This window comes from Manis pentadactyla, chromosome X, assembly GCF_030020395.1.
Source record: "Manis pentadactyla isolate mManPen7 chromosome X, mManPen7.hap1, whole genome shotgun sequence".
Taxonomy (NCBI): domain Eukaryota; kingdom Metazoa; phylum Chordata; class Mammalia; order Pholidota; family Manidae; genus Manis; species Manis pentadactyla.
Window position 1 is genome coordinate 43041974 of NC_080038.1, and position 60948 is coordinate 43102921.

Here is a 60948-nt window from a genome sequence, read left to right on the forward strand (position 1 = left end):
GCACCAGCATATGTGAAACAAATACTAACAGAACTAAAGGGGGATATAGACTGCAATGCATTCATTCTAGGAGACTTCAACACACCACTCACCCCAAAGGATAGATCCACTGGGCAGAAAATAAGTAAGGACACGGAAGCACTGAACAACACAGTAGAGCAGATGGACCTAATAGACATCTATAGAACTCTACATCCAAAAGCAGCGGGATATACATTCTTCTCAAGTGCACATGGAACATTCTCCAGAATAGACCACATACTAGGCCACAAAAAGAGCCTCAGAAAATTCCAAAAGATTGAAATCCTACCAACCAACTTTTCAGACCACAAAGGCATAAAACTAGAAATAAACTGTACAAAGAAAGCAAAGAGGCTCACAAACACATGGAGGCTTAACAACACGCTCCTAAATAATCAATGGATCAATGACCAAATCAAAATGGAGATCCAGCAATATATGGAAACAAATGACAACAACAACACTAAGCCCCAACTTCTGTGGGACACAGCAAAAGCAGTCTTAAGAGGAAAGTATATAGCAATCCAAGCATATTTAAAAAAGGAAGAGCAATCCCAAATGAATGGTCTAATGTCACAATTATCGAAATTGGAAAAAGAAGAACAGATGAGGCCTAAGGTCAGCAGAAGGAGGGACATAATAAAGATCAGAGAAGAAATAAATAAAATTGAGAAGAATAAAACAATAGCAAAAATCAATGAAACCAAGAGCTGGTTCTTCGAGAAAATAAACAAAATAGATAAGCCTCTAGCCAGACTTATTAAGAAGAAAAGAGAGTCAACACAAATCAACAGTATCAGAAACGAGAAAGGAAAAATCACGACAGACCCCACGGAAATGCAAAGAATTATTGGAGAATACTATGAAAACCTATATGCTAACAAGCTGGGAAACCTAGGAGAAATGGACAACTTCCTAGAAAAATATAACCTTCCAAGATTGACCCAGGAAGAAACAGAAAATCTAAACAGACCAATTACCAGCAACGAAATTGAAGAGGTAATCAAAAAACTACCAAAGAACAAAACCCCCGGGCCAGATGGATTTACCTCGGAATTTTATCAGACATACAGGGAAGACATAATACCCATTCTCCTTAAAGTTTTCCAAAAAATAGAGGAGGAGGGGATACTCCCAAACTCATTCTATGAAGCTAACATCACCCTAATACCAAAACCAGGCAAAGACCCCACCAAAAAAGAAAACTACAGACCAATATCCCTGATGAACGTAGATGCAAAAATACTCAACAAAATATTAGCAAACCGAATTCAAAAATACATCAAAAGGATCATACACCATGACCAAGTGGGATTCATTCCAGGGATGCAAGGATGGTACAACATTCGAAAGTCCATCAACATCATCCACCACATCAACAAAAAGAAAGACAAAAACCACATGATCATCTCCATAGATGCTGAAAAAGCATTTGACAAAGTTCAACATCCATTCATGATAAAAACTCTCAGCAAAATGGGAATAGAGGGCAAGTACCTCAACATAATAAAGTCCATCTATGAAAAACCCACAGCCAACATTATATTGAACAGCGAGAAGCTGAAAGCATTTCCGCTGAGATCGGGAACTAGACAGGGATGCCCACTCTCTCCACTGTTATTTAACATAGTACTGGAGGTCCTAGCCACGGCAATCAGACAAAATAAAGAAATACAAGGAATCCAGATTGGTAAAGAAGAAGTTAAACTGTCACTATTTGCAGATGACATGATACTGTACATAAAAAACCCTAAAGACTCCACCCCAAAACTACTAGAACTGATATCGGAATACAGCAAAGTTGCAGGATACAAAATCAACACACAGAAATCTGTGGCTTTCCTATATACTAACAATGAACCAACAGAGAGAGAAATCAGGAAAACAACTCCATTCACAATTGCATCAAAAAAAATAAAATACCTAGGAATAAACCTAACCAAAGTAGTGAAAGACTTATACTCTGAAAACTACAAGTCACTCTTAAGAGAAATTAAAGGGGACACTAACAGATGGAAACTCATCCCATGCTCGTGGCTAGGAAGAATTAATATCGTTAAAATGGCCATCCTGCCCAAAGCAATATACAGATTTGATGCAATCCCTATGAAACTACCAGCAACATTCTTCAATGAACTGGAACAAATAATTCAAAAATTCATATGGAAACACCAAAGACCCCGAATAGCCAAAGCAATCCTGAGAAAGAAGAATAAAGTAGGGGGGATCTCACTCCCCAACTTCAAGCTCTACTATAAAGCCATAGTAATCAAGACAATTTGGTACTGGCACAAGAGCAGAGCCACAGACCAATGGAACAGACTAGAGAATCCAGACATTAACCCAGACATATATGGTCAATTAATATTTGATAAAGGAGCCATGGACATACAATGGCGAAATGACAGTCTCTTCAACAGGTGGTGCTGGCAAAACTGGACAGCTACATGTAGGAGAATGAAACTGGACCATTGTCTAACCCCATATACAAAAGTAAACTCAAAATGGATCAAAGACCTGAATGTAAGCCATGAAACCATTAAACTCTTGGAAGAAAACATAGGCGAAAACCTCTTAGACATAAACATGAGTGACCTCTTCTTGAACATATCTCCCCGGGCAAGGAAAACAACAGCAAAAATGAGTAAGTGGGACTATATTAAGCTGAAAAGCTTCTGTACAGCAAAAGACACCATCAATAGAACAAGAAGGATCCCTACAGTATGGGAGAATATATTTGAAAATGACACATCCGATAAAGGCTTGACGTCCAGAATATATAAGGAGCTCTCACGCCTCAACAAACAAAAAACAAATAACCCAATTAAAAAATGGGCAGAGGAACTGAACAGACAGTTCTCCAAAAAAGAAATACAGATGGCCAACAGACACATGAAAAGATGCTCCACATCGCTAATTATCAGAGAAATGCAAATTAAAACTACAATGAGGTATCACCTCACACCAGTAAGGATGGCTGCCATCCAAAAGACAAACAACAACAAATGTTGGCGAGGCTGTGGAGAAAGGGGAACCCTCCTACACTGCTGGTGGGAATGTAAGTTAGTTCAACCATTGTGGAAAGCAGTATGGAGGTACATCAAAATGCTCAAAACAGACTTACCATTTGACCCAGGAATTCCACTCCTAGGAATTTACCCTAAGAATGCAGCAATCAAGTTTGAGAAAGACAGATGCACCCCTATGTTTATTGCAGCACTATTTACAATAGCCAAGAATTGGAAGCAACCTAAATGTCCATCAATAGATGAATGGATAAAGAAGATGTGGTACATATACACAATGGAATACTACTCAGCTATAAGAAAAGGGCAAATCCAATCATTTGCAGCAACATGGATGGAGCTGGAGGGTATTATGCTCAGTGAAACAAGCCAAGCGGAGAAAGAGAAATACCAAATGATTTCACTTATCTGTGGAATATAAGAACAAAGGAAAAACTGAAGGAACAAAACAGCAGCAGAATCACAGAACTCAAGAATGGACTAACAGGTACCAAAGGGAAAGGGACTGGGGAGGATGGGTGGGTAGGGAGGGATAAGGGGGGGAGAAGTAGGGGGGTATTAAGATTAACATGCATGGGGGGGTAGGAGAAAAGGGAGGGCTGTACAACACAGAGAAGGCAAGTAGTGATTCTACAACATTTTGCTATGCTGATGGACAGTGACTGTAAAGGGGTTTATAGGGGAGACCTGGTATAGGGGAGAGCCTAGTAAACATAATATTCGTCATGTAAGTGTAGATTAGTGATAGCAAAAAAAAAAAAAAAAAAGGGCAGTTCCTGTGTGGTAACCTCCAACGAGTTCTACACAAGGGTATAAAGGGCATATAAAAGTGTAGGCAAAGGGTCTGTTTGTGTTTATACAGAGGATCAAAGCCTAATTGGGCTACCCCGAAAATGAACTAAGATACGATATGAAAAAGAACTTCCAACATCTGCACCCTCTGGAAGACTCATGCCAGAAGATGATCATCAAAAAACCCCAACAAAGATCCACGCACTGCTACAGCTGTAGATGCACTCATCCCACCAGTTCCTGGACCTGCCATGGGAATGAGGAAGGAGATATCTAAGCTGGCCTGTGCATACAGTAAAACAACAAAATTGGACTGGATCTATACTGTTGGAACTCAACCAAGAATTTGGAGAAGTGCAAATTGTAGCGCTCCAAAGTCTTACAACTACAAACTATTTATTGTTAAAAGAACATATGGCATGTGAACAGTCCCCAGGAATGGGTTGTTTTAATTTGTCTGATTTCTCTCAGACTGTTCAAGTTCATTTGGACAATATCCACCATATCATAGATAAGTTTTCACAAATGCCTAAGGTGCCTAACTGGTTTTCTTGGTTACACTGCAGATGGCTGGTAATTACAGATATGCTTTGGTTATGTAACTATACTCCTATTATGTTAATGTGTGTGTGCAATTTAAGTAGTAGCTTAAAACCTATACATGCTGAAGTTACTCTACAAGAAGATATATCAAAGAAATAATCAATCTTCCCATGTTTTCTTCCGCCTGCTACTTCTATAGCTTTTCTTCTTCCTTCCTAATTACAACCCTTAAATAGAATTCGTGCCTCATATCAAATTTACCGAGTATCATAATTCTTCCAAGTGGTAAAGATACCTCAAGACAAATGCTGGGCATAGAAGCCACAGGGCATAAATATGCAAAGAAGTAAAAAGCTAACCTTTTCAAACAATAAGGCTTCTCTCTCACTTACCAACTTCACATTTCCCTGTATGGCCCCGGAAGATGACTGGTTAGCCAGAGACGGGTAAGATTCCTCAAGGGAGGAACAACCTAAGACAGGCACAGTCGCAGGGGGGCCATCAGGTGAGAAATTGGGGATCAACAGAGGTGAGGCTTAGAACCTCACCCCCCCGTTCTGAGAGAAATCTTCTGCATACGTGGATGTTTTATTGCCCTGGTCTAGCTTGGATTAACACATAGTCTACAGGCACACACCTGATCATCTACATGTGCTCTCTTACAACACTAAACTATGTTTTCTACCTTTATCTTGTATCTACCTACCACTTCAGCATTTTATTAAAAATAATAATAATAAAGAGAGAAATGTGGTATCCACATATAAATCAAGTATAAAAACCAAATGAGTATTCATATTTGAACTGACTGTTTAGAGTTCATAATGCATGAGCAAAACCGAAAGTTTCTGTGATGACTGCCCTTGTACTGTTCACTATGTAACTTATTCATTATGTAAGAATTTGTTCTACATGTAAAAACTTGTTTGTTATGCCTCAGAAGATTGGAGACTGACAAAAATTAGGCTTGGGGTGGAATAATGATTGTGCATTGAGCATTGACTCCCCTATACAGAATTTTATTGTCGTTAACAACCATTTGATCAATAAATATGAGAGATGCCCTCACAAAAAAAAAAAAAAAAAAAAGGGACAGACTTCCAATGGTAAAATAAGTTAGTAACCGGGATGTAATGTATAGCATAAGGAATATAGTCAAGATATTGTAACAGCCTGGTAGGGTGATAGCTGGAACCTAGAATTATGTATATAAATGTTCTACCACTGTGTTGTACACTTAAAACTCATGTAATGTAATACTGTGTGTCAACTACCCTTCAATAAAAAATAATTATTAAAAAAAAAAAAAAGATTAACATGCATGGGGGGTAGGAGAAAAGGGAGAGCTGTACAACATAGAGAAGGCAAGTAGTGATTTTACAACATTTTGCTATGCTGATGGACAATGACTGTAAAGGGGTTTATAGGGGAGACTTGGTATAGGGGAGAGCCTAGTAAACATAATATTCGTCATGTAAGTGTAGATTAGTGGTACCAAAAACAAAACAAAAAAAAAAGGGCAGTTCCTGTGTGGTAACCTCCAATGAGTTCTACACAAGGGTATAAAGGGCATATAAAAGTGTAGGCAAAGGGTCTGTTTGCGTTTATACAGAAGATCAAAGCCTAATTGGGCTACCCCGAAAATGAACTAAGATACGATATGAAAAAGAACTTCCAACATCAGCACTCTCTGGAAGACTCATGCCAGAAGATGATCATCAAAAAACCCCAACAAAGATCCACGCACTGCTACAGCTGTAGATGCACTCATCCTACCAGCTCCTGGACTTGCCATGGGAATGAAGGAGATATCTAAGCTGGCCTGTGCATACAGTAAAACAACAAATTTGACTGGATCTATACTGTTGGAACTCAACCAAGGATTAGGAGAAGTGCAAATTGTAGCGCTCCAAAATCTTACAACTACAGACTATTTACTGTTAAAAGAACATAAGGGATGTGAACATTCCCCAGGAATGGGTTGTTTTAATTTGTCTGATTCCTCTCAGACTTTTTAAGTTCAGTTGGACAATATCCACCATATCATAGATAAGTTTTCACAAATGCCTAAGATGCCTAACTGGTTTTCTTGGTTTCACTGGAGATGGCTGGTAATTACAGGTATGCTTTGGTTATGTAACTATACTCCTATTATGTTAATGTGTGTGCGCAATTTAATTAGTAGTTTAAAACCTATACATGCTGAAGTTATTCTACAAGAAGATATGTCAAAGAAATAATCAATCTTCCCATGTTTTCTTCTGCCTGCTACTTCTATAGCTTTTCTTCTTCCTTCCTAATTACAGCCCTTAAATAGAATTTGTGCCTCATATCAAATTTACCGAGTATCATAATTCTTCCAAGTGGTAAAGATACCTCAAGACAAATGCTGGGCATAGAAGCTACAGGGCATAAATATGCAAAGAAATAAAAAGCTAACCATTTCAAACAATAAGGCTTCTCTCTCACTTACCAACTTTACATTTCCCTGTATGACCCCGGAAGTTGACTGGTTAACCAGAGTTGGGTAAGATTCCTCAAGGGAGGAACAACCTAAGACAGGCACAGTCGCAGGGGTGTCATCAGGTGAGAAATTGGGCATCAACAGAGGTGAGGCTTAGAACCTCACCCCCCCGATCTGAGAGAAATCTTCTGCATACGTGGATGTTTTATTGCCCTTGTCTAGCTTGGATTAACACAGTCTACAGGCACACACCTGATCATCTACATTTGCTCTCTTACAACACTAAACTATGTTTTCTACCTTTATCTTGTATCTACCTACCACTTCAGCATTTTATTATAAATAATAATATTAAAGAGAGAAATGTGGTATCCACATATAAATCAAGTATAAAAACCAAATGAGTACTCATATTTGAACTGACTGTTTATAGTTCATAATGCATGAGCAAAACCGAAAGTTTCTGTGATGACTGCCCTTGTACTGTTCACTATGTAACTTATTCATTATGTAAGAATTTGTTCTCCATGTAAGAACTTGTTTGTTATGCCTCAGAAGATTGGAGACTGACGAAAATTAGGCTTGGGGTAGATTAATGATTGTGCATTGAGCATTGACTCCCCTATACAGAATTTTATTGTCGTTAACAATTTGATCAATAAATATGAGAGATGCCCTCACAAAAAAAAAAAAGGGACAGACTTCCAATAACAGCTTGGTAGGGTGATAGCTGGAACCTAGAATTATGTATATAAATGTTTTATCACTGTGTTGTACACTTGAAACTAATGTAATGTAATATTGTGCATCAACTACCCTTCAATAAAAAATAATTATCTAAAAAGAAAAGAAAGAAAAAGAAGTGCAGTGATACTCAAGCAGCATAAACTAAGAGAAAATCATGCCAAGAAACATGCTGAATACAAAATATGAATACAAATATCTTGAAAACAGTTAGAGAAAACAACCCATTACCCATAGGGGAACAAAGATACAAATTCCTCGTAGTTCTCATCAGAAATATAGTGGCCAGAAGACAGTGGAACAACATCTTTAAAGAGATGAAAGTGACAGAATGTCAACTCAGAATTCCAAGCAGTGAAAATCATTCAGAAATTAAGGTAAAATAAAGACATTCTCAGATGACAGAAAGTTAAGAGAATCTGTCAACAGCAGACCTGCTGACAAGAAATGACAAAGAAAAATGATACCAGAGGGAAACATGAAACTTCAGGAATGAAAGAACAACAGAAATGGTAAGTATCTGGGTAAATATAAGAAATTATTTTTCTCCTCTTAAATTCTTTAAAATATTAATGACTGTTCTAAGCAAAAATGTTATTGTCTATTGATTTTTTCAATGTATTGATTGAAGTGTTTCAACATATGACAATGTAGATGTAATACATACACCAACCATAACAAAAAAAGGTATGGTAAAGGGAGCTATATGGTTGCAGGGTTTCTACATTTACTTAAAGTGTAAAATATCAACTTTAAAAAGACTATGAAAGATGGACATACAATGGGGAAATGACAGCCTCTTGAACAACTGGTTTTGGCAAAACTGGACAGCTACATGTAAGAGAAAGAAACTGGATTATTGTCTAACCCCATACACAAAAGTAAACTCAAAATTGATCAAAGATCTGAATGTAAGTCATGAACCCATAAAACTCTTAGAAGAAAACATAGGCAAAAATCTCTTGAATATAAATATGAGCACCTTTTTCCTGAACACATTAGCTAGGGCAAGGGAAACAAAGTAAAAATAGACAAATGGGACTACATCAAACTAAAAAGCTTCTGTACAGCAAAGAACACCATCAGTAGAACAAAAAGGCATTCTACAATATGGGAGAATATATTTGTAAATGACATAACATCCAAAATATATAAAGAACTCACATGCTTCAACAACCAAAAAGCAAATAACCAGATTAAAAGATGGGCAGAGGATATGAACAGACAATTCTCCAAAGAATAAATTCAGATGGCCAACAGGCACATGAAAAGATGCTCCACATCGCTAATTATCAGAGAAATGCAAATTAAAACCACAATGAGCTATCACCTCACACCAGTAAGGATCGCCACCATCCAAAAGACAAACAACAACAAATGTTGACAAGGTTGTGGAGAAAGGGGAACCCTCCTACACTGCTGGTGGGAATGTAAACTAGTTCAACCATTGTGGAAAGCAATGTGGAGGTTTCTCAAAAAACTAAAAATAGAAATACCATTTGACCCAGGAATTCCACTCCTAGGAATTTACACAAAGAAAACAACTTCTCAGATTCAAAAAGACGTATGCACCCCTATGTTTATCATAGTGCTATTTACAATAGCCAAGCTATGGAAGCAACCTAAGTGTCCATCAGTAGATGAGTAGATAAAGAAGATGTGGTACATATACACAATGGAGTACTATTCAGCCATAAGAAAGAAACAAATCCTATCATTTGCAACAACATGGATGGAGGTAGAGTGTATTATGCTCAGTGAAATAAGTCAGGCAGAGAAAGACAAATACCAAATGATTTCCCTCATTTGTGGAGTATAACAATGAAGCAAAACTGAAGGAACAAAACAGCAGCAGACTCACAGACTCCAGGAAGGGACTAGTGGTTACCAAAGGGGAGGGATGGGGGAGGGTGGGTGGGGAGGGAGGGAGAAGGGGATTGAGGGGTATTGTGATTAGTACACATGGTATGTGGAGGGTCATGGGGAAGACACTGTAGCACAGAGAAGACAAGTAGTGACTCTGTGACATGTTACTACACTGATGGACAATGACTTCAATGGGTTATGAGGGACTTGATAATATGGGTGAATGTAGTAACCACATTGTTTTTCATGTGAAACCTTCATAAGAGTGTATTTCAATAACTTAATAAAAAAAGACTATGAAAGTTTAGAAAAGGTTATGTTTTGTAATCCCTAGAGCAACTGCTAAGAATTATTAAGAAGAGATATAACCAAAATCCAATAGCTAAATTAAAATGGAATACTAAAAAATACTCAAACAATCCAGAAGAAAATAAGGAAAAGGAACAGAGTAAGAAGGGAGAAAAGCTGTAAACCCACCATATCAATAATAACACTAAGTGTAAATGACCTAAACCAGGGGTCAGCAAATTTCTGCTTAAAGGGACAGATAATAAACAGTTTAGGCTTGTGGGCCGTATAGTTTCTGTAGCAACTATTCAACTCTGCTGTTATAGTGAGAAAGTAACTATACACTTAGTAAATGGATGGGTGTTTTCTATGTTCCAGTCAAACATTATTTACCAAAAAAGCTGATCTTCTCACAGTTTGTGACCCCTGCCCTAAACTCATCAATTCAAAGACAGAGGTTGTCTGATTCTACAAACATTTTAAAAACAAGATTTAACTATATGTTTCCTACAATAAGCCCACTTTAAATAAAATATTATAGACAAGTGAAAAATAAAATTATGGATGCAAAAAAGATGAAGAAGTTATAATAATAGCAGACAAATTATACATCAGAAAAAGGAAAATTACCAGGGATAAAGAGGGAAATTACATAATAGAGGTGATCAATTCACCAAGAAAACATAACAATCATAAGTGTATATTCACTTAACAACAAATCTTCATAATCCATTAAGCATAAACTGATAGGAATGTAAGGAGAAACAGGCAAATTCACAGAGTTGGAGACATCATTGCTTCTCTTCTAATAATAAAAATAACATACAGGGCAAGGGAAACAAAAACAAAAATGAACAAGTGGGACTATATCAAGGTGAGAAGCTTCTGTACAGCAAAGGACACCATCAGTAGAACAAAAAGGTATCCAACAGTATGGGAGAATATATCCATAAATGACAGATCCAATAAAGGGTTGACATCCAAAATATATAGAGCTAACGCACCTCAACAAACAAAAAGCAAACAATCCAATTAAAAAATGGGCAGAGGAGCTGAACAGATAGTTCTTCAAAGAAGAAATTCAGATGGCCAACATACACATGAAAAGATGCTCCACATCACTAGTCATCAGAGAAATGCAAATTAAAACTACAATGAGATATCACCTCACACCAGTAAGGATGGCCACCATCCAAAAGACAAACAACAACAAATGCTGGTGAGGATGTGGAGATAGGTGAACCCTCCTACACTGCTCTTGGGAATGAAAATTAGTTCAACAATTGTGGAAAGCAGTATGGAGGTTCCTCAAAATGCTCAAAATAGAAATACCATTTGACCCAGGAATTGCACTCCTAGGAATTTACCCTAAGAATGCAGCAGCCCAGTTTGAAAAAGACAGATGCACCCCTATGTTTATCGCAGCACTATTTACAATACCCAAGAAATGGAAGCAACCTAAGTGTCCATCAGTAGATGAATGGATAACAAAGAGGTGGTACATATACACAATGGACTATTATTTGGCCATAAGAAGAAAACAAATCCTACCATTTGCAACAACATGGGTGGAGCTAGAGGGAATTATGCTCAGTGAAATAACCCAAGCAGAGAAAGACAAGTACCAAATGATTTCACTCATATGTGGAATATAACAACAAAGGAAAAACTGAAGGAACAAAACAGCAGCAGAATCACAGAACCCAAGAAAGGACTAACAGTTACCAAAGGGAAAGGGACTGGGGAGGATGGGTGGGAAGGGAGGGAGAAGTGGAGGGAAGAAGAAAGGGGGCCTTACGATTAGCATGTATAATGTGGGGGGGCACGGGGAGGGCTGTGCAACACAGAGAAGAGAAGTAGTGATTTTACAGCATCTTACTACACTGATGGACAGTGACTAATGGGGTATGTGGGGGGACTTGGTGAAGGGGGAGTCTAGTAAACATACTGTTCCTCACATAATTGTAGATTAATGATACCAAAAAAAAGAACATACAGAAGATTGGTAACGATATAGAAGACTTGGGCAAAATTATTCAATAATTTTACCTAGCTGACATTTATAGAGTATTCTAACCAACAACGGGCAGAATATAAATTCTTCTCAAGTGTACATGGAAATTCACCAAAATAGACCATATTCTGTGCCCTGAAAGAAACCTTAACAAATTTAAAAGAATTGAAATCACAGAAAATATGTTCTCTGATCATAATGGAATTAAACTGGAAATCAATAACAAAAATATGTATGTGAAAATTCTCAAAATACTTGGAAATTAAACAACTTATTTCTAAATAACCCATGAGTTAAAAAGGAAATCAGCTTACTACCCTGATGGACAGTGACTGCAATGGGGTATGTGGGGGGAACTTGGTGATGGGGGGAGTCTAGTAAACATAATGTTCCTTGTGTGATTGTAGATTAATGATACCAAAATTTAAAAAGTAGAGAAAAAAAGGAAATCAGAATGGAAATTAGAAGCAATTATGAATTGAATAAAAATGAAAATACAACAAATCAAAATCTGTGGGATGCAGGTAGTGATGAGAGGGAAATTAATGGCATTAAAGTGCTGATATGAATAAGGAAGAAATGTCTCAAATCAATGACCTAAATTCTAACTCAGGAAACCAGAAATATGATGACTGGAGGAAGGAAAGAAAGATAACAGAAAACAATAAAATTGAAAACAGAAAAACAGTAGAGAAAATCAATGGAACCATGTTCATGGAAAACATCAATAAAATTGAAAGTCTCTTGCATCAAGAGGAGTACAATTTTTATCATTAACGACTAATTCTATAAGAGAGTCCCTGCAAAAATTTTCTAATGTTTATGAAATCTTAGCTGGAAGGGATTTTACTTGAAATGGCCTAATTAGCAAGCCTTTTTCCCCGAGAAAAAATATTGCATAAGCAAAGGAAAAATTTTTCCTCTGCATTGTGATTATTTGCATTCATGGTTATACCATTAAAAAGTTGAGGCATTTAAGCACAGCACAAAGAAGACAAGTTAATGACTGTATAGTGTCTTACTATGCTGATAGACAGTGACTGCAGTGGGGGTGAGGACTTGACAATATGGGTGAATATTGAAACCGCAGTGTTGTTCACATGAAGCCTTCATAAGATTGTATATCAATGATACTTTAATTTTAAAATTCTATTTTAAAAAGGTGAGGCATTCAGATCTTTCATAGGGTCTGTAATAGTAAGTGGAGCTATTACATTTTCTATTATTGCAGTAGATTTCATCCTGACACTTGAAAATGAGCTTACAGTTTTGAAATCAGAAAATACTTCTGGTAGCAGTACTCAAGCAGTCATTTGAGTTGGAAACTGATGGTTTAGTGTGGAAGGACATTACAACTTCTGCTCTGATTAATTTTTCTTCATCTGAATTCCTTTCTCAAAAATGTATTATTTTATTAGATATCACCTCACACCAGTAAGGATTGCCACCATCCAAAAGACAAACAACAACAAATGTTGGCGAGTATGTGGAGAAAGGGGAACCCTCCTACACTGCTGGTGGGAATGTAAATTAGTTCAACCATTGTGAAAAGCAGTATGGAGATTCCTCAAAGAACTCAAAAAAGAAATACCATTTGACCCAGGAATTCCACTTCTAGGAATTTAACCTAAGAATGCAGCAGCCCAGTTTGAAAAAGACAGATGCACCCCTATGTATATCGCAGCACTATTTACAATATCCAAGAAATGGAAGCAACCTAAGTGTCCATCAGTAAATGAATGGATAAAGAAGATGTGGTACATATACACAATGGAATATTATTCAGCCATAAGAAGAAAACAGATCCTACCATTTGCAATGACACAGATGGAGCTACAGGGCATTATGCTCAGTGAAACAAGCCAGGCGGAGAAAGACAAGTACCAAATGACTTCACTCATATGTGGAGCATGAGAACAAAACAAAAACTGAAGGAGCAAAACAGCAGCAGACTCAGAGAACCCAAGAATGGACTAACAGTTACCAAAGGGAAAGGGACTGGGGAGGATGCGTGGGAAGGGAAGGATAATGGGGAGGGGGGAGAGAAAGGGGGCATTATGATTAGCATGCATAATGTCAGACGGAGCATGGGGAGAGCTGTACAACACAGAGAAGGCAAGTAGTGATTCTATAGCATCTTACTATGCTGATGGACAGTGACTGCAATGGGGTATGTGGGGGGAACTTGGTGATGGGGGAGTTTAGTAAACATAATGTTCCTCATGTAATTGTAGATTAATGGTACCAAAATTTTTTAATGTATTATTTTACCAGTTTCATTGCATGAATTGAGGGAATTGCACATCTTTTTTTATATATACTTTTTTTATTTTGTTATCATTAATCTACAATTACATGAAGAACATTATGTTTACTAGGCTCTCCCCTACCCCATATCCCCCCCACAAACCCCATTACAGTCACTGTCCATCAGCATAGTAAGATGTTGTAGAATCACTACTTGTCTTCTCTGTGTTGCACAGCACTTCCCATTCCCCCCCCACCTTATACATGCTAATCATAATACCCCCTTTCTTCCTCCCTGCCTTTATCCCTCCATACACTCCCCCATTGTCCCCAGTCTCTTTCCCTTTGGTAACTGTTAGTCCATTCTTGGGTTCGGTGATTCTGCTGCTGTTTTGTTCCTTCAGTATTTCCTTCGTTCTTATACTCCACATATGAGTGAAATCATTTGGTATTTGTCTTTCTCCACTTGGCTTATTTCACTGAGCATAATACCCTCTAGCTCCATCCATGTTGTTGCAAATGGTGGGATTTGTTCTCTTCTTATGGCTGGATAATATTCCATTGTGTATATGTACCACATCTTCTTTACCCATTCATCTACTGATGGACACATAGGTTGCTTCCATTTCGTGGCTATTGTAAATAGCGCTGCAATAAACATAGGGGTGCATCTGTCTTTTTCAAACTGGAGTGCTGCATTCTTAGGGTAAATTCCAAGAAGTGGAATTCCTGGGTCAAATGGTAACTCTATTTTGAGCATTTTGAGGAATCTCCATACTGCTTTCCACAATGGTTGAACTAATTTACATTCCCACCAGCAGTGTAGGAGGGTTCCCCTTTCTCCACAACCTCGCCAACATTTTTTGTTGTTTGTCTTTTGGATGGTAGCCATCCTTACTGGTGCGAAGTGATATCTCATTGTGGTTTTAATTTGCTTTTCTCTGATAACTAGCAATGTGGAGTATCTTTTCATGTGTCTGTTGGCCATCTGAATTTCTTCTTTGGAGAACTGTGTTGAGCTCCTCTGCCCATTTTTTAATTGGATTATTTGCTTTTTGTTTGTTGAGGTGGGTGAGCTCTTAATATATTTTGGATGTCAACCCTTTATCAGATCGGTCATTTATGAATATATTTTCCCATACCGTAGGATGCCTTTTTGTTCTACTGATGGAGTCCTTTGCTGTAAAGGAGATTTTCACCTTGATATAGTCCCACTTGTTCATTTTTGCTTTTGTTTCCCTTGCCTGGGGAGATATGTTCATGAAGAAGTCACTCATGTTTATGTCCAAGAGATTTCTGCCTATGTTTTTTTCTAAGAGTTTTATGGTTTCATGACTTACATTCAGGTCTTTGATCCATTTTGAATTTACATTTGTGTATGGGGTTACACAGTGATCCAGTTTCATTCTCTTACATGTAGCTGTCCAGTTTTGCCAGCACCATCTGTTGAAGAGACTGTCATTTCCCCATTGTATGTCCATGGCTCCTTTATCGAATATTAATTGATCATATATGTTTGGGTTAATGTCTGGAGTCTCTAATCTGTTCCACTGGTCTGTGGCTCTGTTCTTGTGCCAGTACCAAATTGTCTTGATTACTATGGCTTTGTAGTAGAGCTTGAAGTTGGGGAGTGAGATCCCACCCACTTTGTTCTTCTTTCTCAGGATTGCTTTGGCTATTCGGTGTCTTTGGTGTTTCCATATGAATTTTTGAACTATTTTTTCCAGTTCGTTGAAGAATGTTGTTGGTATTTTGATACAGATTGCATCAAATCTGTATATTGCTTTGGGCAGGATGGCCATTTTGACTATATTAATTCTTCCTAGCCAAGAGCATGAAAAGAGTTTCCATTTGTTAGTGTCCTCTTTAATTTCTCTTAAGAGTGTCTTATACTTTTTCAGTGTACAGGTCTTTCACTTCCTTGGTTAGGTTTATTCCTAGGTATTTGTTCTTTTTGATGCAATTGTCAATGGAATTGTTTTCCTGATTTCTCTTTCTATTGGTTCATTGTTAGTGTATAGGAAAGCCACAGATTTCCATGTGTTAATTTTGTATCCTGCAACTTTGCTATATTCTGATATCAGATCTAGTAGTTTTGGAGTGGAGTCTTTAGGGTTTTTTATGTACAATATCATGTCATCTGCAAATAGTGACAGTTTAACTTCTTCTTTACCAATCTGGATTCCTTGTATTTCTTTGTTTTGTCTGATTGCCATGGCCAGAACCTCTGGTACTATGTTAAATAACGGTGGGGAGAGTGGGCATCCCTGTCTTGTTCCTGATCTCAGAGGAAAAGCTTTCAACTTCTCACTGTTCATTATGATGTTGGCTGTGGGTTTATCATATATGTTGAGGTACCTGCCCTCTATACACATTTTGCTGAGAGTTTTTATCATGAATGGATTTTGAATTTTGTCGAATGCTTTTTCAGCATGTATGGAGATGATCATGTGGTTTTTGTCTTTCTTTTTGTTGATGTGGTGGATGATGTTGTTGGATTTTCGAATGTTGTACCATCCTTGCATCCCTGAGATGAAACCCACTTGATCATGGTGTATGATCCTCTTGATGTATTTTTGAATTCAGTTTGCTAATATTTTGTTGAATATTTTTGCATCTATGTTCATCAGGGACAATGGTCTGTATTTTCTTTTTTGGAGGGGTCTTTGCCTGGTTTTGGTATTAGGGTGATGTTGGCTTCATAGAATGAGTTGGGGAGTATTCCCTCCTCTTCTTTTTTTTTGAAAACTTTAAGGAGAATGTGTATTATATCTTCTCGGTATGTCTGATAAAATTCTTAGGTAAATCCATCTGGCCCAGAGGTTTTGTTCTTGGGTAGTTTTTTTATTACCACTTCAATTTCTTTGCTGGTAATTGGTTTGTTTAGATTTTGTGTTTCTTCCTTGGTCAGTCTTGGAAGGTTGTATTTTTCTGGAAAGTTGTCCTTTATTCTAGGTTTTCCAGCTTCTTAGCATATAGGTTTTCATAGTAGTCTCTAATAATTCTTTGTATTTCCGTTGGGTCCGTCGTGATGTTTCCTTTCTCGTTTCTGATTCTGTTGATGTTTGTTGATTCTCTTTTTCTCTTAATAAGTCTGGCTAGAGGCTTATCTATTTGTTTATTTTCTCAAAGAACCAGCTCTTGGTTTCATTGATTTTTTCTATCGTTTTATTCTGCTCAATTTTGTTTATTTCTTCTCTGATCTTTATTATGTCTCTCCTTCTGCTGACTTTAGGCCTCATTTGTTCTTCTTTTTCCAATTTTGATAATTGTGATATTAGACTATTCATTTGGATTTATTCTTCCTTCTTTAAATATGCCTGGATTGCTATATACTTTCCTCTTAAAACTGCTTTCACTGCATCCCACAGAAGTTGGTGCTTTGTGTTGTTGTCATTTATTTCCATATATTGCTGGATCTCCATTTTAATTTGGTCATTGATCCATTGACTATTTAGAAGCGTGTTGTTAAACCTCCATGTGTTTGTGAGCCTTTTTGCTTTCTTTGTACAATTTACTTCTAGTTTTATACCTTTGTGGTCTGAAAAGTTGGTCGGTTGAATTTCAGTCTTTTTGAATTTACTGAGGCTCTTTTTGTGGCCTAGTATGTGGTCCATTCTGGAGAATGTTCCATGTGCACTTGAGAAGAATGTGTATTCTGTTGCTTTTGGGTGTAGCGTTCTATAGATGTCTATTAGGTCCATCTATTCTAGTGTGTTGTTCAGTGCCTCTGTGTCCTTATTTTCTGTCTGGTGGATGTGTCCTTTGGAGTGAATGGTGTGTTGAAGTCTCCTAGAATGAATCCATTGCATTCTATTTCCTACTTTAATTCTGTTAGTATTTGTTTCACATATGTAGGTGATCCTGTGCTGGGTGCATATATATTTATAATGGTTATATCCTCTTCTTGGACTGAGCCCTTTATCATTATGTAATGTCCTTCTTTATCTCTTGTTACTTTCTTTGTTTCGAAGTCTATTTTGTCTGATACTAGTACTGCAACACATGCTTTTTTCTCCCTATTGTTTGCATAAAATATCATTTTCCATCCCTTGACTTTTAGTCTGTGCATGTCTTTGGGTTTGAGCTGAGTCTCTTGTAAGGAGCATATAGATGGGTCTTGTTTTGTTACCCATTCAGTGTCTTTTGATTGGTGCATTCAGTGCATTTACATTTAGGGTGATTATCGATAGGTATGTACTTATTGCCATTGCAGGCTTTAGATTCGTGGTTACCAAAGGTTCCAGGTTACTTTCCTTACTATCTAAGAGTCTAACTTAACTCACTTAGTATGCTGTTGCAAACACAATCTAAAGGTTCTTTTCTATTTCTCCTCCTTTTTCTTCCTCCTTTATTCTTTATATATTAGGTATCAAATTCTGTACTTTTTGTCTATCCCTTGATTGACATTGGGGATAGTCACTTTAATTTTGCATTTGCCTCACAATCAGCTGTTCCCCCCTCCCTACCATGGTTTTACTACCTCTGGTGACAGCTATCCAACCCCCAGAACACTTCCATCTATAGCAGTCCCTCCAAAATAGACTGCAGAGATGGTTTGTGGGAAGTAAACTCTCTCAGCTTTTGCTTATCTGGAAATTGTTTAATTCCTCCTTCAAATTTAAATGTTAATCTTTCCGGATAAAGTACTCTTGGTTCCAGACCCTTCTGCTTCATGGCATTAAATACATTATGCCACTCCTTTCTGGCCTGTAAGGTCTCTGCTGAGAAGTCTGATGTTAGCCTGATGGGCTTTCCTTTGTATGTGATCTTATTTCTGCCTCTGGCTGCTTTTAACAGTCTGTCCTTATCTTTGATCTTTCCCATTTTAATTACTGTGTGTCTTTGTGTTGTCTTCCTTGGGTCCCTTGTGTTGGGAGATCTGTGGGTCTCCATGGCCTGAGAGACTATCTCCTTCCCCAGATTGGGGAAGTTTTCAGCAACTACCTACTCAAAGACACTTTCTATCCCTTTCTCTCTCTCTTCTTCTTCTGGTATCCCTATCATGCGAATATTGTTCTGCTTGGATTGGTCACACAGTTCTCTCAATGTTCTTAATGTTCTTTCATTTTTAGAGATCCTTTTGTCTCTCTGTGCCTCAGCTTCTTTGTATTCCTCTTCTCTAGTTTCTATTTCATTTATTGTCTCCTCCACCATATCCAACCTGCTTTTAATACCCTCCATCATGCCTTTCAATGATTGGATCTCTGACTTGAATTCATTCCTGAGTTCTTGGATGTCTTTCCATACCTCCTTAGAATGTTGATGATTTTTATTTTGAACTCCCTTTCAGGAAGAGTCACGATGTCCATGTCATTTAAATCTTTCTCGGGAGTTGTATTAATAATTTTACTCTGGACAAGGTTCCTTTGGCGTTTCATGTTTGTATATGGCGCCCTCTAGTGTCCAGAAGCTCTATTCTGGAGCTGCTGAGCCCCTGAAGCAATGTTGTGGGCCTCAGGGGAGCGGTACTGGTGCCTGGGGGTGGAAAGAGCTGTTCCCCGCCTCCCGGCTGCTGTGCCTGTCTCCACTGCCTGAGCCAGTGGGCTGGTCACACCGGTATGTTTTTGTCCCAGAGCAGCCAGATATGGGTCCCTGCTTTCCACAAGCAGCTGGAATCCCAGTCTCCCCAGGAACTCTGCCTGTATTAACTTTCCAACCCGGTAGTCATGCGAGTCTCATGAAAGCACCATGAAATGTAGGTTTGTGCTCTCAGCGCATATATCCAGAGCTAGGTATTCAGCAGTCCCAAGCCTTCCACTCCCTTCCTGCTCCGTTTCTCTTCCTCCCGCTGGTGAACAGGGGTGGGGGAGGGGCTCGGGTCCTGCAGAGCCACAGCTCTGGTACATTACCCTGTTCAGTGAGGTCTGCTCTTTTCTCCAGGTTTTTGCAGTCTGACGCCGTCCTCTTTCCTTTTGCTCTCTCAGGATTAGTTGCGCCAATTAAATTTTCTAATTGTGTTCAATTTTAGGAGGAAGCCTCTACCTCTCTTCTCACGCTGCCATCTTTCAAATTGTTCATCTTTTATGCTTACTATGGTTTATATCTGACTTTCTACCATTTTTTATATTGAATGAGTGATTGGATATTGCTTAAAGAGCTTCAGAAAGACTTTTTCCTTATTTAATAAATGTCTACTGTTTAGTAAATTCACCACAAAATTCATACCTGCGTTTTAGCATTTTGGGGTCTAAATATATGCAAATTTAAAAATAGATAATAGCAACCACCACAAGAATTGAAAAGATTGGATTTGGTCATCTCACAGTGCATCAGTTACAAATCGCAATGCATAACCAACCATGAGCCATTGAAAAGGCTGTGAACTTGTGAACTAACAATAGATTGAATTCACTATCTACTGCAAATAAGGTGAATTTCACATTTACCTGTGAGGGTGAACTGTACTTGTAAGGTGCAATTTTCCAGAATGAAGCCAGAGCCTCGAGAAGGTGTTGGGAAGCTGGGCATGCCAAAGGGATTGGCAAATGTAGAGAAGTGGAAGTGTGGAGGCACTGATGGACTTCCTGAGTGTTCCTGAGCTTGCCTGAGTAATGCTGCGGTCAACGCTCGACTTTCAGAATAGGCCGCAGGAGCGAGCACTTGCTGATCAGCTGTTGTCTAAAAGCCTGGAGTTGTCATTAATTGGCTGGCTTTCAGGAGGGTTTATCACTGATTGGCCGACTTTTTTTAGAACTGGGCGTTTATCACCCAGTGATAATTAGGTGTATTTCATAATTTATGATTTTCTAGTGTGCCTGGAGAAGTGGAATTTCTGGATCACAGGAGATGCATATCTTTAAACTTTCTTAAATAATTTCAAATGGTTTTCCAAAGTGGTTGAATCATTTTATACTCCGACCAGCTGTGGTAAATAATTACCTTAAAAAATGTTTGTTGTTTTTTTACCAATCTGATATTATGCAATGTTCCTTATTGTGGTCCAGTAGAGACCATCTTGTCTGACCTCTTCATTGAGCAAATGAGGAAGTTGAGGCACAGAGAGTGCCAGGGACCTGGTCAATGTCACTTGGCATGACATTAGAACAGAGCTGAGGCTGGAAACTGGACCCAGATGAGGACCCTTCTCTGTCCCAGGAGTCCCTCGTAAACTCAAGAGTGACCTCTTCAAGGACAACCAAAATGATCCTGATTGCAGAGGAAACAGGGATCCTTGTCCCTGCCAGGTAGTAGGAGACACAAGCCAAGTAACCCCTGGACCTTCTCCATTCAAGACTCAGTGGGCCTTCTCTGCCATGTAGTGGGTTCTAGAGTCCAGATCAAGGCTACAGGGCCACCAACACATGGAGTTTCCTTTGAGACCACTGAGCTCGACTCCTGTACAGAAGAAGAAACCAAGGCCCAGAGAGGGCAAAGGATAAAACCTATGTCACACAGCAGCTCCAATGCAGAACTAGGGTTACAACTCAACTCCCACTCTGTGTGGTTCTATAGAAGATGCTTTCCACTGCCCCCCTACAGTTCCCACCCCCATTCCCTCTCTCTCTGCTACCCCATCCCCACTTTCTTCAGATGGTAGGTGGAGATCACCTATTCTTAAGTAGGATAAATTCCTCCTCCAGACCAAGGGGATGGATTATGATTGGTCTAAACCAGTTATAGCAATTTTGCTTCTTTTGGACAGTGATATATTGGTGAGGGGATGGGTGCCTTTGATGCAGTTTCAGCCAATGAGATGCAAGGGATAATCTATAGGGAGGGCTGTCCAAGCCAAATAACAAAACAATGCCCCACTAGAAGAAAGCCTTTGTCCTGATCCCTTTTTCCTGCATTGGATACAGATATGAGGTCTAGAAGTGCAGCAGCCATATTGGACCTGAGGCAATAAGCATGAAGACAAAAGTCAGCATACTTAAAAGATGGCTGCGATGAAAGAGGGAAGGAAACTTTGACCCTGCTTACAATATCATTGAGCCTGAGACAATCAACCTCAAATTTTCTGGTAATGGGGACATAAACCCCTCTACTCTAGCAGGGCTTTTTGTTACTTGCAGGGAGAAAAATGCCTCAGAAAGACCCTTTCACCTAATCTCTTGACTACCCTTTGGGATGGCCAGGCTAAGTTCTAGCATGCCCATGTTATGGACAAGGAAGCTGAGCTACAGAGCCCATGTGGTTTAAACGTTTTCCCTCAAGTCCTCACAAACTCTGGATCAGATAGAAAGCAGGCATTTTGTTTAGGGTAGAAGTACACTCTCTACACAAATACTGGCCCAGCACATTGCATGGACCTGTGTTTGCAAGAACATCAAATAGCCCTGCAGGTGGCCATTGTTTAAGGAGCCTAGCTGCTGCCTCACTGGTTCTTCTGGGACTTTGTCCTAGGAGAAGTGCTGGGGCCAGCGGTGGGCAGGGAGGGAGCATGGTGAGTCTGAACTACTCAAAAGTGTCCCCATTCCAAGAAGAAAAAGAAACCTGCTGTTGGAGGCATTTACTGGAATCAAAGCTCTTTTTTTTTTTGTGAGGGCATCTCTCATATTTATTGATCAAATGGTTGTTAACAACAATAAAATTCTGTATAGGGGAGTCAATGCTCAATGCACAATCATTAATCCACCCCAAGCCTAATCTTCATCAGTCTCCAATCTTCTGAGGCATAACAAACAAGTTCTTACATGGAGAACAAATTCTTACATAATGAATAAGTTACATAGTGAACAGTACAAGGGCAGCCATCACAGAAACTTTCAGTTTTGCTCATGCATTATGAACTATAAACAGTCAGTTCAAATATGAATACTCATTTGATTTTTATACTTGATTTATATGTGGATACCACATTTCTCTATTATTATTATTTTTAATAAAATGCTGAAGTGGTAGGTAGATACAAGATAAAGGTAGAAAACATAGTTTAGTGTTGTAAGAGGGCAAATGTAGATGATCAGGTGTGTGCCTGTAGACTATGTGTTAATCCAAGCTAGACAAGGGCAATAAAACACCCACGTATGCAGAAGATTTCTCTCAGAACAGGGGGGGTGAGGTTCTAAGCCTCACCTCTGTTGATGCCCAATTTCTCACCTGATGACACCCCTGCAACTGTGCCTGTCTTAGGTTGTTCCTCCCTTGAGGAATCTTACCCGTCTCTGGCTAACCAGTCATCTTCCGGGGCCATACAGGGAAATGTAAAGTTGGTAAGTGAGAGGGAAGCCTTATTGTTTGAAAAGGTTAGCTTTTTACTTCTTTGCATATTTATGCCCTGTATCTTCTATGCCCAGCATTTGTCTTGAGGTATCTTTACCACTTGGAAGAATTATGATACTCGGTAAATTTGATATGAGGCACGAATTCTATTTAAGCGTTGTAATTAGGAAGGAAAAAGAAAAGCTATAGAAGTAGCAGGCGGAAGAAAACATGGGAAAAATGATTATTTCTCAAAGCTCTTTTTAATCCATCTATGGAAAGAAGTGACTGAATTCTACTGATTTTGATGTACTCTGAAGCCTAGTATTAAAGCCAAGCCAGATTACAGAGCACCAGAACCTCATTCACCTCTGGGTTTCTGAAGAACAGGGTCCCGCATCCAGGGCCCCCCCACATTGGAGCCAGGGTCCATTTTAGAGTCACAGATGCCCTCCCAGCCCATCACCCTGGCTGGAGCTCTGCCTGCTATAAAAGAGGGACAAGCAGCTCCTAGAGGCCAGAAGAAGACTCCCCTATCCATGAGCCCCGAGGATTTGACCCTTACAACACTGTGTGTTCAGGTGGTAATTCTCCTGCAGTAACAAACCAATCCCACAATGTCAGTGTTTTCACATAATAATAAAAATTTATTTCTTGCTCTCATCACAGACTAATTTGGGTGTTCCTATTTGATAGGTGGACTTCTGTGTGGTGGCTGAGGACCCCAGCCTACTCTTACACTGTGGCTTCATCCTCTGCTGGAACTCTAGACCTCCAAAAGATGAACAAAGAACAAATGGACAAATCACCATTTTTTTTAAGGGCACACATAATTTTAGCTCAAGTTCCATTGGGCAAGACTTGTCATTTGGCCCCACCCCAGTGCAAGGAAGGTGGAAAATGGGAAAATGTAATTTCTGGCTTTCTGGCTGGGCAGTCACTTTGCAACATTTCAACATTATGGCAAATGAAGTATGATTTTTAGGGACAGCCAACTATTACTGTGAAACCCTGTCATACAGATGTTATCCCCAGAACCTGAGGCTCAGTGAAGGCAAGTGACTTGCTCAAGGTCACACAGTTAGATCCACGATCACAAACTAGGTGTCCATTCTCCCAGATCCTTGCCTGACACCACCTTGTGCAGCCAGCTCACTGCTTTGAAATTTAAGAAGAGTCTTAGGTTTTATTTTACAAAGCAGTTTTCACTTAAGAACTTCACTTCATCCTCAGAATGTCCTGGCAAAGGATATGGGAACCAGTGATCCCTGTTTCACAAATAAAGAAACTAACTAAGATTGACTCTGAAGAGAAGTGAAAAACCCAAGGTCACAGACACATGATATTACACAGACCGAAGAGTGGACACTCCTGGGATCATAGTGACTTATGTGGTGACAGCTCCTGTGGTCAACGAAATGATGTGTCAGCACCCCTGGGATCAGAGGCTAAGGTGTGGACACTCTTGTTATTACACAAAGTAGTTGATGTAAACTCCTTGGTCTTGGTATAGACTTGGAAGTGGACACTGCTGATGTCACAAACTGCTGTGTGGGTGGCCATGGGGTCACACAAACCAGGATGTGAATCCTCTTGGGGTCACACAGACTGGGCCCACATCCCTGGGGTCACACAGATGAGTATTTGGACTCTCATGGGGTCACACAGAAAAGAGAACAGACTGTCATGGGGTGTCACACACACTGGGGAGTGGACACCTGTGGAGTGACTCATGTGGGGGTTTGAACACTCACTATCACAGACTAGGGTGTGGACCCTGCTGGTGTCACATGACTTGGAGGGCGAGCACCCCTGGGATCACACATACTGGTATGTGGACACAACTGTGGTCATGCAGATTGAGGTTCAGACACTCCTGGAGCTGCACACACTAGGACGGTCACACTGTGGAATCACAAACAGGGTTGGGCCCGTTCATGAGTCACACGGAGTGGGGAGGGAGTGATGCTGGAGGTTTGCATTTAGCAACCGCAGATTAGGGGTGGAATGTTCGAATACCACCTGTTAAAGCGATTCAACAAGGAGGATGTTAGACTGAGGGGGCTCTGATGCCTTGCTAGCTAGGTAAGCAAACTGAACCTAAGCCAGAGTCAATGCACTTGTATGCCAGAAAGCGAAAATTAACAATGACCACTCCAAACAGTCAACTAGGCCTCCCCAAATAAGGCGACCCATTCAGCTAGAGCCACTTAAGTAATCTGCTTGGCTTCCCCATCTGCCACATAAGAGCCTTACCCCTTACTCGTGTGCCCCACTTCCAGTTTGGCATTGCCCAATTCAAGAGGATGTTTGCTCAAATAAACACCTGAAAATTTTCAGTGCGCTTTAGTTTGTCTTTTAGCACACCTTTATCACGTTTAACACACCTACTGCACATGGCAAACAGGCTCTAAAATGTGGACCTCCCTTTTAATCGCCATGTAAGACCCACAGACTGACTCTTTTCATGCGTATTGGGGATACCTGAGGAAGAGAAACATCTATAATCTATTGCTAATCTATTATGATCTATAATCCTCTCCTCAGTCTGTGTAACACCGTGAATTCATGCCCTTTGTGTGACATGAGGAGTGTCCAGTGCACAATGTGTGTGATTTCAGGAATGCCCACTCCCCGGCATGTTTAACTTCAAGAGTGACCCAAACTCCTTCTGGGTGACCATGGGGATGTCCACTCTCCAAGTATGTGTGACCCTTGGAGTATTCATAACTCTGTCTGAGTGACCCCATGTCTGTCCATGCCCACTGTTTGTGACCTCAGTGGTCCACACCCCAGGTTGTCTGAACCTAGGATTTCAGGAGTGCCCACAGCCCAGTCTGAGTGACCCCAAGAAGGCTCCACAATCCAACCCATGTGAATGAAGGGGTGTCCACACCCCAGGCTATCTGACACTTGAAATGTCCACACCCCAGTATGTGTGACCCTGTGAATGTCTACTAGCCAGTTTAGGTGACTCAGGAGTGTCTACTCCCTGTTGTGTGTCACCCCAGAAATGCTCACATGCAAATCTGTTTGACCCTAAGACTGTCTACACTCCAGTTTGTTTAACTACAATAGTGTCAACATGCTAGTCAATCTGACTCCAGAAGTATCTACATCTCATTCTGTGTGACCCCAAGAGTGTGTGGTCTCCCGTATGATTCCAGGAGTGTCTACTCCCCAGTGTGTGGGTGTCTAGAATGCCCAGACCCCCAATCTGAGTAACCCAAGGCTGTCCACACCCCAGTGTGTACTACCTCATGTGGTGCCCGTACCTGTGTCTATGTGGCCCAAGGAGTGTTCATACCCACTCTGTGTGACTCCATGATTATCCACACCCCTTTCGCTGTGACCCCAAGGGCGTCCACACAGCAGCCTGTAAGACCCCAACACTGTCCACAGATCAATCACACAATGGAACATGTTGGGACAGCTCTAGATGCCTCAGTGCTGCTGCTCCTGTCCACCTGTGGGTGTGATCTGCCAGGGCTATTCATGCTGAGTTCAGTGGAGCATTTTGCCCCAATCTCCCTACCACACCATTAAGTGGTCTCTTCTATTCCTATTGCCCCTCCCCTTCAGCAGTGGACCCTTTCCTCTCCACAGCCCCCTCAGTAAACATGCCTGTCCACGACCCCAGTGGACCTCAGCCCCAGACCCTGCAGATATTCCAGAGAGCAAAGCCAAGGCAACCAGCCCCCTGCTGCAGACCCCACCCGGTAGAGAGTAGTGGAGAGGAAGCCAGTAAACACACTGTTGACCAGAGTAAAACCTTCCAGGACCATGTGAAAAATCTACAGAAATAAAAATTTTATACCGTCCAGCTCCTCCACTAGAATGTCAGCCTCGGATGGGCAGGGACACTTGCCTGTGTTGTTCTCTGATGTCTCCCCAGCACCTAGAACAGTGTGTGATATACAGACTGTACCCATTGGGTGTCTGTTCACTGAATAAACCCTTGGCAGCGCAATTCCACATCTAACACTCACACACATGCCCAGAGCTGTGTGCACAAGGCTGGCAGGAACAAACTGGGAGAACCTTGTACATGTCCATGTGTAGCCAATGATCATTGCAGAGTGAAATGAACGGGTTATACTTATACACAGGGCTCCTGCCTGACATGATACAGAACAAGTGGGAGCTGTGTGACCCTTCAGGGTAGGGGTGTCTGCCACAGGACACACTGTTGACAAGGAGAAGCAGGTGGGAACTGGTTATGGGGATGAGTGTGTGTGTGGTATGTGTGTGTGTGTATGTATCTGGAAGGAAACACCAGAAACTGACCTCAGGGGTCATTTTTGGAGAGTGGAGGTAGGGATGGCCTGTGTAGTCCCTAATACTGATGTATTGCTGGAACCTTCTATACAAATCTATATTCATGTATTATTTGTTAACTCTTTATAAAGGAAAATCCTATGCTAAAAGCATTTGCAACAACATGGATGGAGCTGGAGGGTATTATGCTCAGTGAAATAAGTCAGGCAGAGAAAGACAAGTACCAAATGATTTCAACCATTTGTGGAATATAACAATGAAGCAAAACTGAAGAAACAAAACAGCAGCAGACTCACAGAACCCAAAAAGGGACTAGTGGTTACCAAAGGGGAGGGGTGGGAGAGGGCAGGTGGGGAGGAAGAGAGAAGGGGATTGTGGAGTATCATGACTGGTGCACATTGTGTGTGTGGGGTCACGGGGAAGACAGTGTAGCTCACAGAAGACAAATAGGGACTCTGTGGCATCTTACTGCGCTGATGGACAATGACTGCAATGAGGTTTGGGGGGGACTCGATAATAAGGGTGAATATCATCAAAAAAAGAAGGACAAAAACCACATGATCATCTCCATAGATGCTGAAAAAGTATTTGACAAAATTCAACATCCATTCATGATAAAAACTCTCAACAAAATGGATATAGACAGCAAGTATCTCAACATAATAAAGGCCATATATCACAAACCCACAGCCAACATCATACTTAACAGTGAAAAGCTGAAAGCTTTTCCCCTAAGATGATCGAGAACAAGACAAGGATGCCCATTCTCCCCGCTTTTATTCAACATAGTTCTGGAGGTCCTAGCCATGGCAGTCAGACAACACAAAGAAATAAAAAGCATCCAGATTGGTAAGGAGGAAGTCAAAATGTCACTGTTTGCAGATGACATGATATTGTACATAACAAACCCTAAAGAGTCCACTCCAAAACTACTAGAACTAATATCTGAATTCAGCAAAGTTGCAGGATACAAAATTAATACACAGAAATCTGTTGTTTTCCTATACACCAGCAATGAACTAGCAGAAAGAGAAATCAGGTAAACAATTCCATTTACAATTGCATCAAAAAGAATAAAATACCTAGGAATAAACCTAACCAAGGAAGTGAAAGACCACCTATACCCTGAAAACTACAAGATACTCAAGAGAAATTAAAGAGGACACTAATAAATGGAAATTCATCCCATGCTCTTGGGTAGGAAGAATTAATATTGTCAAAATGGCCATCCTGCCTAAAGCAATATACAGATTCAATGCAATCCCTATCAAAACACCAACAGCATTCTTCAACGAACTGGAACAAATAGTTCTAAAATTCATATGGAACCACAAAAGACCCCAAATAGCCAAAGAAATCCTGAGAAGGAAGAATAAAGCACAGGGAACCTTGCTTCCCAACTTCAAGCTCTACTACAAAGCCACAGTAATCAAAACAATTTGGTACTGGCACAAGAACAGAGCCATAGATAAATGGAATAGAATAGAGATTCCAGATATAAAGCCACACATATATGGCCAAGTAATATATGATAAAGGAGCCATGGGTATACAATGGAGAAATGACAGCCTCAACAACTGGTGTTGGCAAAACTGGACAGCTACATGTAAGAGAATGAAACTGGATTACTGCCTAACTCCATACACAAAAGTAAACTTGAAATGGATCAAAGACCTGAATGTAAGTCATGAAACTATTATAAAACTCTTAGAAGAAAACATAGGCAAAACTTTCTTGAATATAAACATAAGCACCTTCTTCATGAACATATCTCCCCGGGCAAAGGAAACAAAAGCAAAAATGAACAAGTGGGACTATATCAAACTAAAAAGCTTCTGTACAGCAAAGGACACCATCAATAGAACAAAAAGGCATCCTACAGTATGAGAGAATATATTCATAAATGACAGATCCGATAAGGGGTTGACATCCAAAATATACAAAGAGCTCATGCACCTCAACAAACAAAAAGTGAATAATCCAATTAAAAAACTGGCAGAGGACCTGAACAGAAAGTTATCCAAAGAAGAATTTCAGACGGCCAACAGGCACATGAAAAGATGCTCCACATCACTAATCATCAGAGAAATGCAAATTAAAAATGCAATGTGATATCACCCTGCACCAGTTAGGATGGCCACCATCCAAAAGACAAACAACAACAAATGTTGGTGAGGTTGTGGAGAAAGGGGAACCCTCCTACACTGCTGGTGGGAATGTAAATTAGTTCAACCATTGTGGAAAGCAGTATGGAGGTTCCTCAAAAAACTCAAAATAGAAATACCATTTGACCCAAGAATTCCACTACTAGGAATTTACCCTAAGAATGCAGCAGCCCAGTTTGAAAAAGACTGATGCACCCCTATGTTTATCGCAGCACTATTTACAATATCCAAGAAATAGAAGCAACCTAAGTGTCCATCAGTAGATGAATGGATACAGAAGATGTGGTACATATACACAATGGAATATTATTCAGCCATAAGAAGAAAACAAATCCTACCATTTGCAACAACATGGATGGAGTTAGAGGGTATTATGCTCAGTGAAATAAGCCAGGTGGAGAAAGACAAGTACCAAATGATTTCACTCATCTGTGGAGTATAAGAACAAAGAAAAAACTGAAGGAACAAAACAGCAGCAGACTCACAGAACCCAAGAATGGACTAACAGTTACCAAAGGGAAAGGGACTGGGTACGATGGGTGGGAAGGGAGGGATAAGGGGGAAAAAGGGGCATTACGATTAGCACACATAATGTAGTGGGGGGCCATGGGGAAGGCAGTATAGCACAGAGAAGACAAGTAGTGACTCTATAGCATCTTACTACACTGATGGACAGTGACTATAATGGAGTATGTGGTGGGGACTTGATAATGGGAGGAATCTAGTAACCACAATGTTGTTCATGTAATTGTATATTAATGATACCAAAAGAAAAAGTAATAATAAGGATGAATGTAATGACCACATTGTTTTTCTTGTGAAACCTTCATAAGAGTGTATATCAATAATACCTTAATTTAAAAAAGGAGGAAAAAATAAAAAATAAAAGCAATATGCACAGCACAGAGCATTTGTGTCTCTCTGTGGGTGGGGGGGTGTCTGGGTTGTTTCTAGGAACAAGAATCTCAACTCACATGTGAAGGCAGGTAATAGTGAGAGAGGGGGGCTCAGTTCATGGAAAAGGGAATAGAAGTGGGGCTGATGAATGTTCCCTGACTCTCAGCAGCAGAGGGTGAGTATAGGGCGAGGGGTGGGTGGGGATGGGGAAGACCTCAGAGCTCAAGCTCTGAAAGAATTCGGAAACATTGTGCCTTGGAACACAGAACACTTAGTAGCTTAGAGATCTTGGCTCAGAAATGTCCATAATAAGTCAGAGTGGTCATACTATAACTCAGACAGCTCCTAACTTCACACCCTGGACACAGACTCCGACTCCCAAACAGATCCGAGATCTCACATCCTGGAGACACACCCTAAATCAATCAGAGGCCTCACACTCTAGAATAAAAGTGCCCCCAATACTTTGGAGTAAGTGGTTTTTCTGTGTCATTACAAAGTAATCCCTTACACATATATACCTTGTTATGGTCTGAATGTTTATGCTCCCCCTAAATCCCTATGTTGAAACCCTAACCCCCAATGTGATGATATTAGGAGGTGAGAACTTTAGGAGGTGATTAGGACTAGATGAGGTCATGAGGGTGAGGTCCTAATGATGGGATTAGTGAAGAAGAGACCAGAGAGCTTGCTGTTTCCACAATGTGAGAACACAGGCCAGGATGAGAGCCGTCACCAAACCCCAACCCTGCTGGCACCCTGATCTCAGACTTCTGATCTCCAGAACTGTGAGAAAATTTATTTCTTTTGTTTAACCATCCGGTCTGTGGTACTCCATTAGGGCACCCTGAGCAGATTAAGACACACCTTAAGCTTTTACTTTCAAGGCCCTGAGTTTTATATCAGAGTCCTTGTACTTGCACCACCTACCTCTGTCACCAGCATCACTCCTCAGCCTGTGGCCCTCCCGTGCCTGCTCCTCAATCTCCAGGCACTGAGCCAGAGGGTTGTCTGGAGGCCCCAGGGCAAGGACACCTAGCCTCCATGCTGTGCCATCTGCCCTCCAGGCTGCTAGCCAGGATGTGGGGCAGGAGAACGGGGTGGCCCCAGGGGCCTGGGGCACGGATGTTGGCAACAAAGCTAGGGATCCCCCAGCCCAGGCCTGGTAACCTGCTTCCATTCTCTGCGGGCTATCCTGGTGTGCTGACATCCATTTTCTTGTCCTCCTCTCTCTTCCTCTTTCAAAGACAAGCAGAGGGCAGCAGAGGGACACGAAAAGGCTCTGTTCTGACACAGTGCAGAGTGGACCTTGGTTGAGGACTAACTGCTCTGCCCCCTTTAAGGTGGCTCCAGGAAGCCAGTTTAACCAGGGACATCAGGATGGGGCAGCACGGGGAAGGACAAGGGGACACAGTGCTGACGTTGAGGTTTGCCAGAAGAATTCCAGGGGCCTCCTAAAGGAGACCTGAAAGAGGACTTCATAGAAAGATAGTAGCTTTCCCTAAGGAGGAGGCAGAAGGGAGGTCATCATGTTCTGGGCATTCTAATATATATAGTTAGTTAGAATAAAATGTGCTATATTTTGAATAGTGCTTACTATGTCATGAGCACCTTTCTATCTATAAACCAGCCTCCCTAATGTGCCTCAACAACCCTGCACTTGCCTTCCCCTCCTGCTCATGTCTCACTCACTCTTGGATTCTAAGCCACACTGGCATTCCTGTTCATTAAGAGAGCCAGCCCTGCTCATCCTTGAATTCACAAGGATGGAGATCCCCATCTGTAAAATAGGATCTGGGGAGTGAACCTGAGCTGGTAGGACATATACAAATGGGAGAAACAGGTTGAGTTGACTTCCATAGACTATTAAAATTGGGGGATGTGGCTAATGCAGTACTTAGGGGAAATTGATAGCTCTAAATGCATTGATCAGAAAGTTGTAAATCAACAACCTGAGCTTCCAATCAAGAAGCTGGAAAAGGAACAGCAAATTGAACCCTAAGAAAGGGGAAGGAAGGAAATTACAAACAGCAGAAACTGGTGAAACAGAAAGCAAACATACATTGGAGAAAATGGACAGTGTCAAAAGTCGTTTCTTTGAACAGATTAATAAAATATTAGTGATTTCTGTTTTCTTTCAAGCAATTAAAAGCAAAATATAAATCACTAATATCAGGAGTGGAAGGGGGTGCTATTACAGATCTATAGGCATTAAAGGGTTAATAAGTTTGTTTTAACATACGACTTTATTTTCATTGGAGCCCAAGTGTCAGTCATTTTCTCATTCTACTGCTTCTGTGTCCCTGTTGATCCTCTATATCCATGAGGATGGCAGAACTCAGCAACTTTGCAAATGCCTCCTCCACTCATGAAAATAGAACAACACAGTGTTTTTTTCAGTTGTGGCTCAGTGAAATCAATTGCTTAAAATGTACTGGTTTGAATAGGATTGAACACAATGGAATGGAACAGAATAAAATGGCATAGGGTGGAATGGGATGGAAAAGCATGGAATGGAAAAGAAATTAGACTTTATGCTAAGCACTGAGCCTAATTGTTGTACTTGATATCCACTAACTGAGCAAATATTACTGGGCATCTGCTAGTTGTTTGGGACACAGTGGGGAACAAAATAGAGAGAAATTTCTACCTTTATGTAGCTTACATTCTAGTCAGGGAAACAGATATTAGCAAGTGCAAAAGGCCCTGAGGCCAAAGGTACAAGGACAGCCCTTCTGAGAAATAGGCAAAAGGACAATGTGGCTTGGAGTTCAAGAGCAATGGATGAGGCTATAGAAATAGGGGTTTGTCGTAGGGAGTGTGAATTTTAACAAGATGACCACAACAATATCATCATCATCTTTAACTCTTATAGCACTTGCTATGTGTCAGGCATTGTTCTAAGCCCTTAAAAATATAACTTTTAAAAAAATGTTCACAACAGCCCTATAAAATATGTATAAAATTGTGCCCATTTTACAAAAGGAGAAACTAAGGCACAGAGATTAATTAAATATCAGTCTGGCTCCAGAGACTGTCCTTTTAACTACTATACTTTGCTACCTATAGTGCCAGACCACACAGGCACCTTATAATCCTGTAGCAGATGTAATGTAAACATACAAATTACTAAAGAATGCAAATTAAAAGAAAGATCTGGCGGGAAATGTGCTGATGGTGGGAAGTGGTCGTTGGTGGGGAAGTGTACCCCCCCACTGGGTGTCAAGGTTGATCTGTAAACACACATGCCCAGGAGCATTAATTTCACTGGGATGCTCCCTTCTTGTCCTATTCCCTGAGATCATAAATACTGAGTAGGAAAAGAAGGCACTGGGTTAAATTGGCCAGTGAAAGACTTGTACTCATAAGGTTGGGCCTTCTCTGTGTCTTGTCATGTCTTATAAAAGTGAAGAGTTCCAGCTTGGGAAAAACAACAGAGGGTTTGGTCTTGGTCTCCACTCCCCTTATCTTTACCTCCGCCACTCTCCAAGGAGAATGAAAAGAAAACAGTGGACAGTGGTCATGGCAGACACATGCACTCTTGTGAATCCATGCATGGGCAATAAAAGTCTACTGAAGTTTCCTCCCAGGACTTTCCCCTTGAAATGGGGATAAGGAGAAGAAGTACAGTCACTGGGGAAGTGAGGGGAGGTAAGGAGAAAGAAACAGGAAACTGGGTGGGATCAGTGGTGATGTGATCTCTTTTGAATTTTATTTTTTAAGGCATGGAAGGACAGCAGTCATACCCCTTCCCCATGTCTTATTCAAAGACTTGACCACATTGTGATGAATGTAAAGAGTATCAAAGACACCACCATGTTTTGTTCCAAGATCCTGGGCATGGAGGCCATAACTTTCAAGGTAATCACTTCCCCCAATGCCAAATTGCAGATGGAGTAAAATTTGATAATGATACTTTAAAAATAACTCAAAAACAAAAACAAAAACAAAAGGAAATCTGTGAGAAAATTTGAAAGGATCAGTGGAGGAGATTCCAAACTCTGAATAGTAGAATTTCCAGAGAGAGAATGGAGAAAAAGGAGAAGAGGAAATTACCATAGAAATAATGCAAAAGAAACTTCCAGACTTTATATGGAAAGGGTTAACTGAATATCCAGCACATTAAGACTTGGACATGTTCTTATAAAATTATAGAATATCAGAGTGAAAATAAATATCCTAAGAGTTTTCAGAGAGGTTAAAATAAGAAAAGTAATTTAACTACAAAGGGAAAAGAAATATGTAGATATCAGATTTCCCAAGAGTCACATCAGAGACCAGAAGACAGTAGAAGAACTTTAAGATTCTGTGGGGAAAAAATTTAGCCTAGAATTCTATGTCTAGCCAAACTATTAATCAGGGTGAGTATAGAATAAAAGATTCTTACACATAAACAGACTCAGGAACTTTGACCACTTGCTTTGAAAATTACTTAAGAGTATGCTACATCAAAATAAGGGATTAAGCCAGGAATAAGGAAGACATCAAAGTCAGGACACAGTGGATCCCCAAGAGGAGGATCCCAGAAAGATACTTAGAAAACAATCAGTCCAGTTTGGAAGAGGACAAAGAAAGGTACCAGGAGAGATCCAAGGAAAAAAGGAGTTATCCAGAGATTGAATAGTGTCCTTGAGAATTCAAACAACTTCAAAAGTGGGAAATGCAGAGACATTTAATATGTCTTAAATTGAAAGGGCCCATGAATGGCAAACAGGGAAAAATTTTAAAAAAATAATGTGGAATGCTGTGCATAAAAATAGAATTATGTGACATCAGACTGGATGTATGGGAAAGGTCTTTAAAAGATCAGGCTGATCACTGGCGGGAAGAGAGGAGTCAGAGCGGAAGAGAGTGGAAGCCCAGGGCTGCTAAATACCCAGCCCTAGTCATCCACACTGGGAGCGCAGATACACATTGTGTGATGTGCTGGATATTAGGGAAACGGAACAATAAAATCTGTGAGTGGGTCCCCACAGCTGGTACCCCTGGGACAAACAAAAGCAAGTGAATTTGAAAGTCTTAAAGGGACAGGGGCCTCACAACTGCATGGCAGCATCTTGGTACACTCAGCCCAGCAGCTGGGAATCCCGGGGAAATTCAGGTGATCCAGCCCCCTGGGAGGCAGCACAGCTCTGAAACACCTCATGGTGATAAACAGCCTCCCGTCCATTCCCCCTCCAGCACGGCCCCGCCATAGTAGGGGAACAGCCTGAGTGCAGCTGCACCCGTAGCAACTGCACAGAGCCTCCTCTGCAGCTGCCTAAGCCAGACTCAGAGGCCCCGCTGGTGTGCAGCATGCCAGTACAGACAAAGGAAGCCAGGACAGGGCGCAAAAGGTCACTGTTCTCACAGGAGAGCACACCCAGCATGCCGGCATCTCCCCATGGGGCTCTGGGCTGCCCCGACGGCTGCCCCACCCACTGCAGATAGGAAATAAAATGGGAAGCTGCTCTCTGTGTGGGGGACGTTGTTCTCCCAGCTGACACACATGCCAACTGCCTACGACTACCTCTATCACCATGAAAAGGCAGAAGAATTGGATCCAGTCCAGACTTAGCCAGACAACCCCAGAGATGAAGCTTGGGGAGATAGATTTAACCAATATTCCTGAAAAAGAATTCAAAATAAAGGTCATAACCATACTGATGGACCTGCAGAGAAATATGCAACAGCTAAAGGATCAAGTTAGGAGGGAGAATACAGAAATAAAACAATCTCTGGAAGGACAAAAGAGTAGACTGGATAAGGTGGCAGGAGGCCATTAATGGAATCAAAATCAGAGAACAGGAATACAAAGAAGCTGAGGCACAGAGAGAAAAACAGATCTCCAGGAATGAAAGAATATTAAGAGAACTGTGTGACCAATCCAAATGGAACAATATTCACATTATTCAGGTACCAGAAGAAGAAGAGAGAGAAAAAGGGATAGAAAGTGTCTTGAAGAAATAATTGCAGAAAACTTCCCCAAACTGGGGGAGGAAATAGTCTCTCAGATCATGGAAGCCCACAGATCTCCCAACACAAGGGACCCAAGGAGGACAACACCAAGACACATAATAATTAAAATGGCAAAGATCAAAGACAAGGACACAGTATTAAGGGCAGTCAGAGAGAGAAAAAAGGTCACCTACAAAGGAAAACCCATCAGGCTATCATCAGACTTCTCAACAGAAACCTTACAGGCCAGAAGAGAATGGCATGATATATTTAATGCAATGAAACAGAAGGGCCTAGAACCAAGAATACTGTATCCAGCATGATTATCATTTAAATATGAAGGGGGGATTAAACAATTCCCAGACTAGCAAAAGTTAACGATTTTTGCATCCCACAAACCACCTCTACAGGGTATCTTAGAGGGAGTGCTCTAGATGGAAGTACTCCTAAGGCTAAATAGATGTCACCAGAGAAAATAAAATCACACCAAAGAAAGGAGACCAAACAAATACTAACTAAAGGCAAAAAATAAAATCAACTACTCACAAAAGCAGTGAAAGGAAACACAAAAGAGTACAGAATAAAAGACCAAACATATAAAGAATGGAGGAGGAGGAATAAGAAGGGAGAGAAATAAAGAATCATCACACTGTGTTTATAATAGCTTAATAAGCGAGTTAAGTTAGACATTTAGATAGTAAAAAACCTATCCTTGAACCTTTGGTAACCACGAATCCAAAGCCTGCAATGGCAATAAGTACATACCTTTCAATAATCACCCTAAATGTAAATGGACTGAATGGACCAAGCAAAAGACACAGAGTAATAGAGAGGATAAAAAAGCAAGACCCATCTATATGTTGCTTACAAGAGACTGACCTCAAGCCCGAAGGCATATACAGATGAAAAGTAAAGGAATGGGAAAAGATATTTCATGCGAACAATAGGGAGAAAAAAGTAGGTGTCGCAGTACTTGTATCAGACAAAATAGACTTCAAAACAAAGAAAATAACAAGAGATAAAGAAGGACATTACATAATGATAAAGGGCTCAGTCCAAGAAGAGGATATAACCATATAAATATATAGGTACCCAATACAGGATCACCAACATATGTGAAAGAAACATAACAGAATTAAAGGAGGAAATAGAACGCAATGCACTCATTTTGGGAGACATCAACACACCACTCACTCCAAAGGACAGATCCACCAGACAGAAAATAAGTAAGGACACAGAGGCACTGAACAACACACTAGAACAGATGGACCTAATAGACATCTATAGAACTCTACACCCAAAAACAGCAGGATACACATTCTTCTCAAGTGCATATGGAACATTTTCCAGAATAGACCACATACTAGGCCACAAAAAGAGCCTCAGTAAATTCCAAAAGATTGAAATTCTACCAACCAACTTTTCAGACCACAAAGGTATAAAACTAGAAATAAATTGTACAAAGAAAGCAAAAAGGCTCACAGACACATGGAGACTTAACAACATGCTCCTAAACAATCAATGGATCAATGACCAAATTAATATAGAGATCAAGCAATAGATGGAAACAAATGACAACAACAGCACAAAGCCCCAACTTCTGTGGGACGCAGCAAAGGCAGTTCTAAGAGGAAAGTATATAGCAATCCAGGCCTATTTAAAGAAGGAAGAACAATCCCAAATGAATAGTCTAAAGTCATAATTATTGAAATTGGAAAAAGAAGAACAAATGAGGTCCAAAGTCAGCAGAAGGAGGAACATAAGAAAGATAAAAGAAATAAATAAAATTGAGAAGAATAAAACAATAGAAAAAATCAATGAAACCAAGAGCTAGTTCTTTGAGAAGATAAACAAAATAGATAAGCCCTTAGCCAAACTTATTAAGAGAATCAACACAGATCAACAGAATCAGAAATGAGAAAGGAAAAATCTTGGCAGACCCCACAGAAATACAAAGAATTATAAGAGAATACTATGAAAACCTATATGCTACCAAGGTGGGAAACCTAGAAGAAGTGGACACCTTCCTAGAAAAATACAACCTTCCGAGAATGACCAAGGAAGAAACAGAAAATCTAAACAGACCAATTACCAGCAATGAAATTGAAGCAGTAATCAAAAAACTACCCAAGAGTAAAACCCCTGGGCCAGATGGATTTACCTTGGAATTTTATCAGACATATAGAGAAGACATACTACCCATTCTCTGTAAAGTTTTCCAAAAAATAGAAGAGGAGAGAATACTTCCAAACTCATTCTATGAAGCCAATATCACTCTAATACCAAAACCAGGCAAAGACCCCACCAAAAAAGAAAATTACAGACCAATATCCCTGATGAACATAATGCAAAAATGCTCAACAAAATATTGGCAAACTGAATTCAAAAATACATCAAGAAGATCATACACCATGACAAAGGGGGATTCATCTCAGGGATGCAAGGATGGTACAATATTCGAAAATCCATCAGCACCATCCACCACATCAACAAAAAGAAGGACAAAAACCACATGATCATCTCCATAGATGCTGGAAAAGCATTCAACAAAATTCAACATCCATTCATGATAAAAACTCTCAACAAAATGTGTATAGAGGGCAAGTACCTCAACATAATAAAAGCCATATATGATAAACCCACAGCCAACATCATACTTAACAGTGGGAAGCTGAAAGCTCTTCCTCTAAGATTGGGAACAAGACAGGGATGCCCACTCTCCCCACTGTTATTCAACATAGTATTGGAGGTCCTAGCCACGGCAATCAGAAAAAACAAAGAAATACAAGGAATCCAGATTGGTAAAGAAGAAGTCAAACTGTCACTATTTTGCATATGACATGATATCGTACATAAAAATCCCTAAAGACTCCACTCCAAAACTGCTAGAACTAATATCAGAATTCAGCAAAGTTGCAGGATACAAAATTAGTACACAGAAATCTATTGCATTCCTATACACTAGTGATAAACAAGCAGAAAGAGAAATCAGGAAAACAATTCCATTGACAATTGCATCAAAAAGAATAAAATACCTAGGAATAAACCTAACCAAAGAAGTGAAAGACCTATACCCTAGAAACTACAAGACACTCTTAAGAGGAATTAAAGAGGACACTAACAAATGGAAATTCATCCCATGCTCCTGGCTAGGAAGAATTAATATTGTCAAAATGGCCATCCTGCCTAAAGCGATCTACAGATTCAATGTAATCCCTATTAAAATACTGACAGCATTCTTCAACAAACTGGAACAAATAGTTCTAAAATTCATATGGAACCACAGAAGACCCCGAATAGCCAAAGCAATCCTGAGAAGGCAGAATATAGCAGGGGGCATCTCACTTCCCAACCTCAAGCTCTACTACAAAGCCATACTAATCAAGACAATTCGGTACTGGCACAAGAACAGAGCCACAGACCAGTGGAACAGAATAGAGACTCCAAACATTTACCCAAACACATATGGTCAATTAATATACTATAAAGGAGCCATGGACATACAATGGGGAAATGACATCCTCTTTAACAGCTGGTGTTGGCAAAACTGGACAGCTACATGTAAGAGAATGAAACTGGATCATTGTCTAACCCCATTCACAAAAGTAAATTTGAAATGGATCAAAGACCCAAATGCAAGTCATGAAACCATAAAAGTCTTAGAAAAAAACATAGACAAAAATCTCTTGGACATAAACATGAGGAACTTCTTCATGAACATATCTCCCCGGGCAAGGGAAACAAAAGCAAAAATGAACTAGTGGGACTATATCAAGCTGAAAAGCTTCTGTACAGCAAAGGACACAATCAATAGAACAAAAAGGCATCCTACAGTATGGGAGAATATATTCATAAATGACAGATCTGATAAAGGTTTGACATCCAAAATATATAAAGAGCTCATGCACCTCAACAAATGAAAAGCAAATAATCCAATTAAAAAATGGGCAGAGGAGTTGAACAGACAGTTCTCCAAAGAAGAAATTCAGATGGTCGACAGACACATGGAAAGGTGCTCCACATCGCTAGTCATCAGAGAAATGCAAATTAAAACCACAATGAGATATCACCTCACACCAGTAAGGATTGCCACCATCCAAAAGACAAACAACAACAAATGTTGGTGAGGTTGTGGAGAAAGGGGAACCCTCCTACACTGCTGGTGGGAATGTAAATTAGTTCAACCATTGTGGAAAGCTGCATGGAGATTCCTCAAAAAGCTCAAAATAGAAATACCATTTGACCCAAGAATTCCACTACTAGGAATTTATCCTAAGAATGCAGCAGCCCAGTTTGAAAAAGACATATGCACCCCTATGTTTATCGCAGCACTATTTACAATATCGAAGAAATGGAAGCAACCTAAGTGTCCATCAGTAGATGAATGGAAAAAGAAGATGTGGTACATATACACAATGGAATATTATTCAACCATAAGAAGAAAACAAATCCTACCATTTGCAACAACATGGATGGAGCCAGAGGGTATTATGCTTAGTGAAATAAGCCAGGCGGAGAAAGACAAGTACCAAATGATTCCACTCATCTGTGGAGTATAAGAACAAAGAAAAAACTGAAGGAACAAAACAGCAGCAGACTCACAGAACCCAAGAATGGACTAACAGTTACCAAAGGGGAAAGGACTGGGGAGGATGGGTGGGAAGGGAGGAATAAGGGGGTGGGAAGAAAGGAGGCATTGTGTTTAGCATGTATAATGGGGGGAGTGCACGGGGAGGGCTGTGCAGCATCGAGAAGACAAGTAGTGAATCTACAGCATCTTACTACGCTGATGGACAATGACTCTAATGCGGTTTGTCGGGGGGACTTGGTGATGGGGGGAGTCTAGTAAACATAATGTTCCTCATGTAATTGTAGATTAATGATACCAAAAAAAAAGATTAGGCTGAGTGAAAAATGAAGAAAGATAATCAGGTATACAGCATGGTATCGTTTGTAACATACACACATAAAAGAAAAACACCCTTTTTACAATAACTTACAAAAATCAAAGGGTGAACATCAAACACATCGTAATGGTTGCCTAGCAGGGTGACAGGAATGGAGAATGGAGATAAAAAGAATAAGTGCATAAACAAAACTAGAGAGTGTCCCTGCATGAGCCAGTAATGATAATGAGGTATATGATGCCTCAACTCCCTGTACTTGAACACACTGGAATGAAATTTCAGGACATCTAGGATCAAGAAAAGTCCTAAAAGCTGCAGGAATGTGCAGGAATGGAGGGTGGATATATCATCTACAAAAGAATGAAAAACAGATTAATATCAGACTTATCAGCACCACTAGATTCAGAACGACAACCAAGAAACATATTTAAAAGGCTGTGGGAAACTCTAAGTCAGCTAAACTATCATTCAAGTGAAATAAAGGCATTTTCTGATAGAATGGATGTAGTATTGATCATGGTGATGTAAAAGAAAGAAATTAAAAATGGTAAAAGAAATTGCAGAAGTTGAGAGGCACAGGAGAGGGAGGTGACATGAAGAGAAGGATGATAGGGCCAGTGAGATACTAGTAGTAATTCATCTATCAAAACATAAAGGTGCAAGTGAACTATTTAAAAAGTATAAAGGATCCAAAAGAAGAATTAAAAATGATGATAGAATCCTATTGGGAAGGGTAGTAATGTGGATGAACTAAATACTACTTTATCATAGCAGGGAGAGAACAGAAAATGTCTAAAGTTGCTAAATCAAAAAATAGTGGCACATCAATTGGGGCACACAAAATGGGGCATGTAGGAGAAAACTCAACTAACAGTGGGTTAAAGAAAATAGAGTTTACTTTATCTCCTACCTGACAACCAGTCCAGAGGTAGACAGTCAGGGCTTGAGCAGTGGCTGGGAAGAAGGAGGAAGTAAATGGGCAAAAAGTGCAAACTCAGTGGGACAGGGCAGTTCCCAGAAGCTCTGCTTATAACTTCTACTTGCATCTCATTGTCCAATCTATCTTATATGGCCTCCCAGCAAGGAACTGGGAAATGTAGATTTCCCCCTGAAATGTGGGGGTTGTGTTTATTAGAAAAAGGGGAAAATGTATATTAAGTAAACAAGTTGCTGCTTCTGCCATGGGTGGCATAAACATATTATTTGGAGATATGGAAATAATTCCCAGAAGAAATACACACACACACACACACACACACAATGAAAGCAGTTGCCTCTAGGAAATGAGACTGAGGTGGGGCAAGGGTCTATTAGTTTTCATTAAAAGCTCTGTTCTACTGTCCGGCTATCTCAGTCAGTAGAGCATGAGACTGTTAAAAGCCCTATTCAACTTTTCTTTTTTACCTTGTTGCGGTAGGCAGGGGGCCTTTGCCTCATACTTATTTTGGAGGTTTAGTTCTAGGTTGTTTTCTCTCCTCAAATAGGGAGACCAGAAAGCACTGTGATTTGGAGACCAGAAATTTAACCTCCATGAGGAGGGAAAGGAATTTGAACCCAAAGCTGCTCACCCTGTTCCTGGCTCCCTGGACATATGTCTGATCACAGAGATATCTTTGGAAGAAATGATCCAGCACCTCAAGGTAGTCAGACTTCTACTCTTTCTGAGAAAGCTGTTGCTGACACAGTGGAGACAGAAGCATGAGCCAGCAGGTCTTCCTCAATCTTCAGACAAAACAGGTTTCATCACATCCAGATAACACCCATATACAATTGTTTGCTCATTATTTTTATTGACATCATTTTTCATGTAAACAAATGTATTTTAAAAGGAAATGTAACATCACCCTTGTTAAACAAAATCAGACCTAAACTCTTCTTACATAAATTCCTTGTTCAACCAAGTAAATGGAAAACTCATTATATCTTGACACAAAGAGAAGGTACCTGTAAAAACAAACAGTTATAAAAGCATCACAGTGTCATTAGATTCTAGCCACTTCTGTTCCCTGAATTCTCTGGGCCTGACAATACAAAGGGAGATTTGGCAAGTGGTTAAGGGAGTAGTAAGTACTTGTTAGCACCCACCAGAGACTTTATTCTTGGTATAATCAGAAGAACTGAAAGAGGATTAAAGAGAGAATAATTTTGGATTTGCTGTTACTTAATTTGGTGTCCCTCTAGCACTTAAAATGATTTCATATAAAAAGGGCATCAATTCTCCTTTTGGGGAACACGGACTGAGGTCTTGAATATATTCTGTTGCAAACTAATCCCAACCTCTTCTTTGGAAAGGATCAGTGAAAAGAGTATGGGTGTTTGCCCAGCCTGCCTGGCTTTGAATTCTGCTTGACCACTCACTAGATAATACCAGATACTATTATAGCCCCATCTTACAGGTGAGGAAGCTAAGATACAGAACAGTTAAGTACTCTGCCTGAGGCCATACAGTCAGTAAGTGGCTGGATCACAGTGAAGAAGGGGAGAATGGTAAGAGATGAAGTCAGAAAGGTACAGGGATCTTCTAGGCCACTATAAGGAATTAAATGTTGGTCTCTCACAAGGACTGTGACAAATGACTTTTGTCTTCTTCACTTCAGGCTTGTGATGTTCCCATTGAGGAGGGTCCAGTCCCTAGAAGAGGGGTAAAAGGACCCATTGTGTCCATCTACTTCTGAGACCCTGACAGAAACCTTAGTGAAGTGTCCAACTATATCTCCTCGTGACTGAAGCTGACCCTCCTCCATTCTGCTCCCTGCGATGTCTCCCTCTCCTTTCCTTCCTGCAAACCTTCACTCAGGTCCAGAGACCTCCAAGGACTGAGTACTTAGGCACTTCACACATCCTGCTGGGTGGGGGGAATAGATTTGAGATCAAACCGACACATTTGAACATCCTCTGCCCAAGCTCCCCCAATAAATCACTAACGTCATTATTAATAAAAGGTCTTCATTATTATTGTCTCAGCATTATGTTTGGGTATTTGTCTAGAGCATGAAGTCTCTGAGCTGTATGGGGGCCAGTGACCAGGGCATGACATGTCTGAGGATGCCCAGGGTCATTCCCTGGGGATTCAGAGCCTCTGACAGACTTCTCCTTATCCATGAGCCCATCATTTTCATCCTTTTCAAATTCATCTCACTCTTTCCAAGTGCCACCTCTACCCCATATGCTTCACTGAACCCCAAGATCTCTATGATTCCCATGGGACCTTCAAGGACCCTGATGATACTACTTCCTCCTGGAGAATTTTATCGGATCTTACTCCCAGGATATGGCACTTTCTACCTTTGGATAAGGCAGATCCAGACTCATCTTAACTGAGGGTCAGCTCATGACAGAGTAGATGGGACACAGACAAATTTCCTCTCTTTCTGCATTCCACCACCTCCAGCACACCATTCACTCATTGTGTCAACTAATAAACGTATATTGAGCACCTACTGTGTGCTTGGCCCCATTCCAGGTATTGGAGAGATTATGTTGAACAGAAGAGATAAGTATATCTATGTTTGTAGAACTGCCATTCTAGTGGGAGAAATAGAAAATAAATAAAATTAAATCAGAAAAATATTAAATAAGTTAGAAGATGGTAAGTGCCTTGGAGAAAAAAAAACATGGAAAAGAGGGGACACAGATAAAAATTGCTGGGGCAGTTTCCAGTGGGTAATGGGATGGTTGGGGAAAACCTCATTGAGGAGGAGACATTTGAGCACAGACCTGAATTGATGAGGGAGGGAGCCACACAGATAGAGGGAGGAGCGGCATACTAGGCAGAGAGAACAGCCAGGGCAAAAGCCCTGAAGCATGAATGTGCCTGGTGTGGAAGAGGAACAGCAAGGACGCCAGTGGTAGGAGCAATGATGAAGGGGAGCAGCAGGAAGTGAGGCCAAAGAGGTGACCAGGGACAGATTGCATAGGGCTGCATGGGCCATGGAGACAACTCTGGCTTTTACTCTGAGTGACAGGGAAGCCAGGGAGGGTGGTGAGCAAAGGAGGGCCATGATCTGACTTTAGGATTCAACAGGCTCCCTCTGGCTGCTGTGAGGAAAATAGACTGTAGGGGTGAGGGCGGAAGCAGGGGGACTGTGAGGAGCAGGCTACTGCAGAGGCCCATATGGGCCATGCCAGTGTTGGCCAGAGATGTAATAAAAAGGGGTTCGATTCCGGAAATATTTTGAAGACAGAGACTAGATGAGTTTGCCAAGACAGAAAATCTCAACTAGAGAAGAGGTCCAAAGACTTTAAAGTTCTGAGATAAGAGGAGTAACCAGCAAATGAGGCAGGCAAAGAGGAGAGGGAAGAGTATAGCTTCCTGAGTGATGGATGAGGGAGCATGTATGAGAGTCTGTTAAGGTGAGCGAGGCCCTAGTCTTGTGGACTGGTCTCTAAACAGTTCCCAGATGATAGTTTCAGCATGTGAAAGGTTTTTCCAAAAGCTGTAGCAGGTTTTCTACCTACTTTTAAAACACAGCTTGCCTTGGACCCAGACATTATATGCCTGGAGATATATGACTTATGGAAGGAAGGTAGGAAAAAAGGAAGTAAGGATGGAGGTGGGGAGGAAGGGCAGTATATGGTTGGATGAATGAATGGGTAGGTGGGTCAGTAGATGGATAGATGGGTAGGTGGGTGGATAGAATGGGTAGATAGATTGATAAACTCCTGTCCCTGGAGTAACTCGTTCATATGTATGTACACAGAGAGAGGAATATGAGTTTATAAATTGCAGGTTTGCTGTAATTTATATTTATTATATATATATATATATACATTCCTATATAAAATAAATATATAAGTGTGTATATATATATGTATACAAGTATATGTATGTATATGTGTGCACATATACGTATGTATGTATGTGCATATATGTATATGTGTATATATATGCTGCAATTTAATAGGGATAAGACTGGAAACAACCCCAAATCCATCAACAGATGAATGGTAAACGGACTATGGTATATCCATTCCATGGAATACTACTCAACCATAAAAAGGAATGAACTTATGAGGCCATCACTAACCTGATTCTAAAACCAGACAAAGACTTAACAAGAAAACTACAAACCATTATATCCTGTGAATACAGGTGCAAAAATCTTCAACAACATACTAGTAAATAGAATTTAGCGACATATGAAAGGATTATACACCATGACCAGTGAAATTAATCCCAAGAATGCATGATTGGTTCAACACACAAAAATCAATCAATGTAATACACCATATTAATAGGATAAAGGACAAAACCACATGATCATCTCAACAGATGCAGAAAAAACATTTGACAAAATTCAACACCCTTTCATGATTAAAACACTCAACAAACTAGGACTTGAGGAGGATTTTATCAATTTGATAAAGGGCAGCTATAAAAAAACTACAGTTAACATCATACTTAATGGTAAAAGACTGACAACTTTCTCCTGAAGATCAGGAATAAAACAAGAACATTCCTTCGCATCACATTATTCAACACTGTACTAGAGGTTCTAGCCAGGGCAATTAGGCAAGAAAAAGAAATAAAAGTCATCCATGTTGGAAAAAAGAAGTAAAACTATCACTATTTGCAGATGACATGATCTCATATATAAATTCATATATATGTATATATATGAGCTCAGCAAAGTTTCAGGATACTTGATTGTACAAAACCTAAATCATATTTCTACACACTAGCAATGAATATCTCAAAATGAAATTAAGAAAATAATTCCATTTATAATACATCGAAAAGAATAAAATACTTAGTAATCTATTTAACAAAAGATGGGCAAGACTTGTATACTTAAAAACATAAAACATTGTTGAAAGAAATTAAAGAAGGCCTAAATAAGTGGAAAGATATCACATGTTCATGAATTGAAGACGTTATAATGTTAAAATGGCAATGCTCCCCACCGAATTAATGCAATTTCTAGCAGAGTGCCAGCTTGCCTCTTTGCAGAAATTGAACAACTGACCCTAAAATTCATATGGAAATGCTAGGGACCCAAAGCAGCTACAACAATCTTGAAAATGAAAAACACAGTAAGAGGATTCATACTTCTTGACTTTAAAACTTACTACATAGCTACAGTAATCAAGACTGTATGGAACCAGCAAAAAAAAATAGCTATGTGGATCAATGGCATAGAATTGAGAACCCATAAATAAACTCATGTATTATGAGCAGTTGATGTTTGACAGCAGTGCCAAGACAATTCAATAGGGAAAGAATAGTCTTTTCAATAAATGGTGCTGGTAAAAAATGGACAGAGGACCTGAACAGAAACTTCTCCAAAGAAGAAATTCAGATGGCCAACAGGCACATGAAAAGATGCTCCACATCACTAATTATCAGGGAAATGCAAATTAAAACCACAATGAGATATCACCTCACATCAGTTAGGATGGCCAGCATCGAAAAGACTAAGAACAACAAATGCTGGTGAGGATATGGAGAAAGGGCAACCCTCCTACACTCTTGGTGGGAATGTAAGCTAGTTGAACCATTGTGGAAAGCAATATGGAGGTTCCTCAAAAAACTAAAAATAGGAATACCATTTGACCTGGAAATTCCACTCCTAGGAATTCACCCAAAGAATACAAGTTCTCAGATTCAAAAAGACATATGCACCTCTATGCTTATTGCAGCACTATTTACAATAGTGAAGAAATGGAAGCAACCTATGTGTCCATCAGTAGATGAATGGATAAAGAAGAAGTGGCACACATACACAATGGAATACTATTCAGCCATAAGAAAGAAACAAATCCTACCATTGGCAACAACATGGATGAGGGTATTATGCTAAGTGAAATAAGCCAGGTGGAGAAAGAAAAGTACCAAATGATTACAACCATTTGTGGAGTATAACAATGAAGCAAAACTGAAGAAACAAAACAGCAGCAGACTCACAGACTCCAAGAAGGAACTAGTGGTTACCAAAGGGGAGGGGTGTGGGAGGGCGGGTGAGAGGGAGGGAGAAGGGATTGAGGGGTATTATGATGAGTACACATGGTGGGGGGTATCATGAGGAAGACAGTGTAGCACAGAGAAGGCAAACAGTGACTTTGTGACATTTTACTATACCGATGGACAGTGACTGTGGTGGGGTATGGGGGGGCTCGATAATATGGATGAATGTAGTAACCACATTGTTTTTCATGTGAAACCTTCATAGGAGTGTATATCAATAATACCGTAATTTTAAAAATAAATAAATAATAAAAATAAATGGTGCTGGGACAGCTGGATATCCATACGCAAAAGAATAAAACTGTACCTCTATTTCACACCATATATAGAAATTTACTCCAAATGAACCAAAGGCCCAAATGTAAGAACTAAAATCATAAAACTTTTAGAAGACAACATATGTATAAACTTTCATGACCTTGGATTAGGCAATAATTTCTTAGATATGATACTGAATGCATAAGCACCCAAAGAAAAAATAGATAAATCGGACTTCATCAAAACTAAAACCTTTTGTGCCACAAAGGACACTCTCAAGAAAGTGAAAAGACAACTCACAAACAGGAGAAAATATGTGATTTACAAATCACATACCTCATAAGTTCTTACTATTCAACAATAAAAAGACAAGTAGCCCAATTAAAAATGGGCAAAGAATTTGAATACACATTTCTTTAATGAACTTATACAAAAGGCCAACAAGCACATGAAGAGATGCTTGACATCATTAGTCATTAGGGAAATGCAAATCAAAAGCACAATGAGATGCCTCATCATATCTACTAGGATGGCAACAATCACAAAGAGGGACAATATCAAGTGCTGGAGAGGATGTGGATAAATTGAAACCTGCTTACAGCTGCTGTGGAGAACATTTTGGCAGTTCCTCAAAAAACTTAACATAGAATTACCATATGACCCCACAATTCCATTCCTAGATATATACACAAGAGAACTGAAAACATATGTCCACATAAAAATTTCTACATGAATGTTTACAGCAGCATTATTCATGATAGCCAAGAATGTTCGTTAATCAGATGAATGGACAAGCATGTGAAATGTTCATACAATGGAATATTATCTGCCACAAAAAGGAAAAAAGTACTTAAACCCATGCTACAATATGAATGAAGCTTGGAAACTTTATGTAAAGTGAAAGAAGCCAGTCACAAAAGGCCACATATCGTGTGATTCTGTTACATGAAATGTCCAAAATAGGCACATCTGTGAGACAGAAGTAGATTAGTGGTTGCCAGGGGCTGGGGAATAGACAGAGATAGAATGGGGAATGACTGCTTTTAGGTACAGGGCTACATTTTGGGGTGATGGAAATGTTCTGGAATTAGATCGTGGTGATAGTTACACAATATTGTGAATACTAACCACTGAAATGTATACTTTGAAGGGGTGAATTTTGTGGTATGTGAATTATATTTCAATAAGAATGAACTATTGATACAATATGAATGTCAGAATGAATGTCACAGACATTATGCTAAGAAAAAGCAGCACATGCTGTATGATTCCATTTATATGAAGCTCAAAAACAGGCCAAAAACCCCACCATCGTATGCTGTTTATGGGTGTGTACACATGTAGTAATGGAATAAAAATACTCACAAGGAAGATAAATACCAAATCAAGGTAGTGGAAGGAGAAAGGGAAATAGAATTGGTGCACAGAGTTCAACTGTATCTGTAATATCATATTTCTTTTAAAAAGAATCTGCAGGAAATAAAGCAAAATATTAATGTTTGACAAAGGTGGAATGCTTCTTATAGTGTCCTTTATACTTTTCTCTTAAAAAACAAGATGGTTTGGTTCTGAGGCAAATGTTTGACTCCATAGCCAGGCTTTGGTTGATGTTTCTCTGGACACTATTGACATCCGGGGGACTTAGTTTCTGTCCCTGCCCTGGTGGACTCCACAGTCTGGAGGAAACATGAATCGTCCAAATGCCATATCTTGGACCAAGCTCTAGGACTCCAGAAGATGCCAGGAGGGAGGCAACGAGTCAGGGAAGGCTTCCAGGAAGAGAGGAGATTGGGGCTGAGTCTCAAATGGAAGCCTGACAGAGAGGAGGTTGCTTGGCCCAGGCACCCCATCCCCACCCCCATCCCGCCTCCGCCCTGGTCGGTCTCCCCCAAAGCCTGGCCTGGCCCCACCGATTCCCTTATCTGTCCGCTCCCAGCTGCCTCCCTGCTGGCTGAACTGTCGCCGCAGACTTCTGGGCCTGTGCCCCTTCCACGGGGATGGGGGAGGGCATGGGGTGAGGCTTGGCCTCAGAGCCTCAGGGTTTCTGGCTCTTGATAGAGGCAAAGCTCTGAGGCCCCCACTCCCTACTCTTACTTCTCTTCCCTAGCCCTTTCTCTGCTCTAGCTATGAAGAAATGGGCTGTGAACCCAGAGGACAAACCCTTGTCTGAGACTTGCCTTTCAGTCTGCCCTTCCCAGGATAGATTTCCCTAGCTCACTCCCAACAGTGCAACTGCTGTTTACAATAATAAAAACAATGAAGAGGGTTACCATTACAGAACTCACCATTTGTGGTGCGCCAGGCAGGCCCTGGGTTGAGTGGCCTCTCGACAACATTCCGTGGGAGTTCTATGCTCGTACCCATTTTCCAGGCAAAGGAACTGGGGTTTGGAGGGTAACTTGCCCAGGAATCGCAGAGGAAATCAGTATCACAGCTGAGACAAGAACCTAGGATCTTGGATGAACATTTTCATTTCTCTGCACCTACCTCCAGTCTGGAAGATGGGGGCAATTGTATGCACTACCACCACAAGGACTTGGTGAGAATGGGATAAAATTATGCATGGAGGCACTTGGCACAGTGCTTGGGGTGGCTCGGCAAACAAAGCTGCTGTGTTACTATTCTGCTAATGCTAAGAAAGTATTAGTTTCACTATTAGTATTATCATTAGTGTTGAATTAGAATGAATAATCATATATTAATGTTAGATTAGAATTAATTATTCCTATCACTATTAAAATTAAAATTAGTGCTAGTAACATTAGAATTAATATTAGTATTAATAATTACAATTAGTATTGGTATTGGTGTCAGCATGATTTCAGCATTATCACTAGAATTTATAGTAGTGCTAATAAAAAAGGGCCAAGTACTATCCCTTGTATACAGTAGGTACTCAACAAAAAAATAAGAATACATGACATTTATTGAGACTTCATATTCCAGTGAGTTAAAATCATTTAACAGATTAGGTTTAATTTAGTCGCCCCAATCACCCTATGGAGTAGCCACTGTTATTACCCCACCTTGAGAAACTGAGGTCCAGAAGGGATAGTAACTTGCCCAAGGCTACACGGCCAGTTGGTGATTAGGGCAGTTAATAAATAAAGCCGGTCTGGCTCCAGGGTGAATGTCCTAAAACCATTACCACTTAAGTAACTGGTCTTCAGCCTGGATCTTACTGAGCTGGGCTCAGCACAGGGCATGGCACACAGCAGAAGCTCAGGAAATGTGACATCGTTCACAGCCTTGCTCTCTTTCCCCTCAAACCTCCCATTTTGCATATGAGGACAATGAGGCCCAGAGAAGTAAGGTGAGGATGGCAGACTCCCTTTGGGGTGGGCCAGTGGCAAGCAGACTCCGCTGCTCCAGGGCTCCATCCTTGCCCTCTGCCCTCCATGAGTCTCAGTCTCCCCATCTGTAGAATGGGTGGTGAGCAGAGCTCCCTGTCCAGTGGACTGGGTAGTCTTACCCCTGCCCTATGAGGACCCAAGTTGGATCACTATTGTGTCACTCATGTGTCTGATGATTTTACACAGAAAAAGTGCTCAGAACAGACCAGGCATGGGTCTGTCAGCATGAGACACTGGTTGTTGTCAGTGCTATTACTATTTGGGGGAGGTAGGACATGGCAGAAAGGTGGGAACTGAGGTGCAGAGACCCAGTGACTCTCTGCAGGTCCCTCTCAGTGGGTTGAGGGCACAGCCAGAGCCACATGGGTGCACATCAATCTACCCCCACCTCCTCACCCTCCTATCCACCCCAGCACCACCTGCCCAGGGCTATCTACCCCAGGCTGCCACCTGGAATCTCATGGACTTCCTCTCAGACTCTGTCTCTGAGTATCTCTCCCATCTTCATCCCGTCTCTACAACATTATCTTTGTCTCCCTTTCTCAGTTTTTCCACCTATATCCTTGGTCTCTGTCACTTTGAGGCTTTATCTTTTGTTTAATGTTCATTTCTGTCTCTCATTCTCTCTTTGCCTCTGTCTCTATCTGTCTTTAACCACCTCTGGCTCTCTCTGTATCTCTCCCCCTTCTCTGCCTCTCCTTTCTTTCTGTGCCTTCTTTCTGCCTCCCTCCAATTCTGTGTCTCTTTCTCTCTGTGTCTCCCCATTTCCATCTCTGTTTCTGTCTCTGGCTCTCTCCCTTCACTGTCCCTTCAATTCCCTTCCCTTCCACCACCCTATCCCACTCCTCAAGGGCCCACAGAGGAACCAACCCCAGGTCCCACCTGTTTCCCGCCTCCAAAGTAGCATGGCCGGCAAAAAGTTGAGGCCGCTGTCCCTGGGTGGCCCTCTCAGCCCCACCCCCTGATCCCAAGACCGCGGAGCCAACAGCCACAGGGGCCTCCATCTGATAAGACTTATCTCCTGCCCCAGGGCAGGCCAGAGCTGGCGTAAGCCCCAGTGGGGTGCTGAATGAGTGTGCCCCTGTCTTATGCCAGCCCTGGCCTGGCCCTCAGGCTGGGCTGGGGTTGTCAAGATGTCCCACAGGCTCTGGGTCAAATCCCACCAAACTTGTCTGAGCGTCATTCTTCTGGCCTGTAAAATGGGTACAGTCACATCCCTCCTCTCCCTGTGGCCAGGAAGATCCACATGCACAAGGGCCCAGCTGGAACCTGGCCTGGCACAGAGTACGGGCTTTACACTCATTGAAAAGCCCAGCAGAGTCATGAAACCACAACTGCTATTTTCATATTACCTTGGTTTCAGTCCATTTTGTTTGGCTGGACACTGAAGTGTATGGGGGCACAAGAGGAACACGATCCAAGAATCCATAGAGTGGGCAGGTAGGGTGGAGGAAGTCCCCCACTGCCCAAGGGGTGCCCCACCAGCAGGGGCCCGCCCCCTCCCCTGGCCTGCCCCACCCACTAGGGCACCAGCCACTCCCTGGGGAGGAGGGAGGAGGGAGGGGAAGGGAAGGAGGGAAGGAGGAAGGGAGCCTCAAAGGCCAAGGCCAGCCAGGACACCCCCTAGGATCACACTGAACTTGCTACATCCCCAAAGCAGCTGAACCCTCCGCACCAACCAGCCCAGGTCAGTCTCAGCCCCCCAAGAATCCCCAGCAAGGCAAACCCTGGGCCTGCTGCCCCTTACCTCAAGGCTACTTCCCCGGCCTGCTACAGGCTCCCCAACCACCACTGGTCCCTGAAGTGTCTACCACCCCGAATCCTTCAGAGCTCCTCCATACCACCTATCTTTCCAACCCCCATATCTATTCCCCAAACCTCACCTCTCTCTGCTCAGACTCCCATCCACTCCTTCCAAGATATCTATATTCCCCTGATCCCTTAACTCTGCTCCCCATACCTCACCTCTGTTTCCCTAAGACATGCCTTCATCCCCCCAAATCCTACATCTGCCTCAACTCTGGATTTCACTCACCCGAACTTTTCTGTCTCCGAGTTAGCCCCCAAAAGTTCAATTCTGCTCCCCCATGACAATTTCTGCTCCCCAAGCCCTTGTCTGCTTCACAACATCCTTGTCTCTGCCCCAAATTCTCTCTCTGACCCTCCAACCCTTTCTCTGGCCCCATCTCTCACCCCATCTCTGCTTCTCAAACCCTATATCTGTTCCCTATGACTTCTCTCTGAGATCCCAAAAGCATTTCTCTCCCCAAGCCCCTTGCCTGTGCACCAACACGTCTTTGTCACTCCAAACACCAAATTTACTCCCCCAAATCTGTTCTGCCACATGAATCCTTGTGTCTGCCTTCCTTAAACCCCCTCTTGACCCCCAAATGTCTCTGCCCCCAAATCTTCTCTGACTCCAAATTTTTTTCCACTCTAATACCATCTCAGTTCTCAAACTCCTTCTGTGCTCCTATGACCCATCTCTAGTCATTAGACACATTTCTGCCTGTCCAAACCCTCTGAGATCCCTAACTTTCATCTCTGCTCTAGCAAACCTTTGGACTCCCCAACTTTTCCATGACCCTCAGAATCCATCTGTGACCCCCAAACTGTGTCTCCAACTTCTCAACTTTCTCTCAAACTTCACGTTGGCTCCCCAACCTTGTTTCTGTTTTCCCAACCTATTTCTGATCCCAAAATATGACCTTTCAAGGTTGTCTCTGCTTCTCAAACCCCATGTCTGTTTTCCCCAAATTCCATAGCTACACCCCAAACCTCTCCCTAACTCCTCAGCCCCCTTACTGGCCCTCAAACCCCACCTCAAACCCTCCCAAGACTCATCTGCCCCCAGACCTCATCTCTGCCCCTGTCAGTCCCATGAGACCTGCCTTGAGGGCTGGAGTAGGGCTGTTACCTGGGGAGAGGGGCTGGGCCATGGGAGAGTTGAGTGTGCCGACCTCCTGCCACTGCCCACTGGGGTAGCACTTACTCTAGTGGGGCAGCTGATAAGGAGTTTTCATATCCCCCAGTCTCGAGATAAACTTTATCTCTGTCCAGAGAGTGATAACTGGGAGGGGGGCTGGGCCCCTGCCATGGGAGGGGTGGGCAGCCATAGACCCCATAAGGTGCAACGTGCAGGGACGAGGGGCAGTGGGGCTGGAGGAAGATTATGGGGGCTGAGGTGAGGATGAGGGGAATAAAGGAACAGTGGTGATAGAGACAAAAAAGCAAGGGACACACAGGGAGACAGAGAGAGAAGGGAGGGAGAAATAGAGAGCAAGAGAGATGGGGAGAAAAAGAGACAGAGACATGAAGAGAGGAGAAACAGACAGAGACTTAAAGACAGAGTAAGACAGACAGACAGACAGACAGACAGACAGACAGCAGGAGAGAGGGAGAACCAGTAACAGAAAAGGAAAGTGAGACAAAGAATGCAGAGATAGATCCGCACAGATAGACGGAATCGCGGAGACAGAAAAGAGATGGAGGCCCAGATGAGGAGGCAAGTTGCCCTCCCAAGGGAGAGACGGCAGGGACCCTGGGGTCTAGATGAGGCTGGAGCGGGTAGGGGCGGGGGGGACATCCACAGGCCCATCTCTTTCCCTGCACACCCTGTCTACACAATAGGTCACGTAGGCAGGGGGTTTGAAGATGGCCTTCTACACGATGTCCATCACTCTACCATACAGACAGAGAAACAGGCCTTCAGATTCACAGGGCAAGTCTGGGGCTGTGTGCAGAGGGGTATGGTCAGGGATATGGGAACTGTAAGCCAGACATGGAAATAAGACCAGAGGGCCCAGAGAGGGAGGGAGGGAGAGACAGGATAAACAAGCAGAAAGAGACAGAGTGAGAGAGATGTTCAGAGAGAAACGAGTGGAGAGGGAGAAGGAGAGAAACAGAAAGAGATAAAAAGACAGAGAGATAAAGATGAGAAAGTCAGAGAGACAGAGACATGAGAAGACAGAGAGAGGGAGGAAAAAAGAAACAGACATTCATAAAAGCACAGTGAGAGAGAGTGTGCACAAATGCGTGCAAGAGGTATCATGGCATCATATAAGATGGGAGAGAAATACAACAAGGCAGGCTTGAGAAGAAACACAGTCTCAGGGACAAAGAGACATGGGGACACAGAGAGGAAGAGACAGACACACAGAGAAGGACAGAGCAAAGGGGCAGAGGCCAGGTCACCATCTCACAGATCTTAGCTGGGCCATCACCTCCTCGTATTGAGCAGATGGGGAAACTGAGGCCTGGGGCTAGTGGGAACTGAAGGGATGTGAAAGCAGAACTTTGGCAGACCTCCCCAGGGGAAAAGGGATGGGTAGAGGGAACACCTCCCACCTGTCCCCCTCCTCAGAGGAAGCAGGGGCCTTAGGGTGATTTCAAAAGTTGGGCGGGGATGGCAGAGATAAGCAGTGGGGGGTACTGACCCCCCCCATGGAGCAGGGAGGAACTGGGGGCCCTCTGTCTGCAGACCCAACGGAGGTGGGGGAGGGGGGAGTCAAGCCGGAAACCATGGGGTTTCTGAGAAAGTCAGAAGATGCAACAGATAGGGATGAAGTTGGGGATCACAGGAGGGTGAACCCCAAAGCCCCAGAGGGTGACCAAGGGGTTCTAGGGACCCTGGTTCTGCATCCCAGCCCACCCCACCCAGACTCATCTACAGGGGAAGTGAAGGGAGGATGGGGGCTGGGGGAGAAGAGGAGAAGTGGAGGAGGGGAGGAGAAAATGAGGAGAGGGAGAAAGATGAGCAGAAAGGGAGAGAGAAGAGAAGGAAGAAAAAGGGAGGAGGGAAGGGTGAGAGATGGGATGGGGAAGGGACAGGAGGGGAAGAAAAAAGGAGCAGAGGGAGGAAAGAGTAGTGGAGGAGATGTGGAAAGGGCAAGAGAGAGAGAGATGGTGGCCAAGAAAAAAGGAGGGGAGAGGAGGAGGAGGGAAAAGAAGAGAATTTGAGAGGAGAGATGGGTGGAGGGAAAGAAGAAAGGGAAGAGAGGAAGAGGAGAGGGAATGGGGGAAGGAGGGCAGCAAGAGGAGGGGTGGGTGAGAATACAGGAGGCCTGAAGGAAAGGAAAGATTAATGAGGCCAGGAAGGGAGGGAATGGGGAAGAAGGAAGGAGGGGAGGACAGAGGAGTGGGAGTAGAAGACAGGGGAGGAGAGGAAGAAGAGGGAAGAGAAGGTGGGGAGTGGGGAAAGGAAGGGGATGGAGTGGGAGGAGGGGGTGGAGCAGGGAAGGGGAAGGATTTCTGGATCTGAGCCCCCTCCTGTCCTCACAGGTCAAACCCCAGAGGCCCCATGGAGTTCCCTGGCCTGGGGGCCCTGGGGACCTCAGAGCCCCTGTCCCAGTTTGTGGACCCTGCCCTGGTGTCCTCACCAGCAGAGTCAGGAGTTTTCTTCCCCTCTGGGCATGAGGGCTTGGACACCGCAGCCTCCTCCACTGCCCCCAGCACTGCCTCGGCTGCAACTGCTGCACTGGCCTACTACAGGGATGCTGAGGCCTACAGACATTCCCCAGGTAACCCCTTGGGGTGGCTGTCTTGGAACTGGCTCCATGCTGTAGTGCAGAACTTTAGCTAGGGCAGAATATCACTAGGAGGTTGTCTTGAAAATAACCAGAAGCCTTCACAAGGCTGTGCTCACCACTTCCCCTAGTTAAGTCCAGACTTGAGAATGCCAATCCTCCTCAACCTGCCATTCTGGGGTAGCCATACTGGGAAGCAATGTGGTGGCCCTAGTTGTCAAGAGACCCGTGGGGCTCCAAATCCCAACATCCTCAAAGCACATTTGGAAATGGGTGGTAGTTACTGCAGTTACCTGAGTGACCAGTGGGGCTCAGAATCCAGGAGTTACCCAGTGGCTGGCAGCTATTCTGGTCATGTGAAACTTGGCCAGTCTCTTGAGGCTGTCAGCCACCACTGCACTCTGAAAACAGGGTGGCTATGGACTGATATCTTCTTTCCTCCTTCCTTCCCATACCCACCATCCCCCATAGTCTTTCAGGTGTACCCATTGCTCAACTGTATGGAGGGGATCCCAGGGGGCTCACCATATGCCAGCTGGACCTATGGCAAGACTGGGCTCTACCCTGCCTCAACTGTGTGCCCCACCCACGAGGACTCTCCTCCCCAGGCACCAGAAGATCTGGATGGGAAAGGCGGCAGCAGCTTCCTAGAGACCTTAAAGACAGAGCGCCTAAGTCCAGACCTCTTGACACTGGGGCCTGCATTGCCTTCATCAGTCCCTGTCCCCAGCAGTGCCTATGGGGGACCCGACTTTTCCAGTACCTTCTTCTCTCCCTCTGGGAGCCCCCTCAATCCAGCAGCCTATTCCTCCCCCAAGCTTCGTGCAACGCTGCCCCTGCCTCCCTGTGGTGAGGTTCCCAAAATGGGTCAGGGAGGTGGAGGTGGTAGAGGGGTCCAGGGCAAAGTTGGGCTGAGTCTGGCTCCTTCCCCCTCTGTCCACCCCACCAGAGGCCAGGGAGTGTGTGAACTGTGGAGCAACGGCCACTCCACTGTGGCGGCGCGACAGAACGGGCCACTACCTATGCAATGCCTGTGGCCTCTATCACAAGATGAACGGGCAGAACAGGCCCCTGATCCGGCCCAAGAAGCGCCTGGTGAGACCTTAGGCCTGCCTCTCCTTACCCACGAACTGTTGTTCTCACCCCGTGCAGGGGTCCCCGTCCTCATGACCCACAAGAACCTGCATCCCCACCTCTTCCCCATCCACATGGGAGCCCAGCTTTGTACAGGAATGCCTGTCCGGAACCTCCCCTCAAAGGCTGCTGGCAGGAAGCCTGTCCTGTCCCTGCACAGTAATGTTTTCATTTGGTTCACACCAGGATCACCTTGGGGCCCTCCCCTAGAGCTGTGTTGATCTTATTGGCCTCAGGTGCTGCCTGAGCATCAGGATTATTTTCAACTCCCCAAGTGATTCCAATGTACCTCCAAAGTTGGGAACCACTGATGCACTCCCAATACCTTACCTCAGCCAGGAGGCCCAGTCCTCATCCCATACAGAACCCACAGTGTAATCACCTGTCCTCACCCTGTACAGGAAGCCCTGCCTCTCACCTGACCCTCACCTCTTGGGACCTGCACCCCCCAGAGCATTGATCCTCACATTCTTCCCCTGCAGATTGTCAGCAAACGTGCAGGTACCCAGTGCACAAACTGCCAGACCACCACCACAACACTGTGGCGGAGAAATGCCAGTGGGGACCCTGTGTGCAATGCCTGTGGCCTCTACTACAAGCTACACCAGGTGTGCCCTGTCCCTCAGAGCCCTGCCCTGCTCTCATCCCCTGTGCCACCAGGTGTTTCCCTCTTCCTGCTCCTGCTCCACCCTGACCTTCTACCTTCACCTCCCCCAACCCTCCCTCTCTTCTTCCTTTCCTCCCCCTTTCCTTCCTTCCTTCTCCATTCCCCACTCCTTGGCCCTTATCCCTCCCTCCCTCCATTCCTTTATGCCCTCCTTCCCTTCCACTCCCTCCTCCTACCCCTCCCTTCTGCCCTTTCTCCAGTCTCCCTCCTCTCCTCCAGCCAGCCATCAGCTAACTTCCACACCCTGGCTCAAACCTGGAGCAGCTCCTATAAGCCTGAGGCTTTCCCAAGCTCAGGGCCTCACAACCTTGGGATTCCCTAGAACATAACTGGTGCCACACCAGGGCCTGCTCCCCTGGTCCTTGAACCAATTCTCTATCTTCACAGAGGCAGGGTGGAGAGGGTATTCCTGGTCAGGACACAGAGGTAAAGGTGTGGAGTTAGGGGGAACATCCATGGCCTCCCTTTCGGCAGGTGAACCGACCACTGACCATGAGGAAGGATGGTATTCAGACTCGAAACCGCAAAGCATCTGGAAAAGGGAAAAAGAAACGGGGCTCGAGTTTGGGAGCTACAGGAGCAGCTGAAGGAGCAGCTAGTAGCTTCATGGTGGTGGCTGGGGGCAGCGGTAGTGGGAATTGTGGGGAGATGGCCTCAGGCTTGACTTTGGGCCCACCCAGTACTGCCCATCTCTACCAAGGCCTGGGCCCTGTGGTGCTGTCAGGGCCTGTTACCCACCTCATGCCTTTCCCGGGACCCCTTTTGGGCTCACCCACAGGCTCCTTTCCCACTGGTCCCATGCCTCCCACCACCACCACCACCACTGTGGTGGCTCCGCTCAGCTCATGAAGACACAGAACATGACCTCAGGGCAGCAGCAGTGTCCTTCTCCTCTTTAGCCAGCAGTCTGTACAACCCAACTCTCTGGGCCTCAGACACCCCCTGGCCAGGACCTTCAAAGCTTTTGTAAAATAAAACCACCAAAGCCCTGTAACTGGATGTGTGAGCATGGGACTGAATAAAAAGCAGTGTAGGCAGGCTTTGTATCAGTGCCTGTGATTCTTTGGTGATGGTGTGTGGCTGCAGCATGACTGTGTGAGGCTGTGTGAGACGGCACGTCTGGCACTTCACGTTTGTGGGGTATCATGTGCAAATGTAACAGTACCCGTGAAACTGTGTGTGACAGCACCTGGGTTGTATGACATGTGTACTCACACGTCATGTGAGAGACAGCGTGTGAATGGTTGATTGAGCCACATGGTTGTGACTGTAAGATGTGTGAGATGGTGTGTAGGACACCAGGTGATGACAAGAGGCAAGGCATGGGTGGCTGTATGGGAAGACATGAAAGTGTGTGCCCAAAAGTGTGTGCTGAGGAAACATGTGGGCTTGTGCTTCTGTGATTGCGCACCACGTGGGCTGATCTTTGACACAGTGTGACAGCATATGTACTGGGCACAGAATTTGATCTGTGCAATAAACTGTTTTGGAATGCTGAACAGAGACTTCAGTATTGAACAGGAATGTGCAACAAGGAGTGAAGGTGTAATAGTGTGGCCATGAAGGTCTGCATATCAGAATGCCTTTGTGTGTCTAATAACAGCAGTATTTCTGTGCAAGTCTGTGTGTGTGTGAGCATATCATGTGGCAAATGCCATGTCTCTGAGTGTCTGACAATGTGAGCAGCTCTGTGGACACTTGTTCATGGAAACAT

The 60948-nt window shown here is 42.3% G+C and overlaps 2 protein-coding genes across 3 annotated transcripts; both read left to right on the forward strand.

The window, feature by feature from the left end:
• Positions 1-26769: 26769 nt before the first annotated feature.
• On the forward strand, positions 26770-44056 carry GLOD5 (glyoxalase domain containing 5). Its single transcript, XM_036916868.2, is given in 4 exon segments — positions 26770-26868; positions 34213-34350; positions 42818-42973; positions 43931-44056. Coding segments are annotated over 4 exon segments (519 nt in total).
• A 9358-nt stretch (positions 44057-53414) lies between these two features.
• GATA1 (GATA binding protein 1) lies at positions 53415-60272 on the forward strand. Of its 2 annotated transcripts, XM_036916860.2 has the most exons (6): positions 53415-53595; positions 57189-57427; positions 57905-58282; positions 58383-58528; positions 59050-59175; positions 59709-60272. In XM_036916860.2, the coding sequence occupies exons 2-6, from the start codon at positions 57208-57210 to the stop codon at positions 60081-60083; spliced, it is 1245 nt and encodes a 414-aa protein (XP_036772755.2). In that variant the 5' UTR covers positions 53415-53595; positions 57189-57207; the 3' UTR covers positions 60084-60272. The 2 variants fall into 2 exon arrangements, with proteins under 2 accessions (XP_036772755.2, XP_057351741.1); XM_057495758.1 differs by lacking the exon at positions 53415-53595 and having other exon boundaries at positions 57068-57427.
• Positions 60273-60948: the final 676 nt, after the last annotated feature.

Bases quoted from the DNA above. Each gene is read 5' to 3' on its own strand.
- GATA1 (XM_036916860.2), top strand. From the start codon at position 57,208: ATGGAGTTCCCTGGCCTGGGGGCCCTGGGGACCTCAGAGCCCCTGTCC. The intron at 58,283-58,382 runs GTGAGGTTCCCA...CCACCCCACCAG, and splicing joins GCTGCCCCTGCCTCCCTGTG to AGGCCAGGGAGTGTGTGAAC. The intron at 59,176-59,708 runs GTGTGCCCTGTC...CCCTTTCGGCAG, and splicing joins TCTACTACAAGCTACACCAG to GTGAACCGACCACTGACCAT.